At 35.1% G+C, this 72089-nt stretch overlaps 2 protein-coding genes across 2 annotated transcripts; both read left to right on the forward strand.

Moving 5' to 3' along the window:
• Positions 1-38263: 38263 nt before the first annotated feature.
• Positions 38264-39058, forward strand: LOC133785873 (uncharacterized). The gene has a single exon (XM_062225088.1). It carries the CDS (start codon positions 38264-38266, stop codon positions 39056-39058), a length of 795 nt encoding a protein of 264 aa, XP_062081072.1.
• Positions 39059-41867: 2809 nt separating this feature from the next.
• On the forward strand, positions 41868-54350 carry LOC133785874 (uncharacterized mitochondrial protein AtMg00810-like). The gene is made up of 4 exons (XM_062225090.1): positions 41868-41953; positions 52708-52835; positions 53417-53752; positions 53863-54350. Exons 1-4 carry the CDS (start codon positions 41868-41870, stop codon positions 54348-54350), a joined length of 1038 nt encoding a protein of 345 aa, XP_062081074.1.
• The last annotated feature ends 17739 nt before the right edge of the window (positions 54351-72089 follow it).

Genomic DNA, 72089 nt, shown 5'->3' on the forward strand with positions numbered 1-72089 from the left:
TACGACATTTTTATACGACATGATAAATGTGTCTAAAGAGTAATGATTGATACACTCCCAAATTATACACAAAATTTATATAATATGATGTGTCATTGTTTATAAAGATACAATTTAAATTGTGAGGGTGCCACATTAAAATTATCGAATGATTGATATTTGTGATACATTATAATATGTAGTAAAAAAATTTATAAATCAAAACTCTCTTAAGTCAAATAATCAACAATTTTTTTTAATTAGCATTAACGTTGTATATGGTTAAAATTTTATTGTTAAGGTATATTAAATTTTTATTATCATGAAAGATAAAAAGCAAATTGAATGGGTAATTTTGTACTTTTTTATCCTACTTTTTAATATATATATATACAATGTAAATGTTAATTTTTTTTTAAAAATTATTACACCACCGTTGATGTCGACATGCATTACCAAAACCTCAATCCTCGTCATTCTGGTCGTTGCCATGGGTGGAAAATGAAAAATATATATATTTTTTAAAAATTTGTTACAAATCTAATTGTTTTTATGCAATATAATTGTTCTATATACTTTAGTCATTGATTTAGTATGCAAAATAGAGTTTTTGTAAACTTTCGTTACAAATAATATGATTTTTAGTTACAAATTAGTATGTACATGTCATTTACAAAAATAACTTTCTGTAACGGTATTTTGTAAGTACTTGTTACAAAATTGACAGTTTATATTTACAATTTTGTCATTTCATAATTTTGTAAAATAAATAATCATTTTTTTAAAAAAAAAATTCGAGTGGTATTTTTCAAAAGAAATTTCTTTTAAATTGCATGCTTTTTTTTTAAAAAAAAAATTCTAATTGAATTTCTAAAGCATACTTTCCTTTCCCACGTTGGAGGAAAAGCAGCTACTTCTTCTAAGGCTATTTGAATTTAAACATTATTTCTTAATAATACAATATAAATATCTGAACAGTAATATTAATATTAATATTGTCGACACTTCCTCAAGCTAAAATCTCGAGAAGATCCTTCTAGCTTGGTTAAATATATTTATTTTATTCAAATTCTTATGTTTTCCCAAATTTTTGTATAAATTTGTGTTTAAGCTAAGTTTTGTTCTTAATTAAGTTTTTTAAATTGAGAGGTTAGTTTTGTAATTTCTAATCTATTTTTATGTGCTTGTTTTTTAATATTAATTTGATATTATATAATATTTTTCTTATTATTATTTTATAATGTAATATGAATCATTTTTATTTCTAATTTGCTGTATGTATTTTTTTAGAATAACTTTTTTATCATATTCTTTATCTATTTGTTTTTCAATATTAAATTGAAAAAACCATAAATCATGTAATTTCCACCACTTTTTACCGTACATTTTTTCCAAGTCTCAGTAGGCAACCAATTACTTAATAGATTATCTTTCATGTTTTCAAATCTGATTTTTTTAGTTCTAGATCTAGGTTAAGGATAACCAATTACCTTAAGAGGGATAACCAGTACCCTATATTTATAGTAATATGAGTAACTGGTTACCTAGGAAGGCCAAAAATATACATATAACCGAATGTGATGATAACTCTGAAGGTAACTAGTTACCTATCTTAAATCTGAAAATAAAAATCAAATTTGAAAAGAAAAAAGGTAGACTGGAGCTGATTTGAAAAGCAATATCAAAACTATTCAAGAAAAAGAAGAAGAATATTGCATAAAAAATCATCATCATCGAAGAAGAAGCTCTATTTATTGTAACATAGGTAATTAGTTACCCAAAAAATCCAGAAATATACACATATATTATAACATGATGGTAATCGGTTACCTAACCCAGATCTAAAGAAAAAAGAAAGATTTAAAAAAAAAGAATAAAAAAACAAATCAAATCTAAAACTAAAGAAAATATTGTATAATAAGAAAAAAAAAATAAGAAGAAGAAAGTTGGTGAAGACGAAGATCGTTGAAGATGTCGTTTAAGCCGTAGATGAAGATCTTGGTGGTTTCAGCTTGAAGTAGAAGATTTTAGAAGAATATAATGAAGAAGAAGAAGATTTTGGAGGTTCAACATGTTTTCGGAATTGGTTGGACTTGATCGAAGGTGGGGAAGGAGGTCGGACATGGAGTTATGAGATTAAGTTAATATGTTTGGAATCCCATAACTTTTGAGCTTTTAATGGGATTTTCTTACAACTTTTGAGAAAAATGATTTCCTCATAATTTTGCAAAGTTTTGGTATAAAAGCCATAAAAATGAAAATTCTTCAAACTAAAATATGGGAGTAAAGTATCTGAAAGATTATGGAATGTTTTCCTCAGTCATTATCATTGATTTCCTCATAATATATACAACGTATATGCCTAACAAAAGGCTTGACTCTAGGCTACAAACTAGGAAGCAATATACTAAACATACGCTTAACGGAAGGCTATAAAATAGGAAGCTATTTATCTATTCTGACTAATATATTTACAACATATTTATCCTATTTATCTATTCTGACTAATATATTTACAACATATTTAACACACCCTCGCAGTCGAAGCGGGAGGCTTTCGGATGCTGAGACTGTCCCGAAAATCTTCAAATAAAATTAGCGGAAGACCTTTGGTAAAAATATCCGCTATCTGATATCGTGATGGCACATGAAGAACCCGTACTTGTCCACGTGCAACCTTCTCACGGACAAAATGGATATCCATTTCAATATGTTTTGTACGTTGATGTTGTACTGGATTCCCTGATAAATAAATAGCACTCACATTGTCGCAATACACAAGTGTAGCCTTTTGAACCGGACAATGCAACTCTAAGAGTAAGTTCGGAATCCAACATGATTCGGAGACCACATTTGCCATACCACGATACTCGGCATCGGCACTAGAACGAGACAACGTAGGTTGTCGTTTTGACGACCAAGATATCAAGTTGTCACCCAAAAATACACAGTATCCATAAGTAGATCGTCTCGTGTCAGGACACCCACCCCAATCTGCATCAGTGTATGAGACCAGAGTAGAAGTAGAAGATGAATATAAATGAAGACCGAAATCCACCGTACCCTGAACATATCGAATAATCCGTTTGAGAGCTGACATATGATCAACCCTCGGATCATGCATATGGAGACAAACTTGTTGTACGGCATAAGAGATATTTGGTCGTGTAAAAGTGAGATATTGTAGAGCCCCTACAAGACTCCGATATAGGGTAGGATCATCAAATGTAGCACTAGATGTAGCACTAACCTTTGATTTTGTGTCAACTGGGGTAGTAGACGACTTACATGAAGACATCCCGGCACGCTCTATTATGTCTTCGACATACTTGCTCTGTGAAAGAAACATATCACCCTTATGTCGAGTCACCGCAATACCAAGAAAATAATTCAGAGGGCCAAGATCCTTCATAGCAAATTCAGAGTTAAGAAGATCCATTATAGAACACCGCAGAGCATCAGAAGAAGCAGTGAGAATAATATCATCAACATATAATAAAATGTAAGCCATATCCGACCCTTTGCTGAAAATGAATAAAGAATTATCACATTTGCTATTAACAAACCCAATAGATAAAACATAATCAGCAAAATGCTTATACCAAGCCCGGGGTGCCTGCTTAAGACCATACAATGACTTATGTAAGAGACAAACATAATCTGGATGATCACGGTTCCTATAACCCAATGGTTGATGCATATAAACTGTTTCCTGAAGCTCACCATGAAGGAAAGAATTTTTGACATCCAATTGATGAATTGGCCATGCTTTCGAAAGAGAAAGACTAAGAACAGTGCGGATTGTAGCCGGCTTCACCACCGAACTAAAAGTCTCACCACAATCGATGCCAACCTGTTGTGTTTTTCCATCACCTACAAGACGGGCTTTATGCCTCTCAAAAACACCATTAGATTTGACTTTATGAGTAAAAATCCACATAGACCGAATCACATTAACATGCGGAGGACGGGGCACCAACTCCCACGTCTTATTTTTAATAAGAACATCATATGCATCATCCATGGCCATTTTCCAATTTGGATCACGAAGAGCCGCGATCGGATTTCGAGGCCACAGAGACCTCGCAACCGCGGTATGCATGGAATATTTTTTATTGGGTTTATATATCCCATGCTAGCTACGGGTCATGACTCTAGGCTGTTGGAGAGGAATAGTAGGAGGAGAGGGGCCGAGTTGTGTTTGGGCAGGAAGGATTTGTGAAGAAACTGGGCCAATAGGGGAGGACGGCCCACCAGACATAGTGGTCTGCTGATCAGACCGGTCCACTAAGGGAGAGGGCTGGTCTCTGCTAGGTTGGGCCAGAGATGGACGAATTGGGTCAGGGGATGATGAGTTGGACCCGTTAGGAGAGATGGGCTCACTTGGCACGTTGGGCTGAGCAGAAGGAGTTGGAGTAGGGTGTTGAAGATGGTGAATGACATAAGGGGATAAACCTTCGTCAAGAAAATCATCTGTGTGGGATTTTGGGGAATGCATATTAGCAAAAGGAAAATTATGTTCATCAAACAAGACATGGCGACAAATAATAATTTTACGAGATGACCAATCATAACACTTGTAGCCACGATGGTTGGTTGGATACCCTAGGAAGACACATGGAGTAGACCTTGGTTGCAACTTATTTATAGTGGTAGACAGAATGAGAGGGTAACACAAACACCCAAAATCCCGGAGATGATTATAAGAAGGGACCCTTTTGTAAAGAATCTCAAGCGGAGACTTGTTTCCCAACAATTTACTTGGAAGCACATTAAGAAGATAGGTTGCCATTTGGAGAGCATGATGCCAAAATGATGGAGGAAGAGATGCATGAGCAAGTAGAGTACGAGAGATATTGTTTATAGTCCGAATTTTGTGTTCAGCTTTCCCATTTTGAGAAGAAGTGTGAGGACAATAAAAGATGAATGACATGCCATGAGTTTTACAAAAATCCCAAAAAGAATTATTATCAAACTCCCTACCATTATCACATTGCACATTTTTTATATTACGCTCAAATTGGGTAGAAATATGGGCTTTAAAGGCCAAGAAAATGTCATACACATCAGATTTCCGACCCATAGGAAAAGTCCATAAATACTTCGAAAAATCATCAAGAAATAAAATGTAATATCTATGTCCCGAAGAACTCAAAACGGGAGAGGTCCAAAGATCACTATGTAAAATATCAAATGGCATAGTAGTACTCGAAGATGAAGAAACAAATGGCAACTTATATGTTTACCAAGAACACATGAACCACAAATACTAGAACTAGAAAGTTTATTACAATCAATGCTTTTATTCTTCCTAAGCACATCTAAGATAGGAGACCCCGGATGACCCAAACGATCATGCCAAAGCTTAGGAGAGATGGCGGCAAAGGTAGAAGAGGAAGCTTGATTGTTGAGAGAACATGAAATTGGATAAAGGTCGCCTCGGCTATCACATCTCCTTATTGGCATCCCCGTCCGATAATCCTTCACAGAAAACCCAAATGAATCAAACTCAACAGACACTGAATTATCCTTAGTAAACATTCTAACAGAAATGAGATTTTTAATCAGTTTATGAGCATGAAGAACATTTTTAAGGGAGAGGGATTGACATGGGGAAGATAAATTCGTGTGACCATAGCCAAGAATTGGAATAGTGTGACCATTACCAACAATAATATTATTATGAGGATGATTGCTCAAATTAAAATAAGACGAGAGATTACCGGTAGAGGAAGTCATGTGAGATGTAGCACCGGTATCCATGTACCATGACGGGTCGGGTTGGTTAAGAGACATGGTGTGCATTGCCGCCTCGATATCCATAGGAGCATACGAACTAGACTACCCAAGAGGATTAGGCGATGCTACTTGATGCACATAGGCCTGCTGAGGTGGTCTTGGGCCGAGCAAACCTGCCTGGCGCTGCTGAGGAGTATTGGGCTTGGCCCATCCTTGAATTGGGAATGGACAAGGAGGAATAGGCCAGGCCGGATTATACCATCCCCATGGAAATGGTTGCTGCTGCTGCCATTGTGGAGAACGAGTGGTTCCACCGTGGCCACCAGAAGACTGCCCCCGACCACCGCCTTTACCGCCGGCCGAGTTCCGGCCACCCCCGGAGCCTGCATTCTTCCAACCACCCCCGTTGTTGCGCCGTCGACCACCAAAATTTTGCGCACCATTTTCCCCTTCGAATGTCCGTACGTCTCAGAGTGTGTGGAACCATCATCAATCGAAGAAGCTATCATAGCAGACTCAGTGGCTGCTTCCTTAGCCATCCCGGCCTCCTCAAGAGTGAGCATGGAGCGAGCCTTGTAAAAAGGAGGAAGGGGGTTGCTTTGACGGATCAACGTACCCACTCCACGGTACGGTTGTGTAAGACCCCCAACCAATTGCAATACCATTCGACTATCGGACACCAGAGCCCCAACGTTCTTCAGTTGATCCGCTAGAGATTTGAGACGTTGACAATAAGATGAAACATTTGGGAAATTCTCCATAGTAGTGGTGGAGAATTCTTGTTCCAAGGCAACGGCACGAGAATGTTGATTATCTTGGAATATATCACGCAATCTATCCCAAGTCGCCATAGCCGTTGAGTCGGGCTCAATAATGGTGTGCAATAAGTCATTAGAAATGGTAGCATAAATCCACGAAAGAACCGTGGCATCCAAAGTTGACCATAGCTCCTTCTCTTCCTTGGTAGAAGGAACCGTCTCCTTGCCTTTGGCCAGAGGAATGATATGATCAAGCACCTTGGTTGATCGTGCGTGAATCTTGAAGAGTTTCGCCTATGTCGAATATTGAACGTTTTCCATTTCAAGAACAATGGAAACATGATTTTTGATGTTCGATACGGCAAGAGTCGGATGAAAAGATGATTTGTTTGAAGCCATTTAGAGAAGAAAACAAAGAGAAGAAAGGTAGATTAAGGAAGAAGGTGGGCAAGGAACACAGAGCTAGGGCAAGCGGAAGACAGAGAAATAAAACCCTAGGCAAACTGATACCATGAAAGATTATGGAATGTTTTCCTCAGTCATTATCATTGATTTCCTCAGAATATATACAACGTATTGTTGGGGTTTTATGCCCTAATTAAAACCCAAATTCTTTGTAATCTCATTTTATTATCAATAAAAGAATAAAAATCATTTTTTGACTTGGTCAATCACTTTGCTCACATGTTTTATTTTCATGATTATTTATTTAATATAAACTTCTATTAAATCCCGAGCATATAGCTAATCTTATTTATAGTGACGTAATCACAGTGGAATATAAATATGATTATATGTTCAAAAATAAGTTAGTCCTAAGATTAGTCAGTGCACCGGATTTACACTGACTTGCCAATCTACGATATGATCTACTTACACATTACAGTGTTATGTTCTTTCCAGAACATTAGCAAAGTAGATAAGATCGGATGTATTTGTTACATCGGACAGGACCGATATTGACAGTTGATAAGATAAGTAAACATACCGTTATTATCTATTCTAGTCATATCATATAGTTGACCATAGGTCAATTCAATCTCAATTCTGAGTAGTTAGTATTCAAACTGATTGTATTATTTGAGTTCTTTGACTTGTTCGTTACCAGTTTACCCTACGGACTAGCCCATACTTACATCTTGGGAACTCGGTAGTATAATTGAGTGGGAGTGTTAATCATAGATATGAACATCTATAGCTTCTGATGAAGAAGTGAAACGATGGTTTCCTTTTAGTTTGGTTCAAGGTGTTAAATGATAGAGATCTCATTTCAGTAATTAAATTAGTTTACTGAAATATCATTTACAAGGAACTAAGTGTTTTAAGGATAAAATACAATGAGGGGTAAAACGGTATTTTAGTCCCATCTCATTGTAGACCGTCTATAGAGGATTGAGTGACAATTATGGTTGTAACAATGGATAATTAATAGCGTATCTATATTTGTTATAGAGCGTTCTATGAATTCAAGAGTGCAATTCCAAGTCTATAGTGGAGTCACGAGGAATTAATAAGTTAGTAAATTTATTTGTTAGATTTATGAAAACTTATTGGAGCTTGATTTCATAGGCCCATGGTCCCCATTGTACCTTGGATAAAATCATCTAGATAGTCTCAATTAATTGATTTAATCATCAATTAGAATTATCAAAGTTGACCAGGTCAATTTTGGATAGTTTCACAGAGTTGTGTAATTTTGAGAAGAAAAGAGAAATTATGGCAGATTTATTAATTAAGATAAATTGGTATCTAAATTAATAAATAAATTTAAATCAAGGTTCAAATTATAAATAATTAATTTGATAAAGGATTTAAATAATTATTTAATTAATTAAATCAATAGAAAATAATACAGGCCTTGATTTTAAGTCCAATGGGCTTATAATCAAATGGGAAATTTCACAGGCCTATAGCCCATGATAATTTCGACCTAGGGCTTCAAAATGGCTGTTATTTTATTGATTTTTTAATTAAATTAAATGGCCTAATTGAGTCTATAAAAGGAGTGCTTAGAGAGAAGTTTTTAGAGATGGCAGATAAGTCATAAGTCAGATTTTCTGATAGTTTTATATTCTCTCTAAACACAAGTCCTTTTCTAAGCCACTTTGTTATTTTCTCTTCTTCTCTCTATATCTATCTCATGTGTTGAGAATTGCCCACACTAGTCTAGGTGGTTCTAAGGATACATTGGAAGATCGTGAAGAAAATAGAAGATCGGTTCAGTTTCTTGATAATACTCTGCGACAGAGAGGATACAAGAGTTAGAGAAACTGAAGGAAGGACTCTTAATTCCGCTGCGTATACTGTAAGTATTATATTATTTGTTTCTCTTTGAATTCAATTTTAGAAACATGTTTTAGGCTATCTCGTATTAATTTGTTTAATATTAGATATACATGAAAATAAATAAAGATCCTGTATAAGTTTTTTCCAACACGTATATGCCTAACAAAAGGCTTGACTCTAGGCTACAAACTAGGAAGCAATATACCAAACATACGCTTAACGGAAGGCTATAAAATAGGAAGCTATTTATCTATTCTGACTAATATATTTACAACATATTTATCCTATTTATCTATTCTGACTAATATATTTACAACATATTTAACAGTATCATACATGCTTTGATAACCTAATCGTATGTATAAGTATAAAGTCAAAGAATATAAGACTAATTCTAACTTTTTAGGGAAAATTAGGCTTTCTAATTACTCCTATTTCTAATTACACTTTTACACTTATATTATACCGCAATTTCATAAATATTATAGTATATAATTTTATATTATCTTATTATAATTATGGTAAGTTAATAATGGTCTTGATTTTTTCTAAAATTACTTTGTTTTTTTTTTTATCTTTTTTTTTTAAAGAAAGCAATTGTAAAGGCAAGTTGACAAGACTTGCCTCTTTTTTTCGGGTCTGCACATTAAACGATACACTCATTTTTTTTTTGTTGAAAAAACTTTCAATTTTCTCTTTTCCATTTATTGGAATATGTATAAATTTTCATCAAAATATACAAAGATATTTAGTTTCATATAAGTATGATTAACTTCAACAAAATACATAAAACTAATTAGTTTATTTTATTAATTATTTATGCACAATTTAATAAAATAAACCAAATTATTTACTTTTTCATAGGGGTGCACGGCGGGCGGTTTGTGCAGTTTTTTATTTGGTGGTTTGAGAAAAATGCAACCCATAACTGTCCAACAAGTGTGCGGTTTTTGCGGTTTTTTTCTGGGGGGGTTGTATTGATTTAAATGTCAAAATTATCAAGTTATGATATTTAAGAAAATAAAAAATTGTAGACTATAAAGTTCAAACTTATACCATTTTTACTCATCAATGTCATTATGAATAATAATTTGATAAAATATTATAGTGTCTCAAATTTGAATCTAAAACTTTACAAAAAAAATTATAATAATTAGTATAATAATTATCTAAATTATAAATGGTATTGAACTCATCAATTCACACATTGATAATTTCAACAGTTTGAGTTTTGTTATGGAAAATTTCACTAATATTAAACCATCAATACAAGTAACACTATTTCTTTTTTCATCTACTTTTCCTAAACAAGTTTTTATATACAATTTATAAGTTACCACCATTAATCTCATAGCAACGAAAGTTTTCATAAAAAAAAGTTAAAATTTTGGACTACCATAAATATATATAAATATAAAAAATAAAACGATTCATATCCCAAAATCCAAAATCTTCATCAAACATATTAAAAGGGTCACAAACTTTAAAATTTTTAATGAGCCATTTATGGATTGTATTTTTAGATTTAGATTATTACTAAAAATGTATATACAAAAACAATAAAGTAGCAGGTTCGGGTTGGACCCTCCTTATATCATTGCAACCCGTACCAACCCAATTTCGACGGGTTTTTTAATGGGCGGGTTCAAAGCGGGCGGGTTTTGATGGGTTGGGCGGGTGGGGCAAATTAACGATTTTTTTGTGCACCCCTACTTTTTCGTGTTCTTTAAATTTTGGTATATCGACTCATTTGGGTAAATCATTATGTTTATTTTATATTAAGTGTATCAATATTTTCATATGATTAATTGTTAGTAAAATAAAATATATCTTTGATTTTTTGGAACACATTACAGTTGAAATATCGTGTTCTTGAAGATATTATATTAGATATTACCATTTAGTTTATTTCATATTTATTTAAACATAATGAATTAAACAATTAAAAAAATAAACAAGTTTAATTAACACATCAAACTTAACCAATTAGTTTATTATATAGTGTTATTTATGTATGGAACTAATTGGTTGTAAATAAAACATAACCAATTAGGTTTTTATTTGATTTTATTGTTCCACTAAACCATTAAATAAACAATATGGTTTAATTTAAGTTGAATGGTCACTAAAATAAACGTTTATGTTTATGTAAGATGCGCTCATGTTTTATTTTGTTTTTTTAACAACCACAATTTTCTTTTTGTTTATTATATATAACCTAGCAAATTCGTTTACTTCATAATGTTTACTTTTAAAAACGTTTTTCAACAAGTATAGTTGTCATGTTGCATTCCAAAATTATAAACAAGAAGGTTTAGAAACATACACGTATTTTTTAATAAACACTTTTGTTTATTTCTAAAATAAACATACGTTCAATGTTTTTGTTTATGAACATTATGTTACACCCAAATTTCGAGAATAAATAAACAACCTCGAAATGTAGACTCGTAAAATGTAAGCTACCAACAAATGTTAGCATTATGCTTATATAATTTGTTATGAAGTTCCAGAGCTACATCATCAGCGTTCGAGCATGGGTTGCAAGCTCGAAGGTAACAGAGATCTTCCCTCGAAAGATGAGATCAAAAGACCAACCAAGTAAGGAGGTAGCGACAACTGGAATGATGAGCTTGAAGCTATGTGTGATCTCGAAAGCACGTTGGAGCAGTGATCAAGCTCGAAGAAACGTTAAACCTATACACGGAGAAGCTGTTGGGAAATCCCTATTTCTCTGGGATTTGTTAAACCCGTGTATTGAATCCCTATTTTTATGAGATATTTATTTAAATAATACACTTTAATTTTTATTATGATTCAGATATTCATTTGAATTTAAAATTTGAATATATGTTGTAACTTCCATAATTTTTTGGGAAGATATTCTTGTAAATAGGTCTATAAATAATCTAGATTGAGTCATTTAGAGGCACACACAATCTTGTACTGAGAAACACTCTGTGAAAATTGCTTTTTCTTGAAGCTTTAATGCAGATTTTAATAAAAGTGATTCGTGAACGTAGGTAGATTTTAATTGTTAAACCACGTAAAAATCTCTTTCTTTTCTTTTCTTCCTGTTTAATTTTTTAATTTGTAAAACGCCCTAATCTAGTGCTTTGTAAAACATTCACATATTCATAGGTTTATAAGAGAAAAACCCCTTATTATAAAAATCCAAGTGGGGTCTTGCTAAAAACATGCAAGTTGGGCCCAATTGTTTAAAAAGAAAATAGTAGTTTTTATGCAAAGTTCTCAAAACAACCAAAAGTTCAAGTCCCACTGATAAGTTTAAAAAATCTAATTTAACATAAAATTATTAAAAGAAAATGGCGTTTGAAATTGATTATTTCTCGTCCATAGGATGCCCTCACGCCATACACACTATGACGATAGAACTCCTCACATCACCACGCGTGCCATAGAGAAACATATTTGCTATCTGGAAGGGAAAGTGTAGAGTTCCAGAATATTTACTTAGCTAGCTAGATAGTATTAGTAGTTAGTATTAGTTTGTAGTATGTTAGTTACCGTGGATTTTGGTTCAAGTCGGGACTTGGTTGGAAACTCATAACAATAGTTATGGATTTTATAAGTTTAACCTATAGTTTAAGAATATTAATTATAACATTAGGTTTGATTAATATTGTTGGTCATAGAGATATTATTTATTATAACCTAAGGTTTAGATAAAGCCAATAAGAGCATGACACTTGTCATAATCATGATTATTAAGGAATTAAGTATTTTGATAAATAGTTTTAATAAAAGAAAGATCTAGAAGCTCTGGAACCTTCCAGCAGCTGTTAGGATCGTATTATGACTCAGTCAAAGCTGTTTATCCAATTTGAATTATGCTGAAAAAGTGCAAATACATTTTTAATATACCTACGTATGTCGATATATCGCAGCATAGGGGCCGATATATTGCTTACGGAAGATATGAAAAACATGTCGACTTTGCACGAATGATCGAACAAGTCTCAGGAATACAGGGGGAGGCGGTATATCGCCTATGGTGGGCGATATATCGGCTCCATGAGTATAGTTTTGAAAGTTTTACTTTTTGAATTTTAAAAATACCCTTAACCGCTTAGACCTGCCTTTGAACGATTTTGATAGAGTTCTGGGTATCAGTTGAACGAAAATTCAAATCTTTTTCATTTTATAATCATTTATTTATTCAAATTAAAAGGGATTAGTTTCACTCCTTGAACTCTATAAATAGGACCTAGTGCTCAGCCATTTTCTTCATTCTTCAAGCATTTGATCAGAGTCTCCAAGGTACTAGTGTTACTATAGAGAGATACACTTGGGTTTTGGGTTAAAGCTTTAATCATTCTAAGCTTTTATAAACACTTGGGAAGTGAGAAATAGAGTGTTTTTGGTATTGAGGTTTAGAGCAATTCATAAGGTCATTCAAGGTAATTCTATTCCTTAAGTCCAGTTCTTTATGATTTTATAGTTTTCTTTAGTTTCTTGTATTCAAATCCTAACTCTTATTATTGATTCTTGATTAGGCATTTAAGTTCTTGAAACTTAAGGTCCTTCTTGGTAAGTTTCTTCTTGATGGTTTAGTTCCCATATTCATCTTTATTCTTAAAGATTCTCACCATTTTCTACTATTGGTTTATAGGAGTTTCTAAATCTCGTTCCCAAATATCCCGGCTTTTGGTAAGGAAAATAGGATTGATTTTATATGCTTATATGTTATGGTATGTTTATGTTTATGTTTATGTTATGATATATATATATATATATGTGTGTGTGTGTGTGTGAATATGTCTTGTAGTCCTTGGAGCTTATAGTTGCTTAGCTAGCAAACCTCAATGCTTTTATGTCGCTTGGGGCTTATAGTTGCTTAGCTAGCAAGCCCCAATATTTTTTTTTATGTTGCTTGGGGCTTATAGTTGCTTAGATAGCAAACCCCAAGATTACCATTTTTATGGGTTAAAGTTATGATATATGTTTAATAGTATATGTTTATGATATAGTCTTATGTTTATGATTTATGTTATATGATTGTTAGTAGATTTTTTTCTTCTTGCTGGGCATTAGGCTCTCTCCTTTATTTTTTAGTGTGATGCAGGAAAATGATTATGTAGGCGGAAGGATTCTTGGTAGCTTGACTTGTGTGTTGAGGATGAATGGAATGAATGGACTGCGTGTCGATCGATGACGAAGTTATTTATTTTTAGTCTTTTAAATTATGTTTTCTTAATGAAATTTTGCAATTAGCATTTAAAATTATGTTTTATGTTTTGTAAACAATGGGATCTCATTCCCTGTTACACTTTTATGTTATTGATACAATAATTATTTTAGAGTTTTAATAAATTTATGATTATTTCTTATGTATATTTTTTCCAAAAGTAGTAGCTAAGTCTAGTAGTTTTTAATGGTCTAATGTATTAGAAATAGTTGGATCATTTCAGAAAGTAAGGGGGTGAGCTAAAAGCCCAGTAAGGAAGTACAAACCACACACAAGTAAATCAAACAAATCATAATCGCATCATACATCGTCACACATCATAGCATCATTATCGCAAAAGCATCAACATCATAAACATAAACATAATCATAACAACATTGGCATCATATGCAAAATCATCATCACATAAACATTATATCCTTGTGAACATGGCCCGCTAACTTGTTCATGTCACCCTTTGAGGTAAACAGAATCTCTGGTCCTTGAATAACCTTGGCACGTCCGCCCTTTGAGCTACGTCTTCATATCCTTAGTAACTCAGGTTATGTCTTCATATTCTTAGCAACCCCTTTTTGATGTGTCACGTTCATCACGCTAACATCCATTCATATCATACAACATTCAAAATGACATACAATCCAGTCACATCATCATAATAAAGCATTTCATAATTCATAACGAGTAAATCATTACATTCTCATTCATACAAACAATCTTACCAATCACAGCATAAATAAACAAAATTCTATCTAACTTCTTTACCTCAGGTCCAAGCAAGGTAAAATGACAACTTCACAACGAGCCTATACCATAAGCAAAACAACATTCCTTAGCATCACATAAACTCTACTTTGCCCACTCATATAATCCATGTGTGCATGGGACATGCACACATGGTGAAAGTTGTTCACAACATCCAAACAAGACATATTTAAACATAAGGTCATAAAAGAATAATGCATATTCTACCTATATTACATGCATGATCTTGCTATAAAAACTATATGGTTGCATAATAGACATATTTTTGAACGTAAAAGTGAAATTGCATGCGACATGCATACGTGGGAACGTTGTTTAAAAGCAGCGTTAAAAACGATAATTCCTATGCACTTATTTCTATCGTTTTTTTTAAAATAATAAAATTGTAACATGCTTGATTACCATTATTTGTCCTCTTAAAATTACTAGGTTGATTAATTTTCTCAAGACATTATTTTATTTCATAAAATAATTTATTTAACCAATTTAAAATATAATAATCACATTATTTACTTTCAAACTCCAAAAAAAACAAAGACTAGAACTATGTGAAATACTTATAGTTTAACATGTTTGCTTAGAAAATAACATTATAATAAAATTATCAACTTTATAAATTTAATGTGAGGAAAATATAATTTTAGATGTGAAAAATATATTTTTACTTGTATTATTTTTAAGACTTAATTTTAAAATAGAATAAATTCATAAACGATAATTCAATAATTATTTTTAAAATATTTTATTAAACTTTTAGGCATTATTTGATTTACTTAAAGATTCACAAATAAACTAATCTTACCATTTTTCTTAACTAAAAATAAAGAAAAATCATAACCATTAGAATAAACACTCATGTTATAAAAAAAATACCACTTTTAATATTTCCATAGTTTAAGGCATTAACTTATTTCAACACACACATCACATTCCTTTTATCAAAATATAACTTCACATTTTTTTACAAAAATCCCAGCAACCAATTATACTATTAAAATCACCATTTTTATTTTTTTAAAAACTCATATTTTCATCAAAATATAAAAAAAAATCTGCAAGTAATTATTTGTGTAAAAATAACATTTTAAGTGTGAAATAAAATATCATTTTATTCTCATAAATACAACACATCATAAAAGACCTTTCTTATGCATGCATATCATTATTTCATCAAACTTTTCACCAATTATTCACAAAATCAGCAAGCATAAATCATCATGAAATTCATATTTAGTTGATATTTCTCAAAACCCAATCCATAACCTTCATGAAATTATTAATATATCAATTTATAGAAATTCAAAACAATCCTTTCTTTTATCTAAATTAACCTAGCATGTTTCTAAGATCACAATTAAAACATACAAGGAAAACAAACATGCTTGAACATCACCTTTGCATGCCTTTACATAAATCAATAGTTTTAAAATGATCATAGCAACACAAACACAAAACACAACCTTCACATAAAGCCTAACATGTTTCTAACATGTATGTGACACAAGAAAAACAATCAACACAATATACCCCAAACCCCATAGGCACATCTCAAGATCAAACATGTATATAACACACTATAAGACACCCTAATCTACCCTTCTCAAACTCATCACCAATGAACATATGAACATTATCATTCCAAAAATTGTCATACAAAATCATAGCCATGCCTAGATCAAATCTCCCATACATGCACCCAATACAACCCTTCAATCCCAACATCAAAAGAGTCAAACATCAACATACCCATTCATATAAACCATCAATACATAAAGAAATAAGGGCTAAGGGTTCATTACCTTTCTTGATTGATAGAATCAAGAACACAAGGTGACCAGTACCCAAACTTTACCACCCCTTGTTCAAGCCTAGGGTTTTTTTTTCTTCGAAATCCACCATGAGAAGAAGAAGAGATTCAACAACACACAATAAAAACCATAGTCAAAATTACAAGAATCAAAAGAAGAGAATAAACAAGCATAAACACAAAAAGGCATACCCTAGACTTGGTCTTCCCTTCTCCTTCTTCTTCCTTTCTTTCTTCTCCTCCTTCTCTCTCTAGCTCACGTCCCTCTCTTTCTTTCTCTCTCTAATTTCAGCAGCCAAGAGCATAATGGCTCTTCTCCAATTTTCCTTCCCCCTTTATCTTAATTCCCTCATAATAGCCTAATAAAATAAAATGGTAAGTTTTCTATTTCTAATTATCTTCTCTTTTTTTTTTTATTAAATTGTTTTTATCTCTAATTGGTATGGAATAAAGATGACAACATCTTTTCCATTTTAACCAATATTTATCCACACAAAATAGGTAAGGAAAATCCTCCTTTCCCATTTAATCTACACGTCCAAGCCTATCATTTCCCCTTTTCTTTTATTTTTTTTTATAAATAATTAAATCTAATAAAAGGAAACCACAAGTGTGTAGAAAATTCTACACATGTGCACCATGCAACCATGCACTTGCACACACTTAATAACTAAGGTGCATCACTACCTACCATGCACCTCAGTGCATTCAACCAAAGCTCAAATAATCACATTTTTAAATAAAATAAATAAATAACATTTAACAATTAAAATCACAAAATTCAACCAAACAATTCTAACAATTAATTTAAACAAGCAAACAATTAAATAAAATAATTCACAACACTTAACAATTAATTAAAATAAAACATAAAAATTTAATAACTAAAAAAAAATTAATTTTGGTGCACTACAATATTGCTCTACATAATTAAGTTGATGAAAAACGGCGCCAACAATTTGGTGCTTTTGTTGAGAGCATTATGCAATTCTTCTTACCGTTTAGCATAAAATCTTCCTGCTTAGCAACAGTGGCTGCCTTGAATATTCCTGGAACCAGTGGGCGACCACTTCCTTAAATCCCTGAGTAAAATACTCCAAGACCTGAGGAGCATCCTCAAAGACCTGGCAAACAACCAGTTGTGAATTAGAGTCTCGATGAGGAGAGTTCTTCATCGTCTCCCAGAGAACGACCTGGTCAAAGTTTTAGACCTAATGAGTAGGATTATTATAATTCAGAAAGATATGTACCGACAGTTGAGCTCGAAAATCGATGGCTGTGTGAACAGTTAGTCGAGGCAACGCAACTAAATGAAGAGATGGCAAGATGAGCTACTGAAGCCCAGGCACTCCCACGGAGGACTAGGGGGCGACCTTGAGGAAGTACAACTGCCAGGATGGTCGAACAAAGGGCCCAACAAGCTCAATCGAGGCCTAGGGAAAATGTAGGATAAAATCGGCCCAGGGTGTCATCACAAAACCCTGCCAGGAACAACCCAGCAAGGGACATTCTCGCAGACCCTGGGAATAATTGAGCTCCCCGGGTAGCTCGGAATGATAACCCAGGACATGCCGGGAATAATAATAACCCTGAACCTACAAGGCCAAACAATGAGAGGCCACCACCGTCTCTAATTAGGCATCCTCCATCGCCAATTAGACATGCCTCTCCAGCTCGGGGTGTACCCCACCAAGCTCCCAGTGGAAACTGAGCTGGGGAGAGAGACCCTCACAGGCCTTCTCAAAGTGCTAGAAGTGGAAGCTAGGATAACTGCCATCGTGCTCGACCTGAGCATAGAGGAGAACGCGAGGTCCCACTAGGGGTATGTTAGGAATATAGACAGGCTAGACAACCCCAACCGTCTGAGAGTTATGTGTCAAGGTCAATAGCAACCATAATTAGGGTGCATGTGAATATCCCACCTCGCAATCAAATCCCACAACAACAACAACAACCAGAAAGAACTGTTAGCTTCCGTGAGGGATGTCAAGATTACAGCAGGCCGGTGAGTGTCTATAACACCGAACCTAGGTATTATGAGAACTATCCGAATAGTTATCCTGATCTTCGGGACCACTTGAATAAGAACCGATGGCAATTTAATCAACCGAACTCAGACCTGAGGGAACACTTAAATGCCCAAAGGGAGACTCTACAACCAGTATATGGAAATCAATACAACCTTATACTGTGAAAAAGAGCTAGAGTTCCTACGAACAACAACCATCTCCTAGTAGCACAAGCTCCCCCTTCGATGGATTTGGTTCAAGAGAGAATCAACCAATTTGAGGAAGCGTTCAGGATCTTTCAAGAAGGGAAAAACAAAGAAAAGACCTACTATTTCGATGAGGAGCTCGAGCCTTTTTCTCGCCATATCTTGAACACACCATTCCCCAATGGTTTCAAGATACCCCACGTTGCGCCCTACGATGGGACTACCGACCCAGGCAGCCACCTGAGTATGTTTAATACTATGATGCGAGCCAACAATGTCAGATATGAGCTCAGATGTATGCTCTTCCAGACCACACTCACAGGACCAAAAAATAGTAGGTTTGACAAATTCCGAAGGCACTCGATCTCGTCTCGGGATCAATTGTCTAAGGAGTTCAAGAAGTAGTTCCAAGCTGCGAAGAGTATCAAGCCCGAGGCTTCCACCGTAACAAATGTTAGACAATAACCGGGTGAATCACTGAAGAGCTACCTGGTGAGATTCAATATAGAGGCGGCTCGAGCTCACAATGTTAATGACAACGATCGTCTTATGGCAGTACGAGCTAGAGTATTGCTAGGAAGTCCTCTTTGGGACGACATGCAAAGGAAACCTGTAAGGAAAATAGCCAAATTCACCACTGTAAAGCGCACCCTAATTCCATTCATTTATAAAATGTCTTTCAACTCTGAGTAAATAGAAAAATACCATTTTAAGAAAAATCTCAGTGGGGTCTTAGTAAAAACAAGCAAAATTGGGCCTAATAGTTGGAAAAGTAAACTAATGCGTCTTTATGAAATATTCAGAAATAAAATTGTTATCCCCAAAATTTTAGTTTGATGACGTGGCAATCAGAAGTGATAAGTGGCAATGCATGGTCAGTAAATGACACATTAATAGTCAATAAATGTATTGGCTCTTCGGAGTTGTTATATTACTGGTCATGAAAATTATTTATCTGGTTTGGAAGTGATTTGACCAACCAGGTAGAATTTTTGTCCGACCAGTAAAGATTTTTGACTGACCAGTAAAATGTTCTGGCCGACCAGTGGAGTATTTTGGCCGACCAGTCATTTGTTTTGCCCGACCAATAAAGTGTTTTGCTAGACCAGAAATGTGTCATGCTAGACTAGAAATATGTCATGCTAGACCAGAGATGTGTCATGCTAGACCAGAGGTGTACTAGAGGAGTGCTTTGCCTATACTAACCAGAGGTGTGCTAGAGGTGTGCTTTGCCTACGCCAACGAGAAGGGCTTGCCTATGTCGATGTAGAGTCCAAGAAATTTACTTAGCTAATTAGATAGTAGTAATAATAGTAATAGTAGTAGTATTTTTATGATTGTGGATTTTGGTTCAGACCGGGATTTAATTGGACACTCGTAGTAACACTTGTAGATTTTCTAAGTTTAACCTATAGTTTAAGAATATTAATTTTAACCTAAGGTATGATTAATATGCCTGATATTGATGGTGATATTTATTATATTATAAGGTTTAGATAGACCCAATAAGAAAGTAACACTTGTCATGTGTATGTTTAATGATAATTAAGTATTTTTGAGGAATAAGTTTATTAAGATCAATATTTGAATATCCTAGGGTCTGTCAGCAGCTTTGAAATCGTTAGAGGACTTAGTCAAGGTTGTTTACCCATTTCAAATTAGGCTGAAAATGTGCAATTTCGTGTTTAAATATTTAGCGTATGCCGATATATCGCAGCTATAGGGGGCGATATATCGCAATATGGGGATACGAAAAACACGTAACTTCGCACAATCACCTCGACGAGCCTCGGGCATACTAGCCCAAGCGATATAGCGCCTACTAGAGGCGATATATCGGTTCCTTTGATGGATTTTTGAATGTTTTTTAAAACATTCTCATTTTAATCTTTAACCTCTTGATAAGTCCAACATCTTTCTGACCGAGTCTTCAGCCTCTGCTGAACGATAATACAAATATTTTTCACTTAAAAAGCCATTATTTTATTCAAGTTAAATGAAGATCTTTTCATTCTTGAACTCTATAAATAGGACCTAGTACCCAACCATTTATTCATTCATCAAGCTAAGTTCAGAGGCTGCAAGCTGCTAAGTTATTTTTGAGTGCTTAAACACTTGGGTTGGGGATTATAAGCTTACCAAACACTTGGGAAGTAAGGTTTATAGCACACTTCAGTTCAAGGTTTAGATCGGTCATAGAAGCATTCAAGGTATTCCAAACTCTAGTTCATTTTGGTATTGTTTTCCTTAAGTTCTTATAGTTTTCTACTCAACATCCTAACTTCATTCTTTATTCTTGGTTAGGAAATCTAAGATCTTGAACATAATGTTCTCGGTAAGTATCTTTCGATGGTATAGTTCTTTAATTATTTTCATCCCTTTTTCTTTAAGTATACCCACCTTCCTTTGATGGTTTTAGGAGTGTCCCAAGGTCCCAAACCTGTTGACATATCCCGGTATATTTGGTAAGGAAAATAGGATAGGATATTATATGTTATGCTATATGTTATCTTATGATTTATGTGTTATGTTAACTTATGATTTATGTGTTATGTTATGTATGTTCTAGACTTGGGCATATGCCTTGTATAACTAACAAGCCCCAATAAATTTATGGGCATATGACTTGCTTAGCTAGCAAGCCCCATAAATATAAAGGGCATATGACTTGTTTAGTTTACGAGCCCCAAGTAATAATGGCCATTATAGTATGTGTGACATATGTTTATGATATGTTTTAGTATATGTTGCGATATGAATTTTATGTATATGATTTACGTGCTAGGTTTTCCTTACTGGGCATTAGGCTCACTCCTTTATGTTTATATGTGTAGGAAAATAGCTTTGGTGGTAGGAAAGGTTCTTGGAAGCTTGGGGATGTGTATTGAGGCGGGATGGAATCGATGGACCGAGCGTTCGATTCGAGGATGAAGTCTCTTTAAATTTTATATGTATTTTCCGCACTTTATTATGTAATCCATTTATTTAAAATTATGTTATGTTTTTATTTTAAAAACCAATGGGATCCCATATCCTACTTTAAATTGTATGTAGTTTAACATTTGTTTTACAAGTTTTTAATGAAGATTATGACTATTTCACTAGTAACTTTTATTAAAAATTAGTGTCTATGTATAGTAGTCATTAATGGTCCAAAGTCTAGAGTAGTTGGGTCATTACAGTCGACCAGTGAGTTGTCTTGGCTGATCAGTCACTTTGGGGATGGATTTGGTTGGTCCACGTATCAGAATCTCAGAAGTTATCGTCTAGTGACTCTTCAGTAAAGCCTTAATAACAGCTTCAACCCGAATAATTCTCAACTGCCGCAGGAATCTCTCAGATATCCCGGAATGATAGCTATATTATTGTAATTTAAATTTATTTATATTTTATTAATTAAAGTCTGTTGGAAGAACCAAGGACCCGATCAAAGGGATATATCTGATGTATGATCCATGAGCCTATAAATAAATGGCTCATGGCATCATTTAGGGGGATCTGGTCGTTAGAAAGAAAAAAGAGCTCTCTGGTTTGGAGAACTTGGGACTGTTACTTAGGGCATTCTTGGGAATTTTCTGAGAGAGTTTAGAGAGAGAAAGCTTGTATTCTCTAGAGAGAGAAACTCTGTATTTTTCTACTTACACTTAAGAAACTCAGTTGACTCAAGTTCATATGATCTTAAGTGTAGGATATATATATCACAACTCCAAGTGCATTAGGCTATTACCAATAAATTGGGGCTGAACCACTATAAAATTATTGGTGTCATATTTTCTATTCATGGCTTATTGTCATTTTGACGTCTACTCGTCGTTGGCCAAAATCGTGGTCAACATTTTTGGTGCTTTCATTGAGAGCCTGAAGAGAAGAAACAAACGACTATCATATCAAGATGGCGCCCAAGAATACCAATGTGGCATCCAAAAATTCAGGCACGTCAAAAGAGCCTGCTAGATCAGAAGGTCCTGGACCGCAGAACCCAGCGACTGAGCCCAGGGTCTTTCTCGAGGTAACCACTCCAGAAGTTGAACAACTCCAGGAAGCAATAGGCGATTTCCAAGAGGAGATGATGCAATTCAATGCTCGGCAGGAGTCTTTCGCTAAAGAGATGGCCAGGCAGAGAGCTGCGTTAGAGCAGCAAAGGCGCGATATGGAGGCCAGAAGTGAAGAGATTAGGCGACAACAGGAGGAGGTCGACTGAAGACATCGCGAAGCAGCACATGCTCTAGAGGTGGCTACCAAATTGGTCCAAGACAATGCTCAAGTCACGGCACGAGCAGCTGCCCAAGGGGCATGAAAGGACAACGCTAGTCAGAAGTCCCCTGCTGGAAGGACGGACTCTCAGGGACCTGACCAGAGTCGAAGCAATCAGACTGGTTGGGCAGAAGACGGAGTCTGCTCTAGAACTGCATCAACACAGAGGGAGAACTCTAGAACTCCCTTCAGGAGCCACCGATCAGAAACTTCAAGATCAGGAAGTCACCGATTGGGTAGTAAGAAGACCCCACCCAGGCAGGATCATACCAGAACTCCTCGAGATAAGGGAACTTCACAGTTCAAAGATGGACATGGTCATGATGAGGCTGATAGTCATCACACCGACCAGTCAAAGGAAAAGGAGGGCAACGACCAACAAGGAGGAAAAGATTGCCCGACACGTACCGAAAAGCCTCCACTGCACCCTGGCCAGCAGAGTAGTGGGAGAGAGCAAGTCCCGCGTAATAAGCCCTCTGAAAAATTGAAGAGTACAGTGTTCGATCGGGTAGGAGAGCATGCTTCCCGGAAGGATCTAAGGGACGTTATCACCAACAAGAGGAGACCGTCCTAGTCAAAGGGAAAAATCTAAACCTCCCTGCCAGTCAAGTAGAAATACTTGACAACAGTGCACCAGATGGTAATGCCCGACCAGGCAATCAAGACCTTGGAACTTCATCAGTTGCACCAGCCATCCAAGCCCAGCTTGACGTACTAATGGCTGCAGTGCAAGGTTTGTCAAAATGACCTTCCGGGATGGATGCGATAGACCATCGGAGTGGCAGCCCATTTTGTGCCCAGATTAGAGCAACCCAGCCGCCGGCAAAATATAAAGCACCGGTGCTGCCAGTATATACAGAAAAGGCATATCCCATTAGACATGTTGGGAAATTTGAGGACCAGATGGAACTGCTCGGGGTAAGTGATCATTATTAGTGTAGAGTATTCCCGACTACATTGTCAGATACTACTTAGGAGTGGTATTGGAAGTTTAAGCCGAATTCCATCACCTCTTGGGAAACATTTAGGAAGGAGTTTTGTAGACAATTCAATGCTGCCTGGACTCCACCAGTTTATGCCAACCACTTGGTAGATATCAAACAAGGAAAAAATGAGTCTTTAAAGAATTATATACAAAGATTCATGAGAGAAGCCAATATAGCAACTGCTGTAGGAGACGAGGGGAAGAGGGTTGCCATATCCGCTAGGATAACTTATCGGAGGCCTTTGTGGGATAGTATGCATAGAAATCCAATTTCAACACTTCAACAATTTCTTGACCTAGCAGACGAGTATATGAAATTGGATGATGCAATCGAGAAAGAGGAGAATGGCATAAACAATCCGGGTGGATCAACTGACCCCCCTAAGAATGGTGGAAAGAAACGTGGGAATAACGGGTCTGACCACCATGAGGAAAAGAAGGCTAAGTCGAGTTCAAATGAAAATCCAACCAAGTATGAGCCTCAGTTCACTAATTACACCACTCTCTCGACCAGCTGAGTGGAAGTATATCTTGCTAGTCATGAAGAGGTTCCCTACAAGAAACCTCCACCCATCAGGAAAGAGAAGAGTAAGAGAGACATGAATAAGTTTTGACGTTTCCATGGAGATTATGGTCACGACACGAATGAATGCAATCACCTCAAGGACGATATATAATTTCTTCTCCGGTCGGGCAAGTTGAGAAATTACCGGGCAGAGACACCCCAAGGAGAAGGAGGCAGCAACGATCCTGGGTTCAAACGACAGAGATCTCCACCCTTGCAGCCCGGGCTTGTGGACTTTACCTTAGACGCTATATGTGGAGGTCCACACTTGGATGAGGATAGTAACAAAGCAAGGGAGAGGTATGCTGAGACACTTCGACATGAACAGGAGTGCTAGGATCAGATTTGGTGAACAGAGTCTGATCAGGAACCATTGGAACAACGAGCGTTTGTGGATATATTATTTCTAAATACTGCTTTCAAAGTGGTAGTTTAATTTCAAGTTGTTTAACTTGTTATTTAAATTTAATTTATGAGCTGGTTATTTGATGACCAGTCATCTATTTTTGAATAATTTTTGTTGTTTAAGACTCGTTATTAGACACGTTTTGTCCTTTTTTTTACGAGTAATAAAAGAGACTACGCACAGCGTGGTCGATTCTTGCTACAAATGTGCATGTGTGTTAATTATTCGAACAATGTTCAACTGGTCGGTAAAATTGGACAGTGTTCAACTGGTCGATACGTTCAAGCAGTGTTCAACTGCTCGAATATTTTCCATATATTCTATGTGTTTCGCGAGTAATTAACTGCTCGAACAGATGCGGTCAAGTAGCAAGTGACTAAGGATTTTTCAACCCTCGATCACTTGGGGGGCACATGGGGTATACTGGTATATAATTTAACACAGGCAATAAGAGCATGAGTTAAGATATCTGTTTTTAGGCTGACTTGTAAATTTTCGAAGTAAAAAAAGGCCATTAAGCTAACTTGTTTGACAAAGCTTAAGTAACTTGAAATTTTTCAAAATTTCAAGTTAGAAGAAAATATTCGTGTGACAATAAACATCATGCTCATAAAATATTAGAGCAATAAGAGTGTGAGAAAGTATACTTAGTGACTTATGAAATGTCTATAATTTATAAGTTAGAAAACTAAGTACTCATACGAAAATATAAGGCATATATCAGAGTGACTTTACTATTCACAAAAAACTTATAACTTTTTAAGTCTAAATAGACTTAAAATGTTTCAAGTTAACAAATAAAAGTAAAGTATAAATGCATGAACCATAAAGTTTTTGTGCAAATTTGAGGACATAAGAGCATGCATCCGAGCAGATAGGCTGTGGTGTCCAAGCAGCCAGGCACGTGACAAAGCGGCTATGGTGTCCAGGTGGCTAGGTGTGCGTTCGAGCAACAGGGTGCATGTCCGAGCGGCTGCGTGCGTCCAAGCGGCTGGGTTGGTGTCTGAGAAGCTGAGGGGCATCCGAGGAGTTCGCACATCTGGGCTGCGTCCGAGCGAATGATGGTGCTGTGTCCGATCGGATGGGGCATGTCCGAGCAGCCAGGCGCGCATTCTAAAGGTTATGCCTTGGCGTCCGAGCAGAAGGTGGTGTTGCATCCGAGCGGCTGACATTAATGTCCGAATAGCCTGGAGGGTGCGTTTGAGCAGTTGGCGTGCGCGTCCGAGCGGATGGTGCTACATCCGAGCGGCTGGCGTGAGTGTACGAGTAGCCATGTGCGTATCCGAGCGGATGCTAGCAGCGTGACCAAGCAGATTGAGCATGTCCAAGCAGCTTAAGCGAGCGTCCGAGCAAATTGCGTGGCATTTCCGAGCGGCTTGGGGGAATAATGTCTAAGTATCCGAGTGGTAAGAAGAGGATAACCGGTCGACCATGCACATGCATCCCCAATAAGTTATTTTCGAGGAGCTAGGCTATCCTACTAGTCACGTATGAATTTGAGGGACAAAAATGGTGACCGATTGGTTATAGGGTCCGAAAAGACCATAAATCTCAAAGGCATGGGGCACAAACATGTTTTTCTACTCATGGGATACTACAACAAGATCAAAAAATGGAATTTGAAGAACTCAAAAGAAAAGTTCAATCGTGGGTTTACTAGAAAAGTGAAAGTTACTGACCGGATGGAAGCTTTTGGATGACCTCAAAAACATTTTGCTGGAAAAAAGTTTATCATACGAGTAAATCATATAATAAACTTGGGGGGCAAATGTTATCCCTAAAATTTCAGTTCGATGACGTGGAAATTAGAAGTGACAAGTGGCAATGCATGGTCAGTAAATGACACATTAATAGTCAATAAATGTATTGGCTCTTCGGAGTTGTGATATTACTGGTCATGAAAATTATTTATCTGGTTTGGAAGTGATTTGACCGACCAGGTAGAATTTTTGTCCGACCGGTAAAGATTTTTGAATGACCAGTAAAATGTTCTGGCCGACCAGTGGAGTATTTTGGCCAACCAGTCATTTGTTTTGCCCGACTAGTAAAGTGTTTTGCTAGACCAAAAATGTGTCATGCTAGACTAGAAATATGTCATGCTAGACCAGAGATGTGTCATGCTAGACCAGAGGTGTGCTAGAGGAGTGCTTTGCCTATACTGACCAGAGGTGTGCTAGAGGTGTGCTTTGCCTATGCCGACCAGAGGGGCTTGCCTATGTCGACCGGTGAGTTGTCTTGGCTGATCAGTCACTTCGGGGATGGATTTGGTTGGTCCATGGATCAGAATCTCAGAAGTTACCGTCTAGTGACTCTTCAGTAAAGCCTCAGTAACAGCTTCAACCCGAATCATTCTTAACTGCTGCAGGAATCTCTCAGATATCTCGGAATGGTAACTATATTATTGTAATTTAAATTTATTTATATTTTATTAATTAAAGTCTGTTGGAAGAACCAAGGACCCGGTCAAAGGGATTTATCTGATGTACGATCCATGAGCCTATAAATAAATGACTCATGGCATCATTTAGGGGGATTTGGTCTTTCGAAAGAAAAAAGAGCTCTCTGGTTTGGAGAACTTGGGATTGTTACTTGGGGCATTCTTGGGAATTTTCTGAGAGAGTTTAGAGAGAGAAAGCTTGTATTCTCTAGAGAGAGAAACTCTGTATTTTTCTACTTACACTTAAGAAACTCAGTTGACTCAAGTTCATCTGATCTTAAGTGTAGGATATATATATCACAACTCCAAGTGGATTAGGCTATTACCAATAAATTGGGGCTGAACCACTATAAAATTATTGGTGTCGTATTTTCTATTCAAGGCTTATTGTCATTTTGACGTCTACTCGTTGTTGGCCAAAATCGTGGCTCCGCTTGCTCAAAAGGCAGTTCTGGCTCAACCTGCCCACAAGCTGCAGGCCCAACTACGAGGGAGGATAGTCGACCTCCCCCAATCGATGAAGAACATGTAACAACCATTGCAGGGGGACCACACATTGTAGTTCACCGAAGAGGACGCTTCACACGTCCGATTTCCTCATAATGACCCCCTGGTCATAACCTTCCAACTCCATAATAAGAGGGTGTGTCGAGTCCTGATTGATAACGGGAGCTCGGTCAATATCCTATATAAAGTGACCTTGGGAAAGATGGGTCTGTTTGTTCGAGATCTTAAAGCCTGTGCAACAACATTATACAAATTCTCAGGAGAGGGAATCGCTAGTATAGGGTCTATCGAGCTCCCAGTGACCTTGAGAGACTATCCATTCTCGATAACCAAGATGTTGGAGTTCATCGTAGTAGAAACCCCATCTGCCTACAATGTATTGCTCTGGAGACCAAACCTAATTGGGCTAGGGGCAGTCACATCTGTTAGGCATTTGGCCGTATAATTCCCAACACCCAGCGGTATTGGGACACTGAAGGGAGATCAATTAGCAGGTCGAGAATGCTATAGCATCTCGATGAGGGGGAAAGACCAAGCTAGTGCACAGGCGCTAGTCATTATTGAGGAAATTGATGAAGTGATATACGAGGTCGACGAAGAGATTGACCCAAGGCTAGAAGAAGACATGGTCGATCTCAGTCCAATTGAAGAGCTCGATGATATTCAGCTCAGTGAAAAGGACACCACCAAGGTAGTAAATGTAACGCCCTGTGTAGCCAAGACCGTTACACTGTGTGTTTATAAAGGTGCAAGTTATTTAGTTAGAAACGTGTCACTGAAACTATAATTGAACTAGGGTTAAAATATTTTGGTCATAAAAGATACATTTCATTTAAATAAACATTTCGTACACGGGATCCCAAAAGAAATAGAGTTTAAAGGACAGTTTACAAAATTCCAGGGTATATACAACTACTGGCCACTCTAAGGGCAAAATAGACATTTAAGGTTCTCCTGTTCCTATCCATCCCTCGACCGTGGCGGCCGAGTAGCTGACTATGTACATTCCGCCTCTAGAGGTCTCCAAATCAGGGCTGATCAAGCTTAGCCTTGCCTTTACCTGTACCACGTAGCACCCGTGAGCCAAGACTAAGCATGAAAACCATAATATCACAGCACGATCAATGACAATAATCAAATAACTTATAAAGCATAACCATATACTCAACAATCCATAACATTCATATAACCAGACATTCAGCAAAACAAATTCGTCAAATCGACATCAATAACCAAGTCATATAATAATTAGGGTCGACGCCCTTAGGTCGCACCCTCTGTTTACCCCATTGACTCCGGTCCACTTAAATCGAGCTCAGTGAATATTAAGCTGTCCTCAGCTACTAGTGGCTAAGCCACGTCCTGTGCGCCAATATTAACTCCGACACTCTTAGGCCATTTGTTTCATATTCACACGACATAATACCATCATACAACAATGCATACAAGTATAGGGAACCCTTAGTCCCATTATAGACTCACAACCGGGTGCAGTTTTCTTACCTTTAATTCCAAGCGTTCTGATTACGAGAAATGATCCTCGAGCACGATCCTTTTTCCTAGCCCTAGCGTACACCTAGTCACAACCAAGATAAGAGATTCAATCAAAAATAAATGAATAAAGGTGTTCGGTCCAAGTTCTAGCTTTTGGAAGATCGAATTCCACCAAACACGGTAGTGGAATCGATCCCGAGCACCCTAGGTTAGGTTCCCACACCTAAAACCTCCTTAAAGCCAAAAATACCCTTAAGAGTCGCGGTCCTAAGCCCCCTATGACGCGGCCTGCCTCCTACCAGAGGCCCAGCCTCCCCAAACAGCAGACACGGGCCGCGGTCCAGCACTCCCATGCTGCGGCACACACTTCACTTCAGCTCTTATTTACTCTAGAGGGCTGCGGCACACCAAGAACAAAGCTGCGGCCCGACCCCTTCGAACCCAAAAAACTCACCATTTCCAGCAGCCAAACCTCTCTCAATTTAACCCAAAACCATCCCAATAACACACTTTAATTATCACAATAGTTCTAATATACTCCTAGCAACAAAACCCATAGGAAAACTAGCTTAAAAACTCATCAACATCACACTCCAATCCTTGAAACCCAAAAGCTCATAAACTTCTTAAAACAGCCAACAGTTCCCAAAATTCACATGCTAAACCATAATTAAAAGCTTACCTTTACTGAAGAACAAATCCACCAAGTAGTTGCTGAGCTAATTCCCAAGTCCTTAGCCTCAATTTAGGAAATTCCCAGCCCAAAATCCCTCCTTAGCTTGAAGGGTTAGCTTGAGAAAGAGAGTGTTTAGAGGAAGCTAAAGTGAGAGAGAGGAAAGAGTCTTTTTGTCCAAGTTCTACTGTTTTCCTTGGTTCTGCTTTATCTAACCTTTGTTAATTAAGTTAATCCCGAGGCTCGAGGTACCAAAAACGTCTCCGAGGCCAAAATGGTAAATTTTCCAAATATTCCCTCCTAAAATCTCTAACTTCAAATATATCTCCAATTATTTTTTTTCATAACCCGATAACCCAAATAAATATCTAATATCTAAAGGGTTTATACCTTTTTGGACCCTGTGTTTTTTTCCATTACGTGCTTGGACCCTGTGTTTTGACAAATTACTTTTTGGATCCTATGTTTTGTAAAATGGTTAAAATAGAACCCTAAACCTGATTTTGGTCAATGTTTTCTCAACTAAAATCACAAATAATTTACCAAACTAACAATTTAGAACAAAAATAAAATCATTCTGTTTAAAAACTGTGTTGTTATATTCAGTTTTTTCTTCATCAAAATTGAGTTTAGGGTTCTATTTTAACCATTTTACAAAATATAGGGTCCAAAAAGTAATTTGTCAATACACAGGATCCAAATAGGTAATAGGACAAAACATAGGGTCCAAAAAGGTATAAACCCATATCTAAAATACCCCCTTGACTCGGCCCGAGTCAAGTATTGGGTCCCGTTGTGACGTTCCCGCTAACTAGCTCCCTAGGATCACCTCAAGCTGCATACTGCAAATATATCCACATAATAATGTGGTCTCCACAATTACAACACATAATCACATTTATGCCATCAACGGGCCAAAATTACAAATATGCCACTTTAAGCTAAACAGGGCCCACATGCATATTAATACCCATTATAAATCACGTATAAACCAATTATGCCCTCCCGGCACACTAATCAAGGCCCTTAAGCCTTATTAGTAATTTTGGGTCGTTACAGTAAGGATTGGGAAGAACCTTAGAAAGGACGCAAGATAGCAGTTAATTCGCTTTTTGAGGGAAAATCATGATGTATTTTCATGGTCGCACTCAGATATGATTGGGATCAGTCCCAATGTTATAAGCCATGCACTAAACATCGACAATAACTTCCCTCCAAAACAACAAAAGAGAAGACTCCTCGACGACGAGAGGAAAAAGGCCTTGAAAGAGGAGGTCGACAGACTAAAAGCAAATCGGTTCATCAGTGATGCTTTCTATCCATAATGGATTGCTAACCCAGTACTGGTCCCAAAACCAAATGGAAAGTGGCAAACTTGCATCGAGTATTCAGACCTCAACAAAGCATGCCCAAAAGATTATTTTCATCTGCCTCGAATTGATCAACTCGTGGATGGAACCTCGAGTCACGACATCATGTAATTCATGAATGTATATTCTGGATATAACTAGATAGCCATGCATGCGCCCGACTAGGAGCATACAAGCTTTATGACAGATAAATGACTATATTGTTACAACGCGATGCCCTTCGGGCTCCAAAATGCTGGGGCTTGTAGAGTCCAAGAACTTTACTTAGCTAAGATAGATAGTAGTATTATAGTATTTATAGCATTATCTTTGTAACTGTGGATTTTTGGTTCAGACCGGGAATTATTTGGACACTCATAGTAGTACTTGTAGATTTTCTAAGTTTAACCTATAGTTTAAGAATATTAATTTTAACCTAAGGTTTGATTAATATGACTGATATTAAGGATAATATTTATTATACTATAAGGTTTAGATAAGGACCAATAGGATTTTAAGCACATGTTATGAATGGTTGATTAAGGATTAAGTATTTTGAGGATTAAATTTAATAAGGGTAAAGTTTGAATGCTCTAAGGTGAGTCAGCAGCTTTGAATACGTTTGAGGGCTTAGTCAAGGCTGTTTACTCCATTCAAACTTAGCTAAAAATGTGTAATTTCGTGTTTAAATAATCAGCGTGTGCCGATATATCGCAGCTATAGGGGGCGATATATCGCAGCACGTAGATACGGAAAACACGAAACAATGCACGACTGCCTCGGGCATACTGGCCCAGGCGATATATCGCCTACAGGGGGCGATATATCGCCCCTCTCCGCTTATTTTGAAAGTTTTTGAATTCTTTTTCCATTAAGCCATTCAACCTCTTGATAAGTCCAGCACCTTTTTGAACGAGTCTTCAGCCTCTGCTGAACGATTATTCAAATTATTTTCACCTAAAAAGCCATTATTTTTATTCAAGTGAAATTAAGATCCTTTCATTCCTAAACTCTATAAATAGGACCTAGTACCCAGCCATTATTCACCTTTTACTCTAAGTTCAGAGGCTGCAAGTTGCTAGGTGAGTGTGAGAGTTAAACACTTGGGTGGGGAAATCATAAGCTTGATCATCATAAGCTTATCAAACACTTGGGGAAGTAAGGTTTCATAGTATTTCGGTTCGAGGTTTAGATTGGTCTTACAAGTCTTCAAGGTATTTCCACACTCTAGTTCATTGGTTTTATTTTCTTTAAGTTCTCATAATCTTCTACCAGCCTTCTAACCTTATTCTTATTTTGATTAGGAAATCTAAGAACTTGCACATAAGTTTTTGGTAAGTATGTTTCTCAAAGGTTTAGTTCTTCCATTCCTTTCATTTGGCTTTTTCTTCTATAGACTCACCCTTTCATAATGGTTAATAGGAGTGTTCCAAAGTCCCAACGCTGTCCTCTTATCCCGGTAACTTTGGTAAGGAAAATAGGATAGAATTTATATGTTATATGCTTATTATATGTTTTCTTATGTTATGATATGTGTTATGATATGTATGTTGTAGGCTTAGGCATATGACCCATATGACTAACAAGCCCCAAATAGATTATGGGCATATGACCTGCTTAGCTAGTAGGACCCCACTAATCTAATGGGCATATGACTTGTTTAGTCTATGGGACCCCAAGTAATAATGGCCATTATAGTATGTGTATGATATAAGTGTTATGTTAAGTTTTTATGTTTCTTGTGAAATTTATGTATATGAACTATGTGGTAGATTTTCCTTGATGGGTATTAGGCTCATTCCTTTTTGTTTATATGTGCAGGAAAATAGCTATAGTGGCGGTAAGGTTCGTGGATGCTTGGGGTTTGTGTATCGGTGATGAACGGATTCAAGGAGTCGAGAGTTCGATTTTTGAGGATGTAGTCTTGTTTTATGGTTTTACATGTATTTTTCCGCACTTGCTTTGTAACTCCTTTTATTTTAAATTATGTTTTGTTTTTAAGACAATGGGATCCCATATCCTACTTGATATTTTATGTAAGTAACTCTTATTTCTACAAGTTTTCTAATAAAGTTATGGTATTTTCACAACGTAAGTTTTATTCAAGGTTTGTATGTATAGTTTCGTTAATTGTCCAAAAGTCTAGAGTAGTTGGGCCATTACATGGCTACATATCATAGAATGGTAAATAGGATGTTTACTAAACAGATAGGCAACACCATGGAAGTGTATGTGGACGACATGCTGGTCAAGTCCAAACACAATAATAACCATTTTGATGACCTCGCTGAATGCTTTGCTATACTGTGAAAATATAACATGAGACTCAACCCACAAAAGTGCTCATTCAGAGTATCTTAGGGAAAGTTTCTCGGATTTATAGTGAACGTTTGGGGCATTGAGGTAAACCCAGATAAGAAAAAGGCCTTAATTGACATGCATTCGTCTCGAAAGCATAAAGATGTTCAAAGTATAACTGGATGTATGACAACTTTAAGTAAGTTCTTCTCGAAATCTATAGACAAGTACCTACCATTCTTTAATCTTCTGAGAGGGACAAAAAGATCGAATGGCCAGATGAATGCGAGCATGCTTTTCAGGTTTTCAAAAAGCATCTCACTGAGCCACCTTTCTTATCCAAGCCAGTTACAGGGGAAATATTGTATTTATACCTCGCTACAACTGAGCATGCAATTAGTGCAACACTTGTTTGAGAGGATAAGAAAGTACAAAAACCTGTCTATTATGTCAGCAAAATATTACTGGGGGCAGAATCGAGATATCCTCTGATGGAAAAACTCACATTATGTTTAGTACATGCATTTCGAAAACTTCGACCTTACTTTCAAGCACACCCAATGTAACGTCCCAAATTACCTATAAGGCTTAGGGCCTTGATTAGGGGGCCAGGATGACAAATTATGGAAATTATGTGATTATGTGACATATATGTGTATCATTATATGATTATGTGACTTATATTATAATATGACTTGATATGCATGTTTAGGTGTATTAAATATGCATGTCGGCCCATTTCTGATTAAAAGGGCAATTTTCGTAATTTGGTCCGTTATGGGTATATTTGACATATATGTGATATATGTGTGGGTCCACATCATTATGTGGATATATATTTGGGTCACTTGGCATAAGATGATCCTAGCGAGCAAAGTAGTGGTTTAGTCACAACGGGGTAAATTACCCGGCTTGGGGCGAGCCTAGGGGTAATTTGGTAATTTAGTACATTATCGGGATCGAGTAATGGGGAAATTATTTGGTAATTATTTGAGGATATTGGAAGTAATAGGAATTATGAGGGGTTGATTATGATTAACGGGATAAGTGGCAAATGACAAAACTACCCTTGAAGGCTTAGGCTAAGTGCAATATGATCATTTTGGTGCCAAGTTTGTGACTTATCATTATTTCCCTTAGCAAAAGGAAACCTCACAGCAGGAAAACAGAGCACTCCCTTTCTACACGTGTCTCTCTTTCTCTCTAAAGTTCTTTGGGAGGGGCCTTGGAGTTCTTGAAATTTTTTAGGCTAATGCTTGGAATTTGGAAGCTTGGGATTAGGAATTGGTATGGTAGCAACATAAGGTCATTCATAACATCCAAGGTAATGATTTTAACCTTTGATTCCATGAGTTTCTGAGTTTTCTGGTGGTGTTCTTAAGTTTCAAAATACTCATGTATTGATTTTGAGTTTTTGGTGGGTTTTTGATCAAGTGAAAACTTGGGTTTTGTTGAGGTTGGTGTATTGATGAGGTTTTGGTGATTGGAACTCGGGGGAAAACGCAGGGAAAGAACCACAAGGTTCAAGGCTGTGAGGATAGCGCCCCAGCACTGTCTTGGGCGCCCTAGCGCTAGGCAGGGGAAAAACAGGGGTGGCTCTCTGACTTGGATGGCGCCCCCGTACTGTTTTCAACGCCCCTGCGCTAGTCTAATTTTAGCAAAGCTCATTTTTAGGGTTGGGATGACTTTGGGGGCTCGGGGGATGGTTCCACTACCCCATTGGGTGGATTGGAAGTCCCAAGAGCAGGAGAGTGGTCCTGGATTTTATTTTTAATGATTTAATCTTTTGAGATTATTATTTTATGGTTGTGACTAGGTTACCTCTAGGGCTCGAGACAGGATCATGCTCGAGGGTCATTCATATTTAATTTGTGCTTGGACTAAAGGTTAGAAAATTGCACCCTGAATGTGATACATGTGATTATGGCTTGGCCTGGATGTTGAATATAGAATTGATCAGAGCTTGGGTCTCTGTAAATGTGCATGGTTATGATTATGCTTGTGATTCCCGAATTGTTAACCAGGAACATGGTTAGGGATTGAACGCCTGAGTATGTGCTTGATTATGATTATGCTTGTGATTGTTGATTAAGCATGATGAATGCTTTATATTTGGATATTTGATACATGATATATGCTAGATTGCATTATCTAATTGAGAAAATCATTGACTTATTAGTCAGGGGCGGCAATAGCGCGTTGAGCGCTGGTCGTTATGGTTATGCTTAACCAGGAGCGCATTATACACTTGACCGATCTATTGGTCGGGGAAAACTCAGCGCCAGATATGCTGGGCCAGCTCCAAGGCTGGTTATATAGAGGATAGGGCAATGGGCCCCGTGGTGACTTATTAGTCCCACATCCTAGGGCTAGGCCCCAACATTAACTTATTTGTCAAGGACGATATTAACACACTGAATGCTAGTCGTAAAGCATTGACTTATTAGTCAAGGACGACATTAACACGCTGAGTGCTGATCGTAAAAATATTGACTTATTAGTCAAGGACGACATTAGCATGTCGAGTGTTGGTCGTAAAGCATTGACTTATTAGTCAAGGACGACATTAGCACGCTGAGTGCTGGTCATAAAGCATTGACTTATTAGTCAAGGATTACTTTAGAATGCTGAGTGCTGGTTGAAAAGCATTGACTTATGAGCCAAGGGCGGCAATAACGCACTGAGCGTTAGTCGATATGGTTTAGTACAACCAGGAGCACATCATACGCTTGATTGATCTATTGGTCGGGGAAAACTAAAGCATCAGGTACGCTGGGCCAGCTTCAAAGCTGGTTATACAGAGGACATGCCAAAGGCCCCCGGGGTGATTAATTAGTCCCATATCCTAGGGCGATGAGCCAGTGTGATTTATTAATCATGTGTTTGGGCACTGGGCCCCAGTATGATTCCATAATCATGTATTTTGAGCATTGGACCCCGATATGATTCATTGATGGTTATCTTGGGCTATTGGCCCATATGATGTTGTAGTCATTTATATGGATGGTATGCATGCATGAGTAGGGTTATTACTGCTAGACATGCTTATTATGATCTGGTAACATGTCATTAACTGTTTATGAGCATGTTTAAGTTTTCTTTATGAGCCTTGGCTCACGGGTGCTATATGGTGTATGTAAAGGGAAAAGAAATTTGGATCATCCTTGAGTTGGAGAGCTTAGGTGACAATGTGTACATATGCGGCTGCTCAACCACCACGGTCGAAGGTTTAAAGAGGAACTAGGGTCAAACCCTATTTTGCCGCTTAGGTTGGTAGGTTGTAACTATTTTATTGTAAGTAACCATTTAAATGTATTTTGGGATCCCATGTACACAGTAAACGTTTTAGTGAAACATTTGTATCTTTGACCAAAAATTTTAACCTTAAACCGTTAATCACATTTAGTTACACAATTATGGCCAAATAACTTGTTTAGCGAGTTTATAACTATTTAAATTACATAGTGTAACGGTCCTTAAGTAGTAGGGCGTTACATCCCATACATGTACTAACCTATCAGTCGTTGAGACAAGTATTATCGAAACTTGAAGCATCCAGAAGGCTATTGAAATGGGCAGTCAAAAATGGGAAATTTGAGATTATGTATCACCCGAGAACGACAATAAAGGGCCAAGCCTTGGATGACTTCATATTCGAATGTACAAGGATAACCAACGAAGAAGTCGTAACCCCAGCCCGCGAGCTGTGGAGACTATACGTCGATGGATCCTCTAACAAGAACAGATTGGGGGCAGGCATTATCCTAATAACCCCATCAGGAAACATGTTTCATTCAGCCCTAAGGTTTGGTTTTGAGGCCTCCAATAATGAGGCTGAATATGAGGCACTATTAGCAGGACTCCAAATATCTTTCGAGCTAAAAGCTAAAGCGATTCACTACTATAGTTGCTCTCAATTGGTTGTCAACCAAGTTCTAGGATAATACTGGGCTCGGGGCACTAAAATGGCAGCATAAGTCAAAGTGACATTTGGACATTTTGACTACTACATGATTGAGCAAGTTCTGCAAGAGTAGAACTCAAATGCAGACGCTTTAGCTTGACTCGCAAAAACAAGGGAAGCTGATACATTTAATGTAGTACCAATATAATTTTTAGCAAAATTGAACATAATTGAGCTTGAAGAAATCGAGGTAGATATGATAGACTCACAACCTACTTGGAGGACACCCATAATCGACTACCTTGAAACTGGGAGCCTCCCAACAGACCGGAACGAGGCTCGAAAACTATGTACAAAGTACCAAGATATACTATCTTGGAAGGGAGATTGTATAGAAGAGGATATTACATGCCATTACTAAGATGTGCAACTCCACTCGAGGCTAAAAAGATCCTAGAAGATATTCACGAAGGGTTTTGTGGTCACACTGGGGGGCACAACCTCTATAAGAAAATAATTAGACAGGGATATTTCTAGCCTACCTTAAAGACATACTCATTCGAATACGTCAAACATTGCGATAAATGTCAACGGTTTGCCTCAATACCTCGAGCTCCACAAATTAAACTCACGATGATGAGTTTCCCGTGGCCATTCGCGGTATGGGAAATCGACCTCATAGAATCCCTACCAACAGGAAAATGTGGAGTCAAATATGTTGTAGTTATTGTGGATTACTTCACCAAATGGACCGACGTTGAACCTCTGGCCACGATCACCACAAAAAAAGTTCTGGATTTTGTGGTAAAGATCATAATTTTCAAATATGGGATACTAAGGAGCATTTTCTTGGACAATCGAACCCAGTTTGAAAGTGTACTGTTCACCCAGTTCTGCGAGAAAAATGGGATACTTAAAAGGATCTCCTCAGTAGCCCATCAATTAGCGAATGGTAAAGTCAAGGCCGTAAACAAGACTCTAAAAAGCTCCATTAAGAAAAAGCTTGAGGAAGCTAATGGTAGGTGGCCCGAAGAATTACCACAAGTCCTTTGGGCTAATAGAACAACAACTCAAACCTCAACTACACATACACCTTTCTCCCTAGCCTACGACTACGAAGCGATGTTGCCAATTGAGGTCAAAGTTCCTACTATTAGACTTGAAGCATATAACCAGGACTCAAATCAATCTCAACTCAAAGAAGCCTCAGATTTAATTGAAGAAAAGCGAGAGAAGCCCAGCTTAAAAATGTTGCATACTAGCAAATGGCAACAATATACTTCAATAAAAGGGTTCGAGAAAGACATTTTGGATTGGGAAATTTGGTGCTTAGGCGAGTATTTTTGGCCACACCAGACCCCTCTACAGGCAGGCTCGGGCCTAATTGGGAGGGACCTTACCAAATTGAATCCATCATTCGACCTGAGGTGAATAAACTAGCGAGATTGAATGGAGAGTTGGTTCCACAAGCTTGGAATGGTGAATATCAATGACCTTATTACCAGTAATGTAGGAATAATTTTTATTTAGTTGTAACAAACCTTGTATTTACCTTTTGATTTTATTATCAATGAAGCACTATTTATTGTTCAATTATTTATTTTTATTTTTTATATTTTTCGCAAGCTCTCACAATTTAATAACCTAAGATTTCACAATCATAGGAAATTAAATGGGGTATAAGTGGTATACAATCATACCATAGGCTAAAAAAAAATTGCATAAATAAAATAGAAGTAAAAACAATAGAAGAATTAAAGTGCATGGATCGCTAGTAACAACCAAGCACGAGTTTAAAGTGCTTGGACAAAAGCTAGACATGAACCTAACCTAACAAGTCTGTAATAACTAGAAAAACAAATCGACACAAGAATAAAGTTAGAATTTTAGATTAACCAACAATATTCTTAAAATCAAGACAGAAGTAGAATTTGTTGCAAAATAGTTTCAACCTCACAACTTCGAGACCATACTTGAGGATGAGGAAAAGATGCTATCACTAAGCAGGAAATAACTAGACTAATGGGACTACACGCCAATAAATGTTTTTTAAATGCAAAAAAGGCATGGTATAAGTAGTGTTGGAACTTGAGTATAACGAGGTCAAAATTGAGCAATCGGATAAACTATGTATGATTACATGGAAATTTGAACTTTATCTCAAACATGTACTCGTGTAAGTAAGCCAAAATGAAAGCGAGCTCTTAGTAATAAGTTCAAAATATTTCGATACTGAAATGTGATGCATAACACTAAGGCAAAAAACTAAAGGTGGATGATGTGCATAAATATTTTCAAACTAGAAAGTTAAAAGCATAAAGACTACCATTAAAACAAAGCATTCACAAGATAATAATAAAAAAAAAGCTCAAGCTCAAGCTATAAATTGTCTTTGCCCAAGGGCATCAAAAATGTTAATTACAAAAATAAAAATAAAAAAATACCATGGGTCACAACCCTTGTTTGATTCCTCAAGGATTGGAAGCTCTGACATCTCCTGATCTAGCTTGTTCCTTGGGTGTGAGCTTGGCCTCCTCTACCTTCAGGCGAGCCTACCATTTCTCTAGAAATTCCTCCTCTTTAACGGCAAGAAAGCTGGTTTCGAGCTCAAGATTCATGGCCCAAATTTTGTACATGGCAAGGTCGATGGTATTATCTTTTTTGGCCTTGAATTCCTCCAGAAGATGAGCCTTTTCCCCCTCCATGACCTTGAAAGTGGTTGCCTTTTCCTCCTTAAGTTTGGAGTTGAACTTATAAACCCTTTCAAGCTTAGCCGTCTTGGAGGATAGCTTTAGAATTTTTGCCTCCAGCTTTGACGCCTTCGCGTCCTGTTCCTGCTTGATCTCCTCGATCTTCTTTCTTGCCTCCTTGAGAGCGTCTTCAACCCGGGTTTGGACATCTTTGGTCTCATGAACATGCTTAAGTCTGGTGGCTGCTTCATGGCTCAGTATTTGGAACTGGCAAGTGAAGGTTAAAAGGCTCTGCATAAAGGAAAAGAAAAACACTTAAGGCAAGCAAAGACAAATAAAAGTAATTTCGAACTCAACAGATAGTAATACTTACTGAGGTGTACAACTCCCCAGCCTTATCAAAAAGAGCAGTGGCATCGTCAAAACCCCTCAAAAACTCCCAATAGGGACCTTGAAGATTATTGCAGGCGCGACCTAGGCAGGTGAAGGCTTTAGAACCGAGCTCGACACCAGAGGTGCTAGCCTTGTTGTCAATCACGAATTCAGGCTCGTGGGGAGATATGGTGCGTTTTCAAGTTGGTATTGGAGTGTGAGCAGAGGGGACTTTCTTCCCTCTGCTGGGATTCTATTAGGAGCAGGAAGAAAAGGGTTAGTCGAGCTGGGACAGTCAGAGCCACAGCCTGTGGTAGAGGATAGGCTGCTATTGGAATGGCAGTAGGCCTGAGGAGACATCGGGGAGATCCGAGGTTGCAGAGGTAGTCCCTGATTTCTTGGATATCTTCGAAGCCCTGGTGATCTTCGAAGATACTCTACCCCATTTCAAGGCCTTTGAGGCGGTGGGCTGGCTAAGTAGATTCTTGAGATCAGAGTCCATCTTGCCTAAAAAAAGGAAAACAAATATTAGCATTTAATCATGTTTGAGAAAAGATATGAACATACTTCTAAGTAAAGAAACCTAACTGGAAGATCCCCTCTGGCTCGAACTTGGCGACTGAGAAATCCCTCTATCCTTGGAAGATTCTGAGGGAGTCACTTCTCAATTTCGTAGGGGACATCCTCGACAAATCCCTATATTCATTAGTCCCATATTGGACAACTATCCCTTCCCAAACCTCGTTTAAACTATACAAGCTTTTATATATACCTCCATCTGACGAGCTAGGAGAAGCCTCATCCTCTGCTTCATTCCCCAAGCCTGAAGTTTCAACTAAGTGGGGGAATGGAGGCTCGAGAGTGTGAGCTTGAGTGATTCCTTTTAGAGGGGAGCTTGGCAGTTGGAATAGGGACATCCTACCACCTCACGTACTTATGGGTCTCGGCATCATCCGTAGACTCGCCTACACCCAGGAGATCGCATAGACGGAGCTTGTACTCGTGTAAGAGGTAATTAAGGGAACGTTGACCGTACAAAAGCTTCAAGGTTTTCTCCCTGTGGTCCTTCATGGCTTCGGTGGGCTTCAGACAGTGGTAACTGGTTGCACAAGTAACTTGGATGAGCATTTTAAGCTCAAAATTAAAGAAATAAAGGATGAAAATGCAAAAAGATACTTATGGATTCGTTGGAAGGAGTAGAATTTGGACGGATCAAGCCCATCTATCTAGAAGAACACTGTCTTGAGGTTCAGAGGATGATTAGGTATGTCCTCGAACAACCTTCTCTCCCTCGGATAGCTCGACAAGTTGTAGAAGCCATCCCCACCGTGAGCTTGGGAGGAGTTACTTTTCAGGCAAAAGAGATATAAAATCTCATGTGCGGAGGGTCCATCCCAATTCTTCTCGTGGTAAAGCGAATTCAATGCCACAAGGACCCTATATGAGTTGCACTGAAGCTGAAAAGAGGCGATATTGACGTAGTCAGTGAAATTCTTGAAATACTGCTTTAAGGGTAGTAGCGCCCTAGCTCGCATATGCTCGCACTCCAAGCTGCAAGCTTGACCTTCCTCTACGAGTTGTCTTCACTCGGAGCAAGACAACTTCTTTCATCAGAGCTGGGAGGATGACACATTAATTTTCTGAAAAATTTTAATCCATGGTAAGACATGATGTCCAAAATCTATCTTGTGGAGGTGATGGAGCTCCAATAGTGTTCAACCTCGAAGAAAGAACTCTTAGAGGCCGGGGTAAAAGGAACTTCAGGAGTAGTTTGACTAGTTGGTTGATTTGATGTACACTTCATGAATTCGAAGGAGAGCTCACCTGGGGGAAATGCTATGGTGACCCTACACATGGGATCTAGAGGGACTGGTTGGACCTCGGGATCTAGGTCAGGAGACATAGCAAACCATAATCTCCTTCTCTTCCCTTCTTCGACCTTGTCAATCTGAGGTCGAAAGTGGGCTTGTATGTCTTCCTGTTTAAGGTGCTCTTCGTGCTCTTGAATCAACCGTTGGTTTTGAGTAAATGGAGACTCAACTTGAGGAGACAGTGGGTGGTAAGGGATCTCAAGCTCGGGCCCCCACTGATTCTTTGAAGACTGCATCATCTAACAAGAAAGAAAAGGGTGAGGGCCTATTACTTAGAAAAAATAGGAAGTAAAAATATTGATAACTTGAGTTCGCAAGCTCGAGGTAACAAAATAAAATAAATCGAGCTCAAAGGCTCGAAATAGCGAGACTACTCGAATGCCATAACCGAGTTGTTATAATCTCAAGGCACCGAGAATAGATCCACGTGAGAGTGAGACAGTTACTTCCAATTTGGGGTACCTTGAAATTCTAGGAAGAAATGGGAGGTTACCCAAAATGGGGATATCATCGGCTCATGAGCATTAAAACAATATTTCGTGTGCTACACGAAAACTATTATCCCATAACCTAAATAAAGATGTCACTTTTACCAATTTTCTATTGAACCTTTGCCCAAGCAGATCTTTATCCATCAAGGTTATTCACCCACATAAATCGAAAAGCCCATTTTACAATGAAAATCTCAAGAACACATCAAGAGCCAAGATTTTTTTTTTTCTTTCTTTCCCATGCATGAAAATGAAAGGTACGATATATAGAGAAAAGCAAGGCTTAAGAACTTACACAAAGTTGATCGTGAGAATGAATAGATCATTGATTGAAAGATTGGAAGCAGGGATGATCCTATGGACCCAAGCGATTAAAGGTTGCTTTGCTTTCTCAGCTTGGATAACATACAAGTGAATGGAGCTCTGGTTCGTGGTTCTTTTCTGAAAATTGAGGGAGTAAAAGTGAAGATGAAAAAAGGATTTTTATAGGCGAAAAGGTGGCATTTGGGGGGGGGGGGGGGGGGGGGGATCTGAGCCTTAAATCAGGTTAAAATGTGATCTGATGGACCATGTTTGATCTTGAAAACTGGCGGTAAAAATGAGGAATAGGAAAATACGAAAGAGTACTTGAGTACTCTTAGCATCCACCCCTGTGATGACACGTGCCCTCACTCGAGTGTGGTAGATGAGCAAGTTTTCCGAAAATGAAGTTCAAAAGTTTCCTCCTCATAAGATTAGAACCAACACTTTTGAGGGGGCAAAATGTTACACCCAAATTTTGAGAATAAATAAAAAACCTCGAAATGTAGGCTCGTAAAGTGTAAGCTCGGGACCAACAAGTGTTAGCATTATGCTTGTAAAATTTGTTATGAAGTTCCAAAGCTACTTCATCATCGCTCGACCATGAGTTGGAGGCTCGAAGGTAACAAAGGTCTTCCCTCGAAAGATGAGATTGAAAGACCAACCAAGCAAGGAGGCAGCGACAAATGGAATAATGTGCTCGAAGCTATGTGTGATCTCGAAAGCACGTTGGAGCAGTGATCAAGCTCGAAGATGCGTTAAACTTGTACACGGAGTAGCTATTGGGAAATCCCTATTTCTTTGGGATTTTTTAAACTCGTGTATTGAATCCTTATTTTTATGAGATCTTTATTTAAATAATACACTATAATTTGTATTATGATTAAGAAATTGATTTGAATTTAAAATTTGAATATATGTTGTAACTTCACTAAATTTTTGGGAAGATATTCTAGTAACTAGATCCATAAATAACCTGGATTGAGTCATTTAGAGGCACACATAATTTTGTACTGAGAAACACTCTGTGAAAATTGATTTTTCTTGAAGCTTTAACACATATTTTAATAAAGGTGACTCGTGGACGTATGCAGATTTTAACTGCTGAAGCACGTAAAAATATTTCTTTTCTTTTCTTCTTGTTTAATTGTTTAATTGCTTTATTTAATTAAGTTGACGAAAAATGACATCAATACATTACGATCCAGGTTTCTATCTGAGAAGATGTGTACATTCATACAGTCATTATAATTTTAAATAGACAGATAATTTTTGTTCACCATGGGAGGAGGGGCACTTAATTATGTAATATTAGTTGTTGTATTGGTTTATTTCCTTTTTTGTTTGAACATTGTTGCATGATAAAAAGTTATATAAGGTAAGTATTGTATACATCTTAAACACTTTAAAGGAAAGTATTTATTGTGTGCAATTAATATAATACAATTATTTTTTTATTTTGAGGTATATTTTGTATTATTATTATAATAAGAATATATGGTATTATTTATGTATTTCATTATATAATTTAGTACCCTATTAAAAAAAACCCTTTTATTATGAAAAAGAGAATTTACAATATTAATTCTCTAACTAAAATGTAAGTTGTGTCCCATCTGATAAAAATTTCTAGCTAATGTTCTTCTACACCTGGGACAACAAATGCAACTTTTTTGGGTGCATTTTACAAAAAGCGTCGAAAATGTCATTTTGGTTCTCTTAAAAAGGAGCATCAACAAAATTTGAAAGTTTTTTTTGACGTGAATAAGCATTAGGAAAGAATACTTTTCTCACTGCTTTTCCATAAAATCACTCGGAAAAGTGAAGCGAAAAAAATCTCACTTTGTCTTTTTCAAAAAAGTGATATGGAAACCACCTTTTGAGGGTGCTTTTACCAAAAAATATGATGTAAAAAAGAGACATGATAAATACTTCAAGATCGCTGGGATTGATAGGTAGGTTGGGTTTTGTCGGTCCTTTTTGTAACACCGACAAAAAAAAAACATTGATGATATTAGAATAACTATTTTAGAGGTTTTTAGTAGGTTTATTGAGTTTGTTGTAACCACCTTGTCTTTATACTTCCCGAATACCATTTGTACTTTTGATTTGTTTTTTATCAATATATTATCATTTTCTTCTCTTTAGCATTTTACCATTTTTCCTAACATGGCATCAGATATATACCTAAGTTTCTAAAACCCATCGTTTCAAGAACAGCCCAAACCCATTTCAAGAAACCCTACCACTCTTTTTTTTCTTCTTTCTCATGGCTCGTACGAGAAGAACTCACCTCTAAAGCTCTTCAGCGCCCCTGCAATCTGAGACTCCGCTACATGCTTCCATGACTCCTCCGACGGCTACGGCGATGGCTACCTTCCCTCCTCCTATTCCTCGCCTAAAGTTGCTCCTCATGGTGTCACTTCTTCTTCTCAAAATCTTAAAGGAGTTGGCCAGGCTAGGCACTCAACCTAATTTTCTCATTGACCCCAAGCTTTGAACTGATCAAGAAAACCTCCAATCTTGGAAAAGAGCTACATCAATTTCTATTACAACAAAGAACAAATTCCCTTTCATTGATGGGTCTCTGTCCTGACCTCCTCCCTCAGATCCGCACTTTGATTCTTGGGCTCAATGTAACAATATGGTCATGGCTTGGTTATTGCAATTTGTTTCTCAAGAAATTGCTGCAAGTATCATGTTTCAAGAATCAATTAGAGATATGTGCCATGATCTTCATGAGAGGTTCAATCAAGGAAATGGCCCTAGGAATTTTCAACCCCAAACTTCAGTTCACACCATCAAACCAGGAGACTCATGTGAACACCTACTTTACTCAGCTGAAGGCTCTTTGGAATAAGCTCAAAGAATTCCAACCAGTTGTTCCGTGCGCTTGTGGCTGTGAATGTGGTACTGTTGAGAGACTCCTTGGATACTATAATAAAGGTTAAATCCTCCAATTTCTTACTGGTCTCAATAACTCTTATAAGGGATCAAATTCTACTATGTGATCCTCTTCTGTCTCTATCAAAGGTGTTCTCTATGGTGGTTCAAGAAGAGCGTCAAAGATGCCTTGGCAACCCGACCTCTCTCATTGTTGTTGCTGCTATCCTTACCAACTCCACCAAGCCTCCTACATCAAGATCAAAGAAGTTGAGACCCACTTGCTCCACTGCTTCAAACCTGGACACTTAGTGGACATTTTTTTTTATTTCTTCATGGTTTTCCACCTGGGTATGGTGACAAACGTCGTCAAGAGGAAGGATCCAAGCCTTATGTTCATCAAGGTTCTACTTCCCCTGCTTCTACATCTTTCATGGGAAAACAATCGTTGTTGTCTCAAACGGAGCTCAACTAACAACTCATTTCTCTACTAAGTCAAAAACTTCACAACTCTCCTTTCACTAGTGAGATACCACAATCGATTTCCACTCAAGTTTATGGTAATCCTGTTGAATTCCCCTCTCTTTTATGGGTAGTTGATAGTGGGGAAACTCACCATGTGTGTCTCACACTTAGGTCTTTTACAACTATTGATCATCATCCTATTGCTAACTTAGTCATTTTACCTAATGGACATAACATTCATATTACTTATTTTGGCTCGGTTCGGCTTAATTGTTCTATCACTTTGACTAATGTATTATTCATACCTGAGTTCAAATACAATCTGTGTTTGGTTAATGCTTTTTTACAAAATAATCCTAACACTCTAATTTTTACGTCTTCTGAATGCTTTATTCATGCACCCACTTGAACTTCCAATATTGGGATTGCTAAGAAAATGGGCAAGCAATTATTTTTTGAGTAAGATAGAAGTTGTTTACAATCTGTATAATCTGCTTTAGCTATTAGCTCTTGTAATGAAATGGACCAATGCCATTTTTGCCTTGGCCATCCTTCTATGTCAATCTCAAATTCTATTAATAAAACTCTTCTTCTTTTTTTTTTTTTAACAAAGCTCATGATAACTTGTGTTCTATTTGTCACTTGGCTAAACAAAAACATCTTCCTTTTATGTATAATAATAATATGGCTTTTGCTCCATTTGATTTAGTGCATTTAGACATTTGGGGACCATTTCATGTTCTTAGCATAGAAGGGTACAAATATTTTCTTACCATTATAGAAGATCATACACAATTTACCTGGGTATATATGCTTAAAGCAAAATCAGATGTGCAACTTATTATTTCACAATTCTTCTCTTTAATTTCTACTCAATTTTCTACCACTATTAAAACTGTTAGAAGTGATAATGCTAAATAAATCAATCTTACTACTTTATATGCCACTAAAGGTTTCATATGTTGATAGACCACAACAAAATTCAGTGGTTGAAAAAAAACATCAACACATCCTCAATGTGGCTCGTTCTTTATGATTTCAATCTCACATCTCCCTTCCATATTGGTAGTATCTCATTAATACAACTGTTTATCTCGTTAATAGAACTTTTTCTCTATCATTAAAGAAGAAGATTTCTTTTGATTTACTTTACAATAAATTGCCTTTATATTATCTTCTTAGATTCTTTGGCTGTCTTGCTTATGCCTCAACAATAGATGGGAATCAACATAAATTTTCTCCAAGATCTAAAGCTTGTATTTTTATTGGTTATCCACATGGAATGAAAGCTTATACTTTACTAGACATTGAAAGCCAACAAATATTTCATTCTAGAAATGTCATTTTCTATGAGAAATTTTTTCCTTTAAAACATGACTAGTCTAATGTTTCCACTGATCCGTTATTGCTGTCTAAAGTGTTTCTTGTAGGACCCAATACTTCTCCCTCTCCTCTTACACCAAGGAGTCTCATGTTGATCTCCCTAATGTGTCACAACTGCCCACTACTTCAAAAAGTGGCAGATTTGTTACTCTCCCCTCTTACCTTAAAGACTATATAGTAACTTTGAAATATCTTATTCTACTACTGCTGTAACGTCCTCCTAATCCAGGACCGTTACACTTTGTACTTTAGATAGTGCTTGACTTGCTAACCAAGTCATTTGGTTTAAAATGTGTAATTATGGTTAATGTCAAGGGTTAGGGTTAAAATTTTTGGTCAAAGAACTGTCTACTTTTATTTGAAAAGATTCAAACATTTATGAGATCCCAAAATATTATAGCCAAACTTTTAAGAAGGTGAATATACATCAAAAGTTACATTCAGCCGGCTTAAGCGGAAAAAACAGGGCTACAACCCTAATTCCTCTAAGATATCCCCGGTTATGGTGGTCGAGCAGCTGCATATGTACACGCTGCCACCGAAGTTCTCCAACTCATGGCTGGTCAAGCTTTCCCTTTACGCACCAGTGAGCCAAGGCTCAGCAAGAAAACTCAACATGTGCATAAACATAAAATATAAACTTCTAGATACTTATCTAGCTTACCCAGAAATAATAATAACCTATATAAACAGTCATTCAGTTACAAACAAGTGGTCAAAGGACCAATTAGGGGCTGCTGCCTTGAACAGTTGGCCATAGAGCCAACCCCCGGGGCCTATGCCCTAGCTACGTGTCCATAGAGTCACCTGGGGCCCTCACCCTTAGCTTTGAGTAACTAGCCATAGATTTAGTCCAACCCCTTGGTTTACCAACGACCATAGAGTCGGCCAATGTAATAGTACATTGCTGATTTAGGCCTAAGCCTTTCGACCAACACGCAATGCGCTATTACCGTCCTTGAATAATAAGTCAAGCCCTGATCCAGGAATGAAAACCTCAATACCGAAACAAATATGGATAGACATATCCCAACAAAAGTATGCATGATAATCACATAATACCATCGAATAATCATTATCATAATACTAGTCTTACCTATTTAACAGGGCCTCGTGCTCTAACCACGAAATTCATACAACTATCATAAAGCACTTAAGCAAGTATCACCCAACATGTGAAGCAATAGATTAAATATAATTGTCCTTGGGGCCCAAGCCCTAGTATGATAATTGATAACAGTCAGACCTGACCCTGAGGGTTGCGGCGCGCCCCTCCTACCCGAAAGCCTCCCCCTCTGTCAAAGGGACTCGGGCCGCGACTTGCCCTTGAGGGTTGCGGCGCGCCCTCAGACAAAGACCTCCCAAGGCCCTGGGTTCAGGCTGAGTCACGACTGTAGAGTCCCTGAATTTACTTAGCTAGTTAGATAGTAGTAGTAGTAGTAATAATAACTAGTATTAGTTATAGTATGTTCATTACTGTGGATTTTGGTTCAAGGCGGGACTTAGTTGGAAACTCATAACAACAATTATGGATTTTATAAGTTTAACCTATAGTTTAAGAATATTAATTATAACACAAGGTTTGATTAATATAAGCTGATTATAAAGATGTTATTTATTATATTATAAGGTTTAGATAGAATTAATAAGATCATGACACTTGTCGTGTGCATGTTTATTTAAGATTTTAATTATAGTTTAAATAAAAGAAAGTTCAAGAAAACTCTAGAATCCTCCAAGACCATTAGGAGCATGACATTTGTCACAATCTTGTTTATTTGTAGATTAGGTTGCTATTTAGATAATTAAATAGATTTTCCGTAACTTTAGGGTACTGTAACTTCCGACCTATTTTTGACCTAGTTATGTTATGAATTTCGAAAAGTAGTATTTCTAGAAAGTTGTAGATAATTGAATTATCTTTCTAAAGGTGTAAACATGGTCTAAATCGGAGTTCTACAGCTATAGTTATGATAATTTTACTACATGTGAGTTTAGAGTTACGAGATTTAGGAAGTTAGAAGTTAGGATTCTATTTTATTTAAATTTAAATTTGGATTATAGTTAGAATGAAATTAAGTATTTTTTTTAATAAAAGAAATATCTAGAAACTCTAGAACTTTCCAGAACCACTAAGAGCGTGACACTTGTCATAATCATGTTTATTTAAGGATTTAAGTATTTTTTTTTAATAGGATAATTTCACTCCTCAAACTCTACAAATAGGACCTAGTACCCAGCCTTTTCACTTACTCTTCAGTTGTGATCATACTCCAAGGTGCTAGTGAGAACATAAGAGTGATACACTTGGGTTGGGAAAGAAAAAGCTTTACTATTCTTAAGCTTTACCAAATACTTGGGAAGTGAGGTTTAGTATATTTCGGTATTGGAGTTAGATCAATCCATAAGGTCAACTAAGGTACTCTTATTCTTTAAGTTCAATCATTTAATCTCTTTAGTTTTCTTTAGTCCTTTTATTCGGATCCTAACTTTTGATATTGGTTTTTGATTAGGCTCTTGAAACTTAAAGATCTTTCTTGGTAAGTTTCATCTTGAAGGTTTAGTTTCCATATTTATTCTTTACTCTTTAGAAATACTCACCATTCTATTGTTGGTTTTAGGAGTGTTCAAAGTCCCGCATTTGTTCTCAAATATCCCAGTTTTGGTAAGGAAAATAGGATAGTTTCTATATGCTTATGTGTATGTTTATGTATAATATGTTTATGCTATAGTACGCTATGTTATGTTTATCTGGGGCTCATAGTTGCTTAGTGCCCTAGTGTTTATCATTTTTATGTTTATAGTTATGATTTACCCTACATCAGATATTAGACAGGGGACCTAGATGAGTTATCATATACTATCATGTGATCTACCCTACCTCAGATATTAGACAGGGGACCTAGATGGGTTATCATATACTATCATGTGATCTAACCTACCTCAGATATTAGACAGAGGACGTAGATGGTTTATCACATGTCTTAATGGCCATTAATAGTGTAGTCCTATATGGTATACGTCTTTATAGTCACATGTTCATATGTTTATGTTTATGATATATGTTTTTAGTGTATGCTTATGATTTATTATGTATGTATTAGATAGTATTATGTTTTATAGTATATGATGTAGTTTTATGCTCATGTATGTGATGTATGTTTTAGTAGGTTTTCCTTGCTGGGCATTAGACTCATTCCTTTATTTTTAGTGTGATGCAGGAAATTAAATATGGAGGGTGGAAGGATTCTTGGAAGCTTTGCATGTGTGTTGAGGATGAACGGACTGAGTGGACTGCGTGTCGATCGAGGATGACATTTATTTTAGTCTTTTAAATTATGTTCTTGATGTAATTCCGCAACAAGTATTTAAAGTTTATGTTTTATGTTTTATCAAACAATGTTTTTATGTTTTAAATAATGGGTACTCATACTATATTTTACATTCTATTTTGTAATATTTACTTTGGAATTTTAATAAAGTTATTATTATTTCTTATGTATGTTTTCTTCAAAGTAGTACTAAGTCTAGTAGTTTTAATGGTCCAAGGTCTTAGAAATAGTTGTGTCATTACAGCGACCCCTCAAGAACACATCCGCGACTTGGCCCCTCAAACCCAGAATTTCATACTTTTCAGCAGCCAAATCCAATCCAAACTAACCCAAACTCATCCCAAAACCATAATTCAACTACCACAATAGTTCTGACACCTTCCCAGCAACAAAACCCAACAAAATACAGCCTTAAAACTCATCAAAACACCAAGCCAAATCCCAAGCTTAAAAGGTTCAAAAACACTCTCTAAAATAGCCAAGCAAACACATAATTTAATGGCAAAATCATGGTCTAGAGCTTACCTCAACTGATGGTTAATCTCACAAGTTGCAACATAATTATTTCCCCAAGTTTAGGCTTCAATTCCCTAATTTCTAGCCAAAATCCTCCTTAGTTCTTCAATGACTAGCTTAGGAAAGCTTAGAGAGGAAGAGAGTGAGGTGAGAGAGAAATAGTCGGTTAGTGTCCAAGTGTTTTGTGTTTTGTGTTTAGTTTTCTAAGGTTAAATGACTTAAGCTAATCCTGAAGCTCGGGGGTACCAAAAACGTCCCCGAGGGAAAAATGGTCAAATTCCCCAACATTCCCTCCTAAACTCACTAACTCCAAATATATCTCCAATTATTCATTTCCATTACCCGATAACCCAATTAAATGCCAATTACCCAAAATACCCATTGACTCGCCCCCGAGTTGGGTATTGGGTCCCGTTGTGACTTTCCCGCTAACTTGCTCCCTAGGCTCGTCTTGTGCCGAGTAACCCAAATAAATCCACATAATAATGTGGTCTCTCACATATATGCACATAAATATACAATAATGCCCGCAACGGGCCAAATTATCAGAATTACCCTTTTAATAAGAAGCAACCCACATGCATATTTAATATCTCTAAACATGCACAACTAGTCATATTATCACATAATCCACATAATTACAATGAAATATAACACTTAAGCATATAATTCCATATATTGTAATCATGGCCCCCTAATCAAGGCCATAAGCCTTATTAGGTAGTTTTGGGACGTTGCAACTGCTCACCTTTAATCTAATGTTCTATCTTATGATAGGTTAAGTGATCAATTTTGGTCTGCCATTCTTTCCACTAATATTGTGGTAGAGTCGTCAAGTTACAAGCAAGCTTCAAACATTCCAGAGTGGCAACAAGCAATGAAAGATGAACTTCATGCTCTTGAAAGTAACAAAACTTGCTAGATTGTCTCTCTTCCTCCAAGACAACACACTATAGAAAGAAAATGACTCTACAAGAGAAAATACAAAGCAAATAGAGCTATTGATCGATACAAAGCAAGGTTAGTGGCTAAAGGCTACACTCAAAATCAAGGTATTGATTACTTTGACACTTTTGGTCCTGTTGCAAAATTTAACACTCTTAAATTTCTTCTTGCTATGGCTACCATAAAAAATTGGTCCTTATGCCAATTGATATAAACAATGCTTTTCTTCATGGGGATTTAAATGAAAATGCCTATATGAAAATACCAAAAGGGTATCAACCCAATATTCCCATTCCTACAAATACGGTTTGTAAATTAACCAAAAGTCTATATGGGTTAAAACAAGCCCCTAGACAATGGTATCACAAACTTAGCACATATCTCATTTCTAATGGTTTTAGACAATCTCATTCTGACCATACTTTGTTCATTAAGAGCACAAATCATATTTTTATTGCTCTATTGATCTATGTTGATGACGTCATTGTTGCTTCAAATAATGATGTTGTTGTCTTCGAATTTAAAAATCAATTACATTCAGTATTTCAACTAAAAGACCTTGGTCCTTTAAGATTCTTCTTGGGCCTAGAGATTGGTCGTTCTAATAGTGGAATCTCTATGTCTCAACGTCCTTTTACCTTACAATTTTTGAGTGATACAAGTTACTTGGGTGCAAAAGCCTCCTCCACTCCAATGGAGCCTAATACTAAACTTAGCCAAGATGAAGTGGAACTCTTACCTGAATCGACTATGTATAGGAGTTTAATTGGTAAATTGATCTACTTAACAATTACTCATCCTGACATTTCTTATGTTGTCAATAAGCTATGTCAATACTTAGCTACTCCTCGAATTCCTCATCTTCATGTTATGCACCGTATCTTTCAATACTTCAAAGGGACGCCAGGCCAATGCCTCTTTTTTTTTTTTATGCTAATTCTCCTCCTCAACTCAATGCATATGCTGAATCTAATTTTAATTGTGCAGATTTATCTCTTAAATTTGTTTCAGATGTAGATTGGACTTCTTGTAATGATACCAGAAGGTCGGTTTCTGGTTTTTGTGTCTTCATTGGGCAATCTCTCATATCTTGGAAGTCTAAGAAGCAAACAACTGTCTCTCGTTCTTTAGTTGAAGCAGAATACCGAGCTATGGTCAATGTTGCATGTGAGATTACTTGGCTGCTTTCTTTGCTAAAAGATATCGGCATTCAGCACACTAAACCAACCATACTTTATTGTGACAACACGACTGCCATTCACATCTCGAAAAATCCAGTCTTCCATGAAAGAACAAAGCACATTGAGAATAATTGTCACATTTTTCGTGAAAGAATACAAGTTGGTTCACTCAAATTCATTCATGTTCCTTCAAAAAACAACATCGTTGATGTCCTTACAAAGCCCTTGTTCCCAGCTCAGTTCAAAGAGTTAGTGTCTAAGATGAATGTAAAAAATATGTACGTTTCATCTTGAGGGGTGTATTATAATAACTATTTTAGAGGTTGTTAGTAGGTTTGTTGAGTTTGTTGTAACCACCTTGTCTTTCTTGGGCCTTTATATTCTCTCTGAATACCATTTGTACCTTTGACTTGTTTTGTTTTTTTTTTTATCAATATATTGTGCTTTTGTTCTCTTTAGTTTTTTTACCATTTTTTTTAAGGGGTTTGGTGCAAAATGACTCTTAATAGTGTATGAAAGTAAGTAAATGTCAATGTTTTTAATTTTGTAGTAAAATAGTCTAATCACCTTTTTAATATTACATATTACCAAATATGTCATTTAGTAAATTACTATTTTGTTCTAAATATTTTAATATTATGGTATATGTATATTAATTTTAAAGTTATTTTTATTTTTTTTTTCATTTTTTATGGGTTGTTGAATAATATACCACACCCACAAAATACATATACTGAGTTGAAAAATAATATACCAACAAAACATACAAAATTATTACTAAAAAATGTATATACTATGCTAACAAAATTATATATTACCATTAAAATGTATATACCATGATACAAAATTATATACTACCATTATGTATAATAAGATAGAAACTAAATATCATAAAAAAAATGATATACTATATACTACAAAAAATATATACACTTGTCGGAAAATAGTATACCGACAACCCATAAAAAACTTAAAAAATCAATATAACTTTAAAATAAAATATAATTAAACAAAACTAATATACATAAACTACTATATTAAAGTCACACACTCATAAATAAATAAATAAAATTATAGAAAATGACAATTTAGGTAATCAACAATGCAAAATTATAATTTCTCTACAATTTTAAAAATGAGGACATTAACTTCTCCATACTATTGTTTTAGACCATTTACTATAATTTCTCTTTTCCTAACAGACAAATTTGGATTTATTAAAAACTTAAACTATATGATGTCATTTAGACCAGGGTTTGTTTGAAAAGCTTTGCCAGCAAAAGGTGGTTTCCCTACGAAATCTCTAATCTAACGCTTTACAGTTTGTGTAGAGAAAACCTCATCTGCCGATGATCTTTGTCGACTTAATTTTGCCTCAGCAAAGGGATTTTCGCTTTCTTAAATACAACTTGAAATGCAAATGAGAGTAACACAACAAAATGATGAGTTGTTTATATATATATATATATATATATATATATATATAGATAAAAAAGAGTTATTTTTTCTAATACCATGTTAATTATCTTTCTCTTTCAAAATTTGTAAGTTTGGGCCAATTTGGATAAAATATATCTCTTCTATATAAAAAAAATACGTAGATAACAGAAATTCTTGATTTTAACGGTTTTTTATTTTTTTTCTGCTAACTTTAACGAAAATTCTTATATTTAACATACTATTTTTATATTTAATGGTAGATTGTAAACCTGATTTAAAATTAAATAAATAAATTAAAAATAGAATATTTTTAAGATATTTTACAATGATAATTATTTAAAAATAATAAAACCATACATTTTTTAACTTAAATAAAATTTAATTACACTTAATATTATATTAAACATATAATATATAATCTTTTGTTGTCACTGTCAAATTTAAAAACTAGAACAAACTTAAACTTAAACAAAAATTAATTAAAATAAGATATTTTAAGATTTTTATGATAATTTAAATAATTAAATCATATTTATTTAAAAATAATAAAGACATACATATCATTTTTTTATCATATAAATTTGTGTGATATTTTATTTTTTATCAAGTGATTGAAGCTCTTTTTCTTCATCAAAGGACATTGCGAGATACATTAGAAATTAAAAATAATACTTGATGCATATATACTAATGTCTACACTATGCATTTTCTATTCTTATTTTATTTCTATTATTAATTTCTTTTTAAATATTATTGTATTTTATATATATGTCATATAGCCATGTAAATATATATTTATATGTCATATATGTAGAAATTATTGATTTAAATATTTATATATACTATAGAACTATAATTTATTCTATTATATATATATATTTAAAAAAAATAATGAACCGGTTTTTATTAAAGTTATAGATAATATTTACAACTTTATAACTAAGCCAACGTGCATTATACGTTGTTTCTACTTAATATATATATATATATATATATATATATATTTATATATAAAAGCATACGCCATGGATGTCGTACCGGGTATGTAACATTTTTTTCCATCAAAAGTATATATATTAAAAAAAAAATTATGCATCGTCAAATTAATTTAGCACATAATTAGTTTGAATTGCTAAAAAAAAGTATATGATTATGCGATCAAGATTATGAAATGTATGACTCTCTTCAAGTAAAAAAAAAAAACTCCATTCTTGCTGAAAAAACATATATACATTTGCCATAATACCTTTTCTATCCATTCTCTTGTTTTTATCATAAGTTATTGAAATACAAAGGAAAATTGATTCAAACTATTATTTAAAGATTCCATGTTTATAGCGCTAAGTAATAGTTTTTCTAAGCAAAAAAAAGTATTAGTTAGGGCTATAATAATAGAACTCACATGTGAGTCACTAACATAAATTATGGGATTAAAATGAAAAAGTCTTCACAATACTCTGAGCATACACAACATATAAAATTTAAAAATCTTCTACCTTTTCTCTTTTTGAAACCTCTTTCCTTGTTTTTGGTGTAACTTAGGGCTAGTTTATACAACTAGTTATAATAATAATTAATAAGTACAACATAATATAAGTTTTTCTTTAATTATGATATAATGTTAATGTTCATTCATATGTATACAACTCACTACAAAATACCACTTTTTATATGTTAAAGAGACAAGAAAGAAAAAGTAATTATAAGATAGTGGAGCAAGGATAGGATAAGGCAATCCATAACAAAAAACACCACTTTTTTTTTTAATTTTTATTTTCCTTTCTTGGTCGTATTTTGAAAAAAAGAAAAGAAAGGTTAATATATGTATTTTTATTTTCTATTTTATTGCTCTAAAAGGGTTTTAATATATATTATATATATTTTGGGACCCCTAATATTTGACCTAGTAGAAAAGAAAAATGCATGTGGCAACCACTCAAAATTGTAGGAGGACCAATAGGCTCACTTTCTCAGCTTTGGTTAAACCTCTGAAACTCAGACGTGGTCAAATTGATAGTTGACACACATCAACCAATAAGGAGAAAATTCAAATAAAGTAAAGTTTCCAAAAAGAAAAATAATGGACCCATTTTCCCATACAACGTGGTCTCATCAATACCAAATTATCTTTTATATATATATATATGTTTTTATCTCTTAAAAAATAAAAAGAATAATATATAGGTAGGATGTTTTTATATAATTTTGGTTCTTGTTAGTCAGAGATATACGGCTGCTATTTCATTTCTAATTTCTAATTTCTAACCATGCAGGTTGGTGCCCGAAACTTTAAAATATAGGTAGGAATATGATGGTAGCTAGTAATTATTTTTCTTTGTTTTCATATTATAAATATTTATATATAAATGGAAAAATAAACTTATTTGATAATCACCTTCATTTTTTTACTTTCTAAAGACATATTAGCTTGTCATTAATTTGAAAAGACCTAACCTTCAATATTTTGCATGAAATAAGTTCTTTTTTTTAAATATAATTTTTTTTTAAAAATATTCATAAATTATTGTATCATATATTTTTTTTAAATAATATTTATATTAAAATTAAAGTAAAATATAAACGGGGCTAATTCAGACTAACTAGTGTAAATATAGTTCCTTAACAATTATATAATGATACTATAGTTATGGGTGATATTAAACTACGACATTATATATTAAGAGTTTGGGTGTGCTTTTGTATGTACAAGAGATATAGATGATAATTATTTTATTTTATTTGGTCTTAAAAGTAGTTTGACATGATAAATTAAAAATGAATTGTTGAATTTATCATATCATTCTATTTCTTTATAAAATATTTATATAATTTATAATTTTTTGAAGAATAATTATCAATTTTAATATTTTAATTTGTTTAATAATTATATTCATTTCGTTATTCCTTCTTCTAGATTGGGGGAAAAAATTGTGAGTTTATCGTGACTTTCTTCCTCATGATCGTCTCTCATATTCTCTTTTAGCTTAAATAATAATAATCATAATAATAATAATAATAAATTGAGTATTTATTATAATAATAATAATAATAATAGTTCAAATATGTTCCTAAATCTGATTTTGATGAACACAAAATTGAGTATAACAACACAGTTTTTAGGCAGAATGACTGTATTTTTATTCTGAGTTGTTAGTTTGATGAATTATTTGTGATTTTAGTTAAAAAAACTTTGATCAAAATCGGATTTAGGGGTCTATTTGAACTATTTTAGAAAAACACAGGGTCCAAAAATTAATTTTTCAAAACACATGATTCAAACAGGTAATGAGACAAAATACAGGGTCTAAAAATGTATAAATCTTTTTTTTTTATATGATTGTATACATTGTAGTTAGAGCAGACATCCCGCTAATTTTTAAAAAATTTAAATAATTTAAGGGGTCGAAAACAGACTTCAAACATTTCTATTACATGTGTGCCTGTATATTTTTATGTGTATGCAACAGAATATTTCATCCTTGATTTTCGATTCATAAATTATTTAAAATTTTATAAAAATTAGTAAAATACGTGTTAAAATATTATAATTATAACAATACAGGTTAAAAAAAACAAAAAAGATTCACCAATAATCCCTTTTTTAAGGAGGACTACTTGAGAATTACTTATCATTATAAAACACGATTTAGTTGGTATGGAAATGGAATGTTTAAACATATATATCTCGAAGGCCAACCAAGCAACCACTCGGACATTTATTTAATTACCTACACCTCTCGATGTGTCAATTAAATATTATTATTATACTTACCTTACATTATTTAAAATTATTTGATTGCTTGGAATAATTAATTAAGCCCTGAGTCATTGGAAATTTATCAGAATTATTATTTCATTTATCTAAACCCACTATATAATTTTTTTTACATATATATTACAGTCCAAATTCAATTGTTGGATGAGACAAAACGAACCGTTTTGATAATTAAATAAGATGACACTTGGCATTGAACTATTCAATTTCGATTCAGAAGTAGAATCAAAATTGGTTCTGCCTTCCAATTGATTACTCAAGGAGCATTCAAAGAATATTCCATTAACTAACTGGTTCAGATTGATAACTTGGATTGAAGAGATAAGATTATTTCTAAATGATTTTTATACATTGCTAATAAATAGTAGTTTTGATCACTAAAAAGGACCTTAGTTTCTATTTGCAATTATTATTATGCTGGTGAATTGTTTAGGGAGTTATTTTGACTTAATCACAAGAGAGTTCTTTTGTAGGTAAACCTTGATAGTTCAAGTCAATATAATCATCAAATAATGAATGAGAATCGATCAATTAATTACTTACAAAATTATAATTCACTAGTTATGGAATGTAATTCATTCTTACAATTTTCGAATCTAATAATTGGAATTATTTTATTGGGGTTAAGTTTGTTATATCTCAATGTTAGAATGTGAAATGTGGTTTTGAAAGTAGAATGTGGTGCATAGTAAGAAATATGAGATTTCATCTTAAAATCAATTAGTGATGAGTGATGTAATCTATGCTCTTATAAATGATATGATGTTCCAACACACTTTCCATGTGTGATTCTCTAATACCCCTTGATGGTGACTAATTTTGCAAATTAATATTGGACAATTTGATCCCAAGTAGCTTTTTGGCTTTTTCTGGCGCACGTACTATTTTCGAATCACAAGTGACTCTTTTGGCTATTATTTTTTGACTGATTTTGTACCGCACCAATTTTTTTTTATTGTTTGATTAATTGTTTTATTTTTTATTTATTTAAATGTTAAGTTGAATAATTGCTTGATTAAATTGTTTTATATTTATTATTTGTTCTTGAGTGCAAACGTGTTTGATTGTGCGTGTGTGGGTGCATGACAAGTAAGTGAACATGCATAGTTGTGTGTGTGCAACCGCGTGACAAGTAAGATAAGCATGCAAGAGAGTAGACTTGTACCTAGACTAAATTGTGGGAATGAGGATGTTTTCTTGTTTAGAGAATTCTAGCAATTAAGGAGAAGGTTCTAGAGTGACTTGTGTTCCCATAGACAAAATGAAACAAATGAATAGTGAGAAAGTGAGAGAAGTGGTGAGCAAGGAAAAGAGTTGCTTTTTTTTTTAATTCCCGTAACTCTTGACCTAGCCTAAGTAAAATATCCATAACTTGAGTTGTAAATGTCCGATTTAGACAAACTTGATACTGTTGGAAAGCTAATTCGATAACCTACAACTTTGTAGAAGGAGCGAATCTCTAATTCATAAGATATCATTTTAAAAATCGAGTCCCAAAGTGGCATGATCTTAGAGCTACGAAAATTACACTTTCCTTATTAGTGTGGAAAGCCAAGGAAGGAAAATGTGTTAGAGAATATATATTTATACTCAATGGAAATATGGAAAAACTCAAAATACAATTCTATGCAAAAAATACAATAGACAAGGTAATTGATTAAATAAACATTATAACTCAATTGCTCAAAATACAAGTAAATATAAAGAGGTAGAAGAAGAAGATTACAAACTCAAAACTATAATAATACAAGTAAAGAAGAACAACAAGATAAAAAGAATGAAAAGAACAATAAAAAGAATACAAACTCTCACACAACCAAAGTGTAGAGTAGTGAGGATCACCAACTTGAACAAGGTTCAAGACCTTTGTCCAAAAGCTTATTTCCCCCTCTTCTCTAAGCACTAAGGGATCTCTTTAGGAAATAGCTCTCTGGAATTATCAAGCATCTATGGTGTATTTTCTAGCCAAGTGCTTTGTGGATGGAAAATGGTGTGTCTTACAAGTGAGCATTAGACTCCTATTTATAGAGTTTTGAGACACCCTTTGAATTTCAAATTCCACCAACCCCCATGGTTGTTATCAATGATTAATTGAATGTTTATGAAATTAAAATAGAGATTTGAGAGTTACTTAACTGTTGGAAACGTTCAAAATTGGATAAATCCGAAGTTTGGAAAATGATGTCAGCCGCTCAGGCCGCGCCCTGAAAAACATGAGCCGTGGCCCACGATGTTTTCTGCTTCTTGGGCCGTGGCTTGAAAAACATAGGCAGCGGCTCAAGTCGTTTTTTCAGCAACCAATTTTCCAAGTTTGCCAAAACGTTCCAAATTCATTCCCACTTGATTTTGTAACTTCCATACACATTATGATAGTTAAAATCACATCTCTAACATCCATATCTCTTATGGCTTTTGAGAAATTCAAATCAAAATGTGTAATATCAAATCTACACATTATTGGGTAATATTTGGGAGTTACAAGTTTTTTTTTTTTTTTTATAACTCCAAAATATGTCATATTTGCCACACACATGTGTTCAATTTTTGTGACTCTCAATAATATGTTACAAGGTGTGACAAATCACATTATGTCACATTATTTAATCTAACATTATATTATTTAAAATAATATAACATTCCCCCACTTAGATTAAATAATCACTTTTTGTAATTTAATCAATCAAAACATTATATTAAAATATAATATTACCCCACTTGATTAAATAATGACTCTCTATAGAAACATTTGCATTGGTGCAAAAAGTAAAATGTCTTTCGACTTGAATTTTACCTTAGTGTAATTATCACAAAGTTTGTTGAAATTTTAGTTGCCGAAGCATTGAACCACTATCCCTTGATAACAAACCGGTGATAACACACACACCTTTGCTATGTTCAATTGAGACCTCATTGTCTCGCTTTTGCATCGTTAATGACTATGTGCACATTCCATTCATAGGCTTTTCTTGATAATGACTCCCAATTCTCATGAGGGGCGGCACCACCTCTAGGTTTATATAAGTATAACTTTTATAGTATTTTGTTACCCTAAAATACTTGTCTTTTCAAGACTGAGTTCTATTAAAAAAAACATTTCGGTTTTAACCCTCATTTTGGTAACACTCTAGTACTCATATCTCAGATGGGATAAAATTTTGAGTACTACTACTATTCACTTGATTGACTTGTTATTACCTATTGAACCTATTACTAGTTTGATTACTAGTGGTAAGATAGGTTACCATCAACCGTGAATTTTTTTAGGGAGTCTAAGCCTCATCCATTGAGATGTAGAAATGATTCCATTTGAATCATTTCTTTTCTCATGTATGCATACTTAGACACTCTTATTATTTTATTCAAACTTTTTGCTAGCCATAGTTTGATTAAAATAGTTATCTCTTTAAAATAATGATTTTGACCATAGTCAACACCACCACTATTTATAGTTTAATATCCAAGATAAACATTTGAATATTAATTCTAGAAACCTATTTGTTTCTAGAATTCTCCTTTATGTTTTAAATTTATTCCTTCTTGAATCAAAATATTACAAAACGATAACTTTAGACACCAAGCATGTCTAGATTTGTTCATTCTATACACATATAGCCAATATGATTTAGAATGTGGAATTCCAAATCACCTATTTAATAGGATGACCAAATTAATCAATTATTATCAACAAAATAAATTGATTAACTTTGTAGCATCACCCCCACATTTCTCCCATAGTGATAATAAAATATCATTTTAAAAAAAAATAGAAATCTCTTCATTTCTATTAAGTCTCTTATCCTCCAAGATAAATCTAGACTTATAATTCTCAAAGTTCATCATGAGTCCTCTAAGACACATTATAAACTCTCAATAGATCAAGATAAAAAACTTAATGTTTTTTCTTGATTTATTTGCTTTCTAAAGCAATGCACATTTCTTTCAAAGCAACTTTCACTTAGTTTCTTTCTTTTATGTATTTTACAAAATAAAAATGTGAACACAAATGTGAGAATTTCTCAAACAAATAATCACAAATTTTCAATTTTAGTTGTCTAAATAATCTCAAAATCACTTAAACAACTTTTGTGTATTTCTTAAGAATCTCTTTGAGATTCTTTTGAAAACACCAATTTTACATCCATTGATTTTCTCATCAAAATCAATTTGAAGATGCCAATTTTTTTAACACATTAAATCAAAGAAAATAAATCCTCATTGATTTATTAAAACACTTTAATTTCTTATGTTTTAGTTTAAAATTATCTCCTCATTGAGATTAATTTAAACATATCACCATCTTTAACCAAAATGAATAAAGTTCTCTTTTATTCACCGTTGGTGTAAAGATTCAAAATTGATTCTCCAATTTTGAAATGTCTCTTCATTGAGACATTTAATATTTAAAAATTATTGTCACTAAATAATTCTGAAATATATTTCATTTGACCACACTATAGACTAAAATTCTATTGAGCAATGTTCTATCTCAAGTTTTGGATCCACCTTAATCCATTTTTCTTGCAATAGCAAAACACAACAATTAAAAGATGTAACCCCTTTAGGTTCCTCTTTTCTTATCTCATAAAATGAGATGCTCATCTTTTAAATGAGAAAATTTTAAATTCTCAAATAATTATTTTATTCACAAATCACATACTAACAATAATATAGGATAAAACCTATTAACTTCTCACAAATGTTTGCATGATTATAATTTCACATAGTTGTCAACATATATCCATCATATTAACATGCATTGTTAATCTCATAATAATATTGTAAATATATCACAAATATCATATAATAATTCACATATCCACATATTGATATATTCTATTGATTCACAAAATCAATATATAGACATGTCATTTAAAACTCATAAAATTGTCATCTTAATAATTTATCCCGTTATCTCAAAATAAGACAATTATATAACATGCTAGCATATTACCCAATAATCTACTAGACTATTTACACAATATGTTAATTAATCACATATAGCAACAACTCAAGATGTCGAATTATCTTCTAATCTAACCACTATATTTGAAAAAATAAAGGAGATTAGAAAACAATGAACCTCATTTATAAAATTTTCTTCTTCTCATTTCTATCACTATATGAAAACCATTAGATCTTCTAAGAACACTAAAGAAGAACATTACCTTATCTTACCATCTTTTCAAAGTTGGATCCTCACAAGATCTCTATGGTTTCTCCTTCCATTGAAAAGGAAGATAAACTTTTGATTGTTAGAGAATATATATTTATACTCAATGGAAATATGGAAAACCCCAAAATACAATTCTATGCAAAAAATACAATAGACAAGGTAATTGATTAAATAAACATTACAACTCAATTGCTCAAAATACAAGTAAATATAAAGAGGTAGAAGAAGAAGATTACAAACTCAAAACTATAATAATACAAGTAAAGAAGAACAACAAGATCAAAAGAATGAAAAGAACAATAAAAAGAACACAAATTCTCACACAACCAAAGTGTAGAGTAGTGGGGGTCACCAACTTGAACAAGGTTCAAGACCTTTGTCCAAAAGCTTATTTCCCTCTATTCTCTAAGCACTAAGGGATCTCTCTAGGAAATAGCTCTCTCGAATTATCAAGCCTCTATGGTGTATTTTCCAGCCAAGTGCTTTGTGGATGGAAAATGGTGTGTCTTACAAGTGAGCATTATGCTCCTATTTATAGAGTTTTGAGACACCCTTTGAATTTCAAATTCCACCAACCCCTATGGCTGTTACCAATGATTAATTGGATGTTTATGAAATTAAAATAGAGATTTAGGAGTTACTTGGCTGTTGGAAACGTTCGAAATTAGATAAAACCGAAGTTTGGAAAATGTTGTCAGCCGCTCAGGCCGCGGCTTGAAAAACATGAGCCGCAGCCCCGCGATGTTTTCTGCCTCTTGGGCCGCGGCCTGAAAAAACATAGGCAGCGGCTCAAGTCGTTTTTTCAGCAACTAATTTTCCAAATTTTCCAAAATGTTCCAAATTTATCCCCACTTGATTTTGTAACTTCCATACACATTATGAGAGTTAAAATCACATCTCTAACAGCCTATATCTCTTATGACTTTTGAGAAATTCAAATCAAAATGTGTAATATCAAATCTACACATTATTGGGTAATATTTGAGAGTTCCAAGTTTTTATTTTTATTTTTTGTAACTCCAAAATATGTCACATTTGTCACACACATGTGTCCAATTTTTGTGACTCTCAATAATATGTTACAAGGTGTGACAAATCACATTATGTCACATTATTTAATCTAATATTATATTATTTAAAATAATATAACATTCCCCCACTTAGATTAAATAATCACTTTTTGTAACACTTATTTAATCAATCAAAATATTATATTAAAATATAATAAAAGGGGAGTGGATATTTGCAGCTACCATTTTTGATAGATCAAAATGTATTTATTTAATTAATTAGTATTTGGAATTAAATAAATTAATAAGAATTTTTTTATTATTATTTTAGAAAACCTAGTACACACTATATATAGATGATGTTGTGTCTTCTTATGATATTAGTTTATGATTTGACTTTATGAGTATTGGTTTATGTTGATTGTTTGGTTTGATTCTTCTTACTGGGCTTTAGCTCACCCTCTTTTCCCTTCACCACAGGCAAGAACTGAATATGTGATGACATAGTGAGTGGGGACTGTTCCAAGAAGGTGTATGTGCTCTGTGAGGGGACTGCATGGACGATGACGATCCTATGAGCACTATATTTTATTATTAGTTTTATGAAATATATTTATTTTATGTTGAGACATATTTTATTTAAATTGCATGTTTTGACTTTATCTTTTACGAAACTCAGCTCCAGAGCATTAATAGAGACAATTTTCTTTTGCATTAGAAATGTTTATTCAACGAATATGTCTTAGTTAAATTAGGGTGTTACAACCTATTCTTCTCTTCTTAATTCTAATATATAGTTTTTGGGTTTTTAATTGAGCCTAAGTTATTGTGGTATCAAAAGGCTTAACCATAGTGCTAAGTGTTGTTTTACACCATCAAGAGGTAATGTAAATTTTGTTGTTTATTTCTTTTCTGGATTAATGGATTTTCATAGAAAAACATGCTAGAGCGTGTTTTGATTTTCTTTTTGCATTAAAGTTGTGTTTTGATCTTAGTACTTTTTGACTTTGAAGATAATTGAATCCATTATTGTTTTAGAAAATAAAATGTGAGTTTGATAAAATATATGTTCATATTGATATTTGTAAATCCTATAATTGGCATTTTTATAGAAATATCTTTTTCTTAAAAAGATAAAATTGGTTGAATTAGTTGTTTCCCTTTATTATAATTTTCGGAATTGTTTGGTTTCCTTTATTACAATTTTCAGAAATCCACTTTCCCTTTTTGTGAATTTTGGACAATAATGTGCTTCCTTATTTGTCTCATTTTGTTTATAAAGGGAAAAAATATATTGCAAATATTCGGCACTTACCAAAAGTGGTTTATTGATTATTTGCATATATATTTTCGTGCAGGTCAAGGATTGCTAACAGGAAACTGGTTCTTTAATGTCATTTATTGTTGTTTCCTTTTTGAGCTTGTTTTTTATCTGACATAGGTCTGAGCTCCCCACCGATATCGTATCTGTCGGATCAGCATCTTCTAAAAAAGGCAACTCTTCATCAATCATGAATATCTTCTATGATTCTTGCCTTTATTAGAAGAATTCTTTCTCAGCATTTATGAGCACGAAAAAGGACACTATAAATAGGGCTCTAAAGGCAGTGAGAAAAGTGAACTCTTTGGTGGATTATTCGTGAGCATTATTGTAATATTTGTGAGAGTTCCTCTTTGTATTCAAGATCATAAGTATTCACGTAATCTTGTAGTAATATGTGTGTTTAGTTTTTAGTGGTGAGTTTATACCATGTTCATGAGTGAATATACATTGTAATTTGAACACAACGTTTATAGTCTTCGAGAGAAGATTTTTACAAGTCTTGCGTCGGGAAATTGCAAGCACTCGCTGGTCATTGAAGGGAGTTCAAGTGGTTGAGCATTTCAATCAAAATCAGATTAGTGAAGAGAAGTACAACAAAGTTGCGGCAAATCTCAAGAGGGAGTCTTCTTTTGTATAAGTCAATGTTTTTGTACTTGTGATTCTTTATTAATTGGTTTTATTCTCTGGGCGTGGCCCCAATGAGTAGGTTATCTGAAAGGGTTTCTGAACCTTATAAAAATTCGCTGTGTTCTTTATTGTTTTGCACTGTCTTTTTATTGTGTTCAGTTTCTGTCGTGACAAGTTTGGTTTCTGTCCCGACAGAACTGTAATCTGTGTAAACAGTTAATTACCATTCCGCACTTTAATTAATTCACATGGTTTAATTAATTTGGTAATTACTAAAAATGGAATTTCAATATTGTTAAATGTTGATGATTTTGAAATGGCAATAAGGATATGTGATCTATAGGGAGCAAGTAATAGTCCTATGTTGATTCATCTCTTGTTTTATGCTATGCTTTTATGTATGGTTTGATAATTTTAATGGCAAGTATATTAGGGTTCAATCTCTTTTGGAAGGTATGTTTTGATTTTGATATATTGATTTTGTGTTGTTGGTTTAAATCAATTTTGATGCATTGGTTCTATGTTTGATGATGCAGGTTCTAATATTAGGACACGTGCTAAGTTTGAATCTTGAAATTTTGTTAAAATTGGCGAGTGTTTCTATGCTAGGGATTTCGACCAAGAGAAAAAGAAATGAGTTCTAATTGTTGTTTTATTTTCATTAGTTCTCTTTTGATGTGATGAATGAAAGCATGATAAATTTTGGGATTTATTTTATTAATATAGTGTATGCATAATTCGGCCAAGGGTATTAAAAAAAAAGTTTTAGTGTTTGTTTTGTTTCATTATCTTTATCTTGATTTATTAAGTGACAAACATGTTAAATTTGTGGTATATTTTGTTATTCCATAATGCTAGTTTCGACCTAAACTATTGTATGTAATGTAATGTTGTTTTCATATGTGTAAATGAGATTTAAGGATATTAGGGTCTTTCATAAGATGCTAGGAAGCATGTTAGACCTATCCATGTAATGTTGGGGTATTGTTAAGTGTTATTTGTTATTTTATGATTCCATGTTACTTGCTGAATTTTATTGTTAATATGATTATTTAGCAAACATGAGTAAAATAAGAATAAGTTTCATGCCATGGTGTCATGATATATGCTAAAGATGAAAAATATTAGTTTTACATATTTTATTCTCTCATTTCTTTAAGAAAAATCTATAATGCTATGTGAATTTGTATGCTTAAAAGATAAAGATAATCAAATGAGTTACATGCTGAATTTGTTTTAAAATTTATGAGAATAGCAAGCATATGAATGTAATAGTAATTTTGTGCCATGAAGATAGTATATGAATGAGCTATAAAATTGTTAACAAATTTTGAATTATAATGAATACCATGATTTTATGTGATTTGGTGTTCTAGAAAGAGAATTAAAAATAATTCACATTTTATTTTTAATTTAGAAAGAAATGTTGTTTCTTATTTTTGGTAAAATTTGAAAGCATGAGTGAAATAATTATTTTGAAATATAGGTTCCAAAATGAATTATTGATTTATAGACAAGTTTATACCTATGTCAATTTGAGCCATGAATTGTTGTGAGTTGTATGAGAATTTTGAAATTAACCTTAATGCCTAATAGCAAGCTTGATTGGGAAATAATGGGAAATTAATTTCAAAGTTTAATTAAGCTTGCTGAATTTTTGTAAATTTGTTAATAAATAAAGAGCATACAAATTTGACTGAGTATTTTAGAATGGTCTCATGAATGCATGTTACATGCAAGTGCATTTTTACACATAATTATATGTTATTTGAGTAAGTCTAAAGTCTTTGTTTGAAGATAATTAAGGGTTAATGAGTAAAATGATATTATTTGTGATTCTATGTGAGACTTGCAAGCATGTTTTAGGAAGTGGTGCAACTTGTATGGCCCATGTGTGTTTTACATGATATTAAGACAATTGTTTGATTGTTGTTCTAGGCTCATTGTGAAGTTGTCTCGCTCTTAATATTGCTTCGACTTGAGGTAAAGAAGTTAGTTAGAATTCTGTTTTGTTTTTTAATGGACTCTAGTTATGAGATATGTACGAGTTTGTTTGTGTTTGCTTAACCTAGTGCTGCATCATAATTAAAGGCAGGCGTGCCTAAAATCTGGACGATAGGGGTGCCAAGTAAAACATGGACAATAGGGGAGTCATGTGAGTGATCAAAGGAGAGTCACATGTGATCTTGGAAAATATGGGTGTCATGATCTTATGTTGTATGATTATGCTTATGTTTATGATTATGACTTATGTTGTTATGATTATGTTTTCACACGATGTCACATGGACAATATGAGTGTCATAATCATATGATGTATGATTATGCTTATGCTTATATTTTATATAATCTTATGTATATGATTATAATCTTATGCTGTATGATTATGATTATGTTTATGATTATGACTTACGGTGTTATGGTTATGTTTTCACATGATGTGACATGGACAATAGGGGTGCCATGATCATATGTTGTGTGATTATGCTTATATTTTATATACTCTTATGTTATCTTTATGATTATGACTTACGTTGTCATTGTTATTGTTCACTGTCTTTTTCGTTATCAACTTTATAACATAACTTAAAGAAAATAAAGAAGATTAACGTCGAGATTTGACGTGGTTCAGATTATAAAACAACCCTAGTCCACAAGTCTTTTGTATTAGTGTTCTTGAAGCTTGAGAGGACAAGCTTCAATGGAGGTTTTTCTCAAGCAGCGTATATAGTGCTCTATGTACAAGAAGTTGTGAACCCTTTTACAATCGCACCCTAGCCCTATTTATAGAGGTTGAGGGTCATTAATATCGTTAATCAATATTTATTATAAATATTCCTCAATTATTTGAGGAGTTAATTTCTATTCAACACCTCCGAATGTACTAATTAGACTGTGGGCCCGCGCGTATCACACGAGGCCCAATATGCAGGTTGCAGCCCACCAACTTTACACACGTCTCTGACATTGTCAGAATGCGGCTGTACATTTTCCTATGTCAGGTGGCGTTGTGGAAAATATCAATTGTCAAGTGTATGAAATCGACACCACTACTTGAGACACCCAAAAGTTGTCAAACGATCTTGTGGTAACCCAAGGCTACAATGACTGACACCTGGCGCTCTCCCCAGGCCCTGAGAACGTGAAGGACTATCGGGTCAAGAAGATGGGAGGACCTCTAGGGTGCTCCTCGGGACGTGGCCTCACTCGGAGATATCCATCCCTAAAAATAGATCATGGCTTACTAAGAGGAGACTACACTCCGAGAAGCTCTGGGCAAGCTCCACAGAGCTTTACTATCTCCCGAGGAGCCTAATTACCGCCACTTGTCCAATGATAAAATCACAGACAACATTTGTCCCCCAAGTCTTCACTTGTCCTCAGATAGTGGAGACTTAGTCCGAGAGGACTAATTTCAAGGGTCTTCGAGAGGTGACTCTTGAGCTCTTCATGATATCATACTCGAAAAATGCAAAGCCACATGTTGACTCCCCATTACTAGGCCCATTAATCGTTGCAATTAATGAGGAGTCTGTTCCACGCCCAAGACGTCCAATCTGTAACTGAAGCGTCCTTTCTCTCTATATCCAAGGCTTACTTTTCCCATGCTAATGATCACGATCTGTGCCTTGATAATCGTGACCGTTGGATCACGTTTGAGTGCCTACCCCATAGGTGATCGACGGTCGGGGTGGAGTTGCTTCCACCCCAAACTCACCGAGTATAAAAATCAGGAATCACTTCTCACATATTCACTTAGACAATTTGAAATTAAAAAACACCAGAACCTTAAAACTCTCCCAAAACTTCATCACACCCAAACCCTCTCAAAACACCAGTTCTTGCATTTCTGGCAACCTGGACGGCTGGAGGGAATCGTCATTCTTCTGGTCGAACAACAAGAATTACTTTTGAGTCCGCACACAGCACAACACCTACAGGCACAACACCTACAGGCGCTTTATATCAAGTAAGTATTTTTGATCTGTTCTTGCTTTAGGTTCTCGTTTGTTGAGTGTGTTGTTGCATGCTTAGGGCTTTGACGCTTCTGGCATCTAGAGGTCTTTTTGACCACTTTATAGTTATTTTAGGCCTAATTTGAGGTTTAAAATGGTCTATTTCACGCTTTATGTGATTTTTCGCGTTTCTCAACATTCGACCGAAATCAGGAAAATTTCCAAATTCCAGCGAAGTTCATGAACTTCCGGTGGTGTTCATCAACACCAATGCGTTGGTTCCGAGGACACCCCAGTCCCTTAGAATTCTTTCTCCTCCACTCCCTGAGCAGTAGTCTTAGGGGTTTTCATTTTGGTCTATCTTTTTTTTCTGGTCATGGCGCTAACTGCTTGGTTTTGTTTCAAATGCCCGAAGAGCTTCACCACCTCCACCAACAAGGATTTTATCTCTTTAACAACGAGATATTGGATATGGCCCGAGATGCGAGACAACTTCTCGAGAAGAGGAAAAGAGTGGGCACAGAGCAGAGTTGTTGACCCTCGATTTAGCCAACTGACACGGAGTCAAAATATGAATGATATAGACGAATATGTATAGATAATAACGTAATGACAAAAGTAAAGAAAACACAGTAATTTATAGTGGTTCGGCCCCAGAATCTGGTAATGACCTACGTCCACTTAGAATGATATTGATATGGGAACGAAAGTGTGATCAGAGAACTTGGG

Source organism: Humulus lupulus, chromosome 6, assembly GCF_963169125.1.
Source record: "Humulus lupulus chromosome 6, drHumLupu1.1, whole genome shotgun sequence".
Classification (NCBI taxonomy): Eukaryota; Viridiplantae; Streptophyta; class Magnoliopsida; order Rosales; family Cannabaceae; genus Humulus; species Humulus lupulus.

Bases quoted from the DNA above. Each gene is read 5' to 3' on its own strand.
- LOC133785873 (XM_062225088.1), top strand. From the start codon at position 38,264: ATGAGTTTCCCGTGGCCATTCGCGGTATGGGAAATCGACCTCATAGAA.
- LOC133785874 (XM_062225090.1), top strand. From the start codon at position 41,868: ATGGATTCGTTGGAAGGAGTAGAATTTGGACGGATCAAGCCCATCTAT. The intron at 41,954-52,707 runs GTATGTCCTCGA...ATCTTATGATAG, and splicing joins GAGGTTCAGAGGATGATTAG to GTTAAGTGATCAATTTTGGT. The intron at 53,753-53,862 runs GTATCTTTCAAT...TTAATTGTGCAG, and splicing joins TCATCTTCATGTTATGCACC to ATTTATCTCTTAAATTTGTT.